Raw genomic sequence first — 60,948 nt, 5'->3', positions numbered from 1 at the left:
ATTCAAATACAAAGCACATAGACATCAAGTACCACTTCATAAGGGAACATGTAATGAATGGTACTGTGGAACTACATTTTGTTCCAAGTGAAAAGCAGCTTGCAGATATATTTACCAAGCCACTGGATGAATCCACCTTTTCAAGGTTGGTAAGTGAGTTAGGTATGCTAAATTACTCTTAAATCTTTTCAGATAATTTGCAAGTTGTAATGCAGCCAGAAACTTAATTAATTTTTCAGTCTTGGATGAAATTTTGGCTAAGTCAAAATTTACATCTCGACGGATGATCATTATCCATCGAGTTTGATCATATTGATCATCCGTCGGTATATATTTTATTAATAAAATCAATTACTTTTCAGGAATATTTTATGACTCGACGGATAACTGATTTATCCTCATCCGTCAAATTGTCTGAATCTTAGCCGTTAATTCCCTGAACTTTATCCATCGAGTATACTTACAGTTTATAAGTATAACACGACGGATAATTGAAGGAATTTTTACAGTTTATTTTTTTAAACGGCTATTTTGGGCAATTCTTATTTGTTACTTTATTTTACTTTATTATTTTTGACAGTTATTTTTGAGATAGTATAAAAGCTTAATTCATTTCCATTACTTTTCTTTTATCATTCTCAAATTATCTGCTCTAAATTCTCTCTTTCTCAAAAGCAATTATCATCTCTATCTCTGCAATTTCCACTCTCTAACAATGGCACCAGTCGTCAAGATCATGTCACAAACTGGATTCATCTATGAGAAGAACAACTTTACGGCTCTAGTAAACAAGGGGATTCAACAGTCTGGTGACTACCACAAAATGATGGATTTTATGAAGAACTGCAAACTCAACTATACCATGCTAGAATCTCCCACCATCTTCTGTGAGGTTGTTGAGGAAATGTGGTCAACTGTTGTGTACAACTCAACTGATAAGACCATCACACTCACTATTAAAGGTAAAGAATTTTGTATTAACAGTGATGTTGTTAAAGCATGTTTCAAAATTCCTGATAATACTGTAACTTCACCACACACGGACACTGACATCGTTAATATGCTTAACTCCATGAACTATGCACTCTCTACTTTTAAGTTAAGTGAAATTAGGAGGTTGGATCTTAAAAAAGAATGGAGTTATCTATGTGATGTAGTTACTAAAGTATTCTCTGGTAAAATCAGTAATTTTGATTCTGTCAATATCTTTATGTTTAACATGCTTTACATGCTAGTTACTGATAAGTACTTTAACTTTAGTGATCTTGTTATGTTTGGGTTGGGATTTAAGTTAGGTTAGTTAAATAAGAGGGGTAAAAATGTATACTATGCTAGATTTTTCATGATGTTAGCTAATTACCTCTCTGAGGAAATTTTGCTTGAGAACCCAACTAACAAACTAGATTGTTGGGTTCAAGAGAGAAGAATTATTGCAGATTTGAACAGGGCAAACCATCACAAAAAGGTGCCACTCTTCTATTTCTTTGTAATGGAAGCACCTCAGGTAAGTGAGGTAAGTTCATATGTCTCTACTATTCTAACCTCACAAATTTCTTTGTAATCTAGTGTAGCTATGGCAACTATGTCAATGACCCAACAGTTGCCTACCCAATCTACCAAATCTAAATTTTCTAAATCCAAGTCAAAGAAAGCCCCCTCTGGTATCTCTCAAAAGATACCAGTTGCAAAATCCACCAAATCTAAAGAGGGGAGTGTGAAGGTGGGTAAGGTAGATGAGGGACAGGGTGAACATCAAAGAAACCCTAAGGATAAGGTTGGAGAGGTGAGTGTTTCACAGCCTAGCCACACTGCAGTTTCTCAACAGACTACAGTGCTTAATAAGGAAATTAGCTCATTGCTAGTTGTATCCTCCCAAAAGGATGTGACTATTGAACAAAGCTCCCAGCCAAGAGCAAAGGCCAAAAGGATAAGGGACACAAGCTCACCCCAAACCTATACAAGAAAGAAGAAACCAAAAACCCTTGGGGATGCACAGGGTTCACACACTGTGCAAACTGGTGCTAAAGACACAATCACTGCACCTTCTCAAAGTCAGCATGATGTGGCTCTAATAAATGTGGAGTCACAGCCAAAATCTTTAGTTATAGAAGCACCCCAAATGCCAAATTATCCCACAAACTCTCTGGATGTGGATATGATCAACACATCAATTCTTGATTCCCCTTCTTTAACTCTGTTGGGGAAGCTAAAATCTAGTGCAAGTGAGCATCATCTTTTGGATGATTTGTTGGCTCACTTGCCAATTCTTTCAGGAACTGTTGAGACATCTGTGCCTAAATTTTCATCAATCTGCACAGAGTCCACAATAGTTTCCACTCCTAACTCATTTATTTCTACTCTCTCAATGGATATTGTCCATCCGTCGAGTAGTGATTGTATTCCGACGGATAAGCTTAATAGCAGTTATCCGTCGGATAGTCAAACTGCTAACCCGACGGATATCCCTTATCTGTCGAGTGTCTCTGCATAGCTTCAAATTTCATCAATTATTTCAAGTGCAGAAGACTTAGTAGTAGTACAATCACACCTAGGATTGAGGGAAGAGAGTGTTATTAGTGAGAGTCTGGGTTGCTCCCAGGAAAAAGGAGAGGAAAAGAGTGAAAATATGCAATCCAGTTCTTCAGGATTGGCAAAAGAGAGTGTGTGGAGTCCCACCTTAGATGGTGAAGGTGAGGGTGTGAGGGTGGGGAGCCAAGGTGAGACCTTGATGCAACAAAAGAGAGATTATGAGAGAAATGCAGGTACAGGAGCTATAAGGGTGGATGTCATTGCAAGTGAGTTAATGAATGTCCAGGATGCAGACAGGGAGGGACTATCTCAGCAATCTCAAGCTGTTATAGATTCCACCTCCCTTGATGCTGAGGCATTTACTCACCCTGTTCCAGCCTATCAACTTCTAGCTGAACAGGGCAATGACAATGCAGAACGGATGCTTAACTTGGTGCACACCACACAGTGCTAAGGGCCAAGGATGCCATCACAGCTTTGCCCTCTACAGCTGGTGATGTTGATTATGAGACTGGTGGTTTAGAAGATTTCTTTGGAGGTGAAGGTGGAGATAGTGAAGAAGAGCCATTGGACATAGGGGGAGGTAGGTTCTAGTTCAAGATCAGGCATGCCATCATGGGCATTTTCAAAGCACTGTGATGAACACTACTTCAAGACAACCCTGATTCAACTCATAAATCAGACAAATTCTGCTCTTCAAACCACCACAAATGCCAACACCAAAAAGCTCCTTCAAGCACATCTTGCTTCTCTGCAACTACAACAAATTCAAGGTTTTCAACATGCTTGAGATGTCAACACTATCAAAGGTGATATTGATGAGATGAAAAAGGCCATTTCTGACAAGATGGACTCTAAACTTCCAGAAGTTACAATGATTGACATCAAGAGACAACTGAGGAAAAATTCTGATCTTACCTCAAAGATAGATGCCTGGGATACAAGAATGTCAACAATGGAAGCATCTCTAATAGCAATTCATCTACACCAAGCACAACAGACAGACTTGCTTCAGAAACTGGTGGCTACACAGACCTCCTCTACTCAACTTGCTGATAACAAAAAGGGGGAGAAAGAGAATTCTAAGAGTGAGGGGGAGCAAAAAGTGCTCAATATTGAAGTTAGCAAAGTAATTGTGCCTTCAATTACTTTCACCAAGCCACCCGCCAAAGATAGCATTGATCTGATAAATAAAGCAGCAGCCAATTTAATAGCAGCTGAAAAGGAGCAGTTGAAGCCAATCAACTGGGAGAAGATTGATGAGGACATTCAGAAGAAGTTTGGGCTAGCAAAGAAGCCAGAAAAGTCAGCCATTCATCACTCTCAAGTCAGGCAAATCTCTGTGAATGAAATGAGTATGAACTATCTGGAAAGAGGACAGCCATCCTGCATCAAATCTCCAAAGGTTGAAGTACTTTTGAAGCCAAGGGTGAACTATCCAAAATCATCTCTAAAGAACCCTTTGGATACAGTGTATAAGACACCAAAGCCTGATGAGAAGAAACTGTTGTCAAGATCCATTGCCTTCAACAAGGATCCAGCTGATTCAGCTTTAAAAAGGAGAATTGCTAAAGTTTTCAGGAATGGTAAAGAGATTTATGTGGTGGCTGGACATCCTCAATTTGCTGAAGCAAAGAGAGAAGAAAAAGGCAAGATTGAAGCAAGAAAAGAAGCAGGCTGCTCTAGATGCTAAAAAGGCTAAACAAAAGAAAGAGCAAGCTGCTATCTTGGCCAAGCTACAAGCTGTGAAACCAACACAACACATTCCTACTCAGCCATCTGAAATCACTGAATCTCAAGATCCAAAGAAGCAAGTTGAACCACAACAGAAGAAATCTCAAAGATACAAGGAATTGGCCAAAAAAACCAAAAGAAAATTAAACTTTGCTTGTAAGGAATTGGAGGATCGATTTTCCAAGGAATCCACTCCAACTACAACTCAAGCATCAAAACCCTATGTGGTATTTGAAGACATTAAGGTGGTGGATCCTTACAAGAACATTCATGGTAAACCTATTGTGCCTAAGGATGAACCAATAGACTGGGAAAGTCTACCAATTCCTGACTTCAATTTTCCAATCCTTAACAAGCCAAAGAGAACAAAGTCAAGAGCAGTCAAGAAAGTGAAGTTGTCACCTCTCAAATCCAAATCTCTAATCAAAGCTCAATCCAAAATCAACAAGGGAGATTACATGTACTTATGTGACATCAAGGAGTTCTCTGATCTAAACCTCTATCTAGATGAACTGGAAGAAGTTAGACGGATTGATGCATACAGGAATCTACCTGAAAGGTTAGTTTTCAAGTACAAGGGAGGAAAGGAGATTCAATGGCCACTTCACAGGATCCTTCAAGAAAGCCAATATGTGTTGATAAAAGTTTATTCATCTTTCAAGAAGAATTTTGGATTCAATATAACTGCAAGAAGACTGGTTCTAAAGAAGATTGAAGAACTGAGGAGTATTAGAGCTAAAGATGCACTCCCAAAGACTCTAACTATTTCTTATACAGGAAGTAGAGTGCATCTAAGGTCTACTGGCTGATGGAGTTCATGGATGACAAAGGGGTTAGAAGATTTTTCAGATTAGAAGACCAATTGAGCATCTCTAGCAATGAGACTTTTTTGAAGATGCAAGAAAAGCTAAATTTCTCAGAATCTGATGAATTGGAATTCCACAGACAGCTCCAAAATCAGATAGAAGAAAACAACAGAAAGCTTGGAAAGAGATCCAGACCTTCAAGAAAGTAGATAAATCTGCTCAGGCTAGAGGAGCATCTTGAAAATGACTGTGAGCTAATCTTTGTACATTTTGTTATTTGAAGCACTTTACATTTTTACCTACTTACTTTTAAAGTTGTATTTTTAGGGTGTTTGTTATCATCAAGTTTTTCTTAATTTATGGCTACAATTCCAGTAGACATAAATTGGGGGAGATTGTTGTGAATATGTTGTGTACTTGATGATTTCATTAACAAAACACCTTAGTAGATTTTACTTAGTGAAAATTGTAGCACTCAACGGATAAGGAATATAGTCCCGACGGATGACTCAATATAGTCCCGACGGATGATGATCAATTATACATCGAGTGAGTAGCTTATGTAATAATGAGTCTGTAGCACATTTCTGCATACACCTTGTTTACTTTCTGTAGTAGCACTCAAGTCATGTTGACTTTAATTAGATATGCAAAATAGGTTGATTAATTGCACATAGATGATGTCTTGTAATTCTGTATAAATGAAATGATGTCAAGTGCCAGATTGCTACCCGACGGATAAACAACAGTGCCACTCGACGGATGATCAACTAGGCAACCCGACGGATGATCATGTACCCGATAAATAATCAATTCAAACATCAGTTGACAGTGACAACACAGTCACATGCGTCGAGTGTATGCAAAAGGAATGTGGAAGCCTATTCAACTGGGTTTTAGAGAACAAAGAAGCATTGCCATTTCTATGCTATTGTGAAGATATTCAAAGATACTGGAATAGATTAATGAAGCAGCATAGTATTAGACTTGATAGGTTTTGTTTTATTATCTTGACTTATTACTTTGTAATCTTGGTGATATATAAACCAAGAAGTAGCAAATAGAACAACAAGAACACTAAGCAAGAAATTCTCAGAGAAATATTTGTAAGCTGTATTTTTAGCATTTCTCTGAAAACTTAGTTGTTCATATTTGTAAGCAGCTGTGAGCAAATATTGCTACACAGAGTTCTCTTGATATAATATATATCTCTGGTGGATACATCTAATCCACCAGATGGTTTTTAAAGACTTGTGTTTTTAATTACTTATGTTTTGATTCATTCCAAGTTATATAATTCTTGTTATTATTCCGCACTTTGCAAATCAATTCACACAGATATATATATTTTAAAGTTAGAACACTTTTAAACTAAGAAAAAGTTTCAAGAATTCCATTCAACCCCCCTTCTGTAATTCTTGTTGCATTGTTAGGGACTAACAAAAATAGTTACACATCAGTACATAACTGCTAAGGGAATGGTAAAGGGAGGTAAAACCCAGGTTTTCAACCTGAATGACCGTACGTGCACGTGTGAAAAATGGGCGACCCATCATATGTTGTGCTCTCACGCAATGGCTTGTTATATAAGACATGGATTGAGTTGGGATCATTTCATTGAAAATTGTCATAAGAATCAGACAATGGAGAACTTATATCGGCCAATAATTTATCCGTTACAACCAACTGAATACTGGAACTATGAATTACCCATCCCTTGGCAGGGCTATGGAAAGTTAGTGCCAGATGAGTCATTAAAAAAACTTAAGAAAAAATGTGGAGATAAGGGCCAATCAGTGCGAATCTGAACCGAGATTGATGGTCCACGGTTAGGAAAGAAATATAGTGTATGCAACCAAGAAGGTCACAACAAGCATAGTAAGAAATATCCAGGGCGCATTTCTTAACAACGTGAACTTAACATTATCGCATTTTGTTGTCTTACTTCTCACCAATTATCTTTCACATTACATGTTGCAGTACAATTATCATTTGTATTATCTAAGTATTCTATCATGCTATTATAACATGATCACTTAAAAATATGGAATTACTTTCAGTTGTATCCCATTCCACAAATATCACATGATTACTTAAAAATCATGATTATGAGGCCTCGTCATGAAAAAATATATTCCCCCGTGATACCCTTTTCCAAGCAATTAAAACCATATAAAAACAACATTTAACTTCTTTTCTCTCAAAACCCTAATGAGAGTCGGCCGTCATTCATAACTATCATCCATCCTTCACCATCCCCTCCATCCACCAAATTCACATCCGTCCCATCCATCCTCTCATCCTGTTTCCTCCATTTCTAAATCTTTAATTTCTATTATAATAGTTTTCAATAAAATCGAGATCTAAATCTTTTTGGGTGTGATCTTGTTACCGTACCCATCTGGTTGTTGATTGTTCCCAATTTTTGGGTGTATGTCTTGTTGCGTTTTTTATTCGTTGTCATGTTGCATTAAAAATGATTTCTACGGTGTTTTGGGAGATCTGGACAACCCGCTTCAAATCTGGAATTGTGGTACTTATCGCGAGAGCTCACCTCGCCCAACAAAGGATTGTTCATATAGGCATCTGTACCCCCAACCTCAGTTGGTGTAACTAATGGATATGAACACTGGTTTATCACCAGTTTTTTATGTGCGCAGGTCAATTGTGATTCTACTATTTTCAGTGATAGTGGTGTCGACTGGATTGCTCGAGAAACTTTTGTAATCATTTTTATTATCAAGAATATTTATATTCTATCTGTTAAGCAATCTGAAAACAAAACGGTTATTTGTTTAGCTCAGTTTTTTGTTTCACAATCAGGTTGTAGTTGTCAGTTTGGGGGTTTATCCCGACTGTGTTCTTATGTTTTATGTTCAATAAAATCTTATTGTTCGTAAAAAAAACCATATAAAAACAAATTAAAAATAAAAATAAAAAATACATATTACAAGTAGGTTTACATCACTACTCAACAGAAAAATAATTAAACCAGAATAATTTTTTGGGAATTAAATATGAGCATTCAAAAACATGTCATCACGTAATCTTACACTCCACTCGCAAGGCACCCTTTTTGAAATTACGAAAGTCTTATATATACAACTTGTTTATTTAAATAATAAAATACATACTAAAAATAAGTTTATAAATCTATCCAACAAAAAAAATTAGATCAAAATATTTTTTCTTTAATTCAATATAAGAGTTCAAAACATGTCATTCACCGTGATTTTTCAGCTTCTACAAAACTACACAAGGCACGAGGAGGAAAAAATAATTTTAAAAAAAAAGTATTATATCCAAGAACACCACTATTTCTAAGTAACAATGACAGAATTCCAGAAATAGTGGCGTGTGTGTGCCATTTTTGCAAAATTCTAAAATGCTATCCTATAAAAATAAATTTTTCATTCAAATATGTCCAAAAATCAACGGAGCCAGATTTCACGCATTTGGCCAAAATGCCAAACCGGAGAAGAGAGAACACATCAGTACTATAAGTTAAGGGCGTGACATTTGAAAATTAAATAGGAAAGTGCAATGTATTAAAATATCTGACAAGTGTAATCAACTATGAGGGATCATGATCAAGTTTTAATCTAAGGTTATGTGGGAACAGATTATGACAATATTTAAAAAAAAAAATTGAAATGTGAAAGTGTATTATCATCTGTTGCTAAACATAACAGTTGGTTCTCTAATCTAGTTGTCAGGGAGACCATCTTAACCGCAAACGACCCAAGTTAGCTCATCATCTCATATACTTCCTCTAATTTATACATTATTTTTCGGCACATTTTTCAATATTCCTTTAAAATATAATTTTATTATTTTTAAAAAAAAATCTGAATAAAAGTTTATGTTTAAATTTTTATTCAAAAAAAATATTTTAAAAAAAATATTATAAAACTATAATTTATAGAAATGTCGAAATACGCGCAAATAATAAACATATAGAAACCGGTGGGACGTAGGTAGTAGCATGTTTAATTATAGACTGTTACACAAATGCAGTCCTGAATTGTACTTGTCTGTTTAAACTTGGAGACATCATCACAAAGTTTTTTTTAAAAAAAAAACTCAAAGATCTCACATTCTAAGAAAAACCTATGTTGGTATTTATATTTTTCTAATGACACAGTTGTGTTATATGGGGCATGTTTGTGTACGGACTTATAAGATAGTATCTATTTCTGACTGTTTGTTAACCCAATTTATAAATCGGATTTACAACTTATAAGCTGATAAGTTGAGTGTTGCTAATAACGTACTTTTTCTCAACTTATTTTGATTTTTCACTTTTTTATTAATTTTAGTTTTTAAATATATGTTTTAAATGTTAAGTTAATTTAAAAAATCATGATTAAGATAATAATATTTAAAAATTATTTATTTTAGTTAATTTAAGTTATAAAAAAGTTCTGACTTATAACTAAAATTAACTAAATACTTACATAACTTATAAGTATTCATCTACTTATTAATTTTAAGTTATTTATTAATTTTAAATTATAAGTTATTTATTTTATTATTTCCTAAATGGGCACGTACTCTTTGCTCTCATAATTTGTAATGTGTATTAGCTTTCTGCTTTAAAAATTTTGGCCACTTTTTTGGCACTTAAAAAGTAAAGACATGTAAACACCGAAAACATGTTATCTTACTTGTTCGAGAAAGAACATAAATATGTATCTAATAAGATGGCATAAAAGTACATCAAACATCTTGTCATGTATTTTCTTCTTACAGTATAGAGATCATTTTATCGACGAAATTACCAGGCATGCTTTCCAGATTTTCAGTAATAACTTTCTCCGTTGTTGTTCAGCTTCCTCAAGCCTCCCATCTTCTGCCAAAGTAATAGTATAGAAATACTATTGAACTTACAATAAGAAGGCTCCTCAACTCTAAAGAACAAATAGAATAATGTTTTTTTCCAAGTAAACTCGCAATACAGGCGTCGAACCTGTGACCTCAACCCTCTTACCTCCTCCAGTAGAATAAAATTTTGCAATCGAATTATTAACCATGTGACCTATGTCTTAAAAAATCGTTGATAACCCTAACAACTGAATTGCCCATGAACCCTAACAATTGAATTGCCCATGAATTAATATAAAATGGTAAATGGTTGCAGACTTGCGGTAACATCTTACACAGTAGTAAATCTTAAGAGTTAAATATCAAAGTGGTCACTAAAGTGGAGGTCATATATCACTTCACTCACTATATTAACGGGATATCATTTCAATCACTAAAATCACAATAAATATCAATCAAGTACCTCCAAATTTTAGTTCAAGGAGTAAAAATATTATTTATAGAGTTTGACACATTATTTTTGAATACTACCGTAACCAAGTAAGAGGTTATGACTTCTAGAATTTGTGATAATATATTTAGATTTTATAAAGTTTATTTACTATTTATTTTTTATTATATAATTATTATTTTTGTTTTAACTAAAAATAAATAGTAAACAAAATTGATAAAATCTAAATATATTGTCATAAATACTAGAAGTAATAACCTTTTACTTGGTTGTGGTAGCATTCAAGAACAATGTGTAAAACTCTATAAATAATATTTTTACTTTTTGAACTAAAATTTTGAACTAAAATTTGGAGATACTTGATTGATATTTATTGTAACTTTAATGATTGAAATGATACCAGTTAAGATCAGTGAGCGAAGTGATCTCCACTTCAGTGACCACTTTGATATTTAACCCTAAATCTTAATAACAGTTTAGAAGGGGTGATGGGTGGGAATTATTAAAAACAAGCTATACATAAACAAAATGGTGAACAAGAAAAAGATGATGTCCATCACTTTCGTCCCACTTGAAGATTAAACCGTCAAACACTTGAAATCAAAGAAAGAAAGAAAGAAAGAAAGAAAAAAGTCATGCAACTTCTAATGATATTGCTGTGTTTTGAGTTTTGACTAATTCGGTGGGGGCAGAGCCACTGCAGACTAGTCAAAAAATCGATTATCCCCATCGAATTCATCAAGTCCATTATATATATCCTCGTCATGAATTAAATTAGTATCGTCATTGTAATCATCCTCGTCTACGTCCACCATATATGTATCATCGACTGTGTTGTCATGATTACCCACGTACCGAAGTGATGAAGGCGAGAAGGTCAAAGCGGAGTGGGGTGAAGTTGATGGTGAAAAGGTTGGCGCCACAGAGCTGGATTCACAGGAAGTGGTAGTTGATTTGATGATGTTGTTAAGCGCTGCTGCAGCCGAGAATTTGCTGCGGGTGCTACCAGCCAGAGAACTCCTGTGAGTTGGACGTGGGTGCGCATGTTCTCCTGTGTAAGAAACAATAAAAATGGTTGAATCTGTTGGGCTTCCCTCTACTTGTTTCCTTGCTGGACAGCCTTTTAATGTGCTGCACCTGTAATAGTTCCTGGCGCAAGTAAAATTGTTAAGTTAAATTGCAGAAATTTATGTAGTCACACAACATGCATTAATCTCTGACTCTCTTTATCTTTTGGTAGGAAGAAGATATGAAATTAAAATCAATATGGATAGTTGAATGGAACCTGGGATAAGGTGAGCCTTTGATAGGTTTTTGACCATATTTTCGCCAGGCCCAAGTATCACCAGATAATTCTTCTTGTGTCATCTGATATACCATCTTGAGATGCTGATTTTTCCTGAGAAAGGTGGTAAAAGAAACTCAATATTAATAATCTAGCCACATAACACGCTTCTTCAGTGCTGCTGAGATGAACATAACCGTTGAGTTTTTCGGATGTTAAATATAATGAATGTAAAAGTACCTTCTTCGAGATCGCATGGTAGAGCCGGAAGGATTTGTAATGGGCAAAGTGAAAGTATTGGACTTTGGCTCCTGGTGTTGAGGATTATTTATAACTTGTTCATTTTCGTAATCAGCATTATTATTAGAGAAAGGCTGATGTATTTCTTCTAAGCCATAGTCTAAGGTAGTGTTTTGAAGAGTATAAGACACTGGATCGGCATAATTATCATTTTGAAAGGAGAATTGATCAGAGAAAGGTTGTTCTTTCTCCTCCTGCTCCTCTCCCATGTGATGGTTATCGACGGAGGTGGATGTGGTGCAGCTTCTCACCACCGCATACAAATCCCAGTCTCCGTCCGACATTGTAACATATGCAGAAAAGTAATTTTGTTATGAGCTCTCTGTTCTCAGACAGCTACTAAAAGGAAAGAAGGGCTGACTTTTGAAATGGAAGGAGAAGAGAATTGAGGTGGAGCACTAAGGAGGATATGTTAAATGCAAATATTTATACATAAAAAAGTCAATAACTCTTACTGTGAAGAAACAGAGTCATGATTGAAACAATGAAACAAGTGGCTGCTTTAGATTGTGTGTTTAGATATGATTACAAGAATAAACTAAGCTTTTTTTTCCTTTTGCATTGACTTGGGAAAATGTCAAAGGTGGAACCACTTGATCAGAAGTATGGCTGTTGCAAACCATGACCATTATTTACAGTCACAGCCTAAACATATGCACATTGGTTTCTCTCTCTCTCTCCCTCTGTCTCTCTCCCCCTCTCTCTCTCTGTGTGTAAAGAACTGTGTGGGAGATTTAGGCTGGGAGAGTGACCCCCACAGGGGTTGGTTTCAAAATCTCAAACATGTCCCATCCGTGTTGCTGTAGGGGCTTTGGCCCCCCATATTCTTTGAATTCTCAAATATACGTGGGGTTACAAGCTCAGCACGTCTGTAAACCAAGAAAGAATATATACCACTTTTTGTGATCCAAGTGATACACTATTTGTGGTCTTAAAACATTTCTGATTCCACTTTATTTATCATCTAGAGGTGTAGCCGGCCAACGAACACATAATTTGAGATTGTTGACACTTGATACTGAAAGAAAAAGGTTCCGAAAAGAGTGTTTCTTAGTAGAGAGAAATGATTATTATTAGGAAACCAACAGGTTTAAGTGATAGGACTGCTACTAATTGGAATTTTCTCTGGTGCTTGAGAAACCTCCATCTCTGAATCTGCTAGTCAGTTGATCAGTTTAAGACCGAGTACTGACAAGACCTGAAATTCCTTCGGCTTTCTCATCTGATTATTGTAAGATAAAAAGATAGATTGGACACAAACTAATGGTTTGATACACACTATGCATATTACTAACGCTTTCTTTTCACTTGATTGACTTTGTAATCATAATCCTAATTCCGCGACTTGACGTTGTAATTATAATCCTTATTCCTCAATTTATTCTATCAATGTACTCGAACATATTTGGTACTCAGATAAATTTGAAAACAAGCGCCTCCATTCCTACTAGTCTCTACTACAAAGAATACATGTAAACTATGCGCTCGTTGTAACTTCCTGAAGTATGGGTAAAGTCGCTGTAAATCCTACTAAAAGACTTTATTGGGACATGTGTTTGGTTTGGTTTGTCACTGATCGAATGAAACTCGTCTATAAACTTACAGTGAGCTACTAAAATCTGTTGTATAAATTAGACTACCAACATGCATATGCATCAATAAGATGGAGAAGAGAGGTGGGTTTGGTACATTTGCACGATGAAGTGGTGGGGGGAGGGGGGGGGGCAATTCACAATTAGGCCTACACAGATAAATTAAACCCTAGTGCTAGTGCAATACAGATACCTTTCTCACCTAGAAACCTTTTTTCAAATGTTTTCCAGTTCTGCCTGCCCAGCTTCAATCCTAATTATATCCACTCGATATATAGAACTGACAGCAACAGATTATCGGTTGGGATTAGGCTTAGCAAAACATTAGTATGTGGCTAGTCAGCTTCTAACTGTGGATTATTGGCAAAACTGCTGATGATCATCGCCAATACTCTGAATCTCTGATTATGATGATCCATCATGCAATTGGCATCATATACTAAGCATTAGCAATATATACAGTCAATCTCCATGTTCAAGAAGCAGCTACAAAGGCTTACGAAACCTCTTTCATTAGCCGAGAACTTTACTATCGTTATACGAGATAGCCCGGCCAAACACTTGATTCAGAGGCTCATAACTTATAAGATTCGATATAAGAAAGTACACATTCAAGTCAACCACAGATTTCTAGAAGAAAATTACTTCTGAGTATTTTAATCACTCTGGCAGAAAGTAGGAAACCAATAAAGTTCCATTGCGATTCCAAATAGCTATCCATGTTTTATAATAATGTTAATTTAGCTATCTGGAATGGAGGATTTAACCAAAGGTATTGTCATTTACAACAATAATCAACTCTATATACGCAGAAGAGAAAAACAGCAATGAACTTTCATAAATAACACATATACTTGTAAAAGAGAGGCAAGCCCACAGATAAACTGCGACAGAATATCGAGAATTTGGTAACAAAGACGAACTAGAAAAGCTGTACTGGCGAAAAAAGAATTTAAAATTAACCACCAACATCTTAACACCTCATAGTGTCGAACGTTTGTGTTTTTCTAGGCATTCATCAAACACCTTCTCTATGAAGTCTCAGACCACAACATAATCCTAGTGGACCTGGTTGAATCCAGTCCACCACTGGTAATCATCCGTTCATTTAGGTTTTAAGAATCCTGCTTCACTGGTTTTCGGTTCAAGAACATTGTCAACAAGCACAGAAACACTGTGACTCTAATAATTAACGACATTTCAGATACCATTGATAACAGTGGAATAGGGACTAGTTTGGTAATCCTTTCTCATAAAAAGCACAGAATGCTGGCTAGGATCGATGGCATCTAGAGCTTACTAGCAGGAAGGTGTTGATAGTATTTTGAACACACTGATATTAGCACAAAAGAACTTTCACTAGTGTTACGACAGAAAAGAGTTGATACAGAAACAATCCAGGCCAAACTGGATAAAAAGTAAGATTGTAGCATGGAAACTGGATAAAAAGTAAGACTGTAATACTCACATGCCTCTGTCATGAGTCATGACAGGCAGAAGTGCAACTCATAACAGAATAGGTGAAGGATAATCAGCAGTTTCGAGGCATGGCTGTGAAAACATCAGCAAGTTGTATGCTGGTAACAGCCTGGTGTCACCACATGTGACAACAGCTAATATTCCAAATATACATGGTTAATTCTGTCATCAATATTGCAATACGCCTGATTTTTGCATTTCTGCAAAGATGGTTGAACAATATACAGGGGGTGTCTACACAGCTAAAAGCCTAAAAGTATGAAGTAGCAGGTTATTTTTTCGTAACACATGATACAATCACAAAGCAGTTAAATTTCTACTGTCAATTAAGAAGGTTCAATAGATTGACTAGGTTTGGTTGTAGATGATTCAGCAACCCCATGCTCATAAAGGTTATCACTAGGCTTGTTTAAACTTACATCAGTACTTTCACATGATTCAGGCAAAGTCTCGAGAGCTTCCCTATCCGCCTTGATTACAGGAGTCCTAACATACCTAGATCGATCCATAGGCTTCGATCTAATTTTCACACGCTTCCCCTCGATGTAACGGTATTCCTTCTTTGGAGGAGGATATTTCTTCATCAATTTCTGATATTTGTCCAACATATTAAGCTTCTGAAATACATCTCCGACCATTGCAACAACTGATACAGTAGGTTTCACACCAAGCTCATCCATATCAGCAAATACCTGTCAAGCAAATCATTCACTAAATAAGAATTTGTGCAGTAAACCGAAGATTGCCTTTCAGCAAACTAGTCTGACTTTGGACCAATTAATCTTAGTCTAATAAGCTAAGAGCAAGACATTTGAAAATAATATATGGGAGTGCAATGTATTATAAAATATCTGACAAGTAAAAAAAACGAAGATGGAACAAGATTTTATCTAAGGATACGTGAGGGACAGATAATGAAAATATTTCGTAAAAAAACCGAAATGTGAGTTTCCTTGATTTGCTGCTGAACATAACAGTGGGTTCTCTAATCTAGTTGTCATGAAATATCGTATCAATGGCAAACAGCCCAAGTCAGCTCATCAGCTACTATATTTATAGAGACTTTTTTGTCATGAAAAAACACAAAAGTGGTCCCTAAAGCTGAAATGCATGTTCTATGTTATAAGAATGGGGTCGCTTGACTCGCTAGCTGGGTTGCTGTTAACTAATTAGAAATACTTTATCTGAACCCAGATACAATTTAAAATGCAATGCACATATGATAATACACATACAATGTTGATAAAATAAATTAATTGTATTTGTCTGTGTAAACCTAGGAACATCATCAAAGAACATAAAAAACTATAGATATTACATTCCAAGAAAAACCTATATTGATATAAAAAAAAAATTAAAGACACAGTTGTCTTATTATCTCGTAATTTCTAATGAGTATTAGGCTCCCAGTTTAAAAAATTTTGGCGACTTCAGCACTGAAAAGCAAAGACATGAAAACACCCGAAGGCCACAACTGATTTTCTACTTCCAGAAATAATTTGTAATTATGTGTCTAATAAGATGGCATAAAGTACCTCAAACATCTTATCATGCATTTCCCTCTTATAGTAAATAGAGATCATTTTATCGAAGAAATTACGAGGCATGCTTTCCAAATTTTCAGCAAATAGCTTTGTCCATAGTTCTTCAGCTTCCTCAAGCCTCCCATCTTCGGCCAAAGCATTTAGCAACATATAATAACTCCCCATTGTTCTACCTTGACCTTTGCTTAGCATCCACTTTGTCACCTACATACCACATATGAACAGGGAGTATTCAGCAATAGCTCCTCATTTCTGAAGGTTTCTCAAAAGTTTCTTAAATACAGATACCTGAATTATCCGTTTCCATTCATTTTCATTCTCAAGGGCCTTCAAAGCCTTTTTTACTGTAATTAAGGGAAATTCTAACTCCCATGCAACACAAGAATCAAGGGCCCCATATACTTCTTCTTTGACATTTGATAGCTCCTTGATCTACAAAAGATATAATAACAATGAAGCTCTATCAATTTGCTAAAAAGTCCATATATCACTTAAGTAGTTCTTTGTCAATATCAGATTCAATAATTCAAAGGTTTGAGTAACCTTGCTATGACTAGAACTCCAGTTCAAATGTAAATATACATCAACAGGAGAGTGCATAATTTTTCCAAACAGACATTGAAGATGATGCAAAAGACTCACAGTGTCAACAAGCTTTTTTGACTTAGAAATGGTCCCTATTCTTGTCTTTGATTTCCATACTCGAGGATACCTTTGTCGAGGACCTTTCGCAGCACATACCTGGAAATTAAAAACAATATTATAAAGAGAAAACGTACAAAATAGAACTACGATGAAAACTGTGAAAGGAAGTGATACACTTGCATTTAAATCGTGCAAGGTATGAAAAGAAAAAAAAAATCTAAACCAAAAATAGTTTATCCATTAGAATAAAAAAAAATGTAATAACCGTATAAGAAATCAAGTTCAGCTTAGCTGCTCCTAATAGTTCACACAATTAAAGACTAATAAAATTTTACCTTTAAATATTTATCTATTAATATCTCCTTAGAAAGCAGTGCGTAGATATTTCTTCAAACAAATATACATAATTGAGTAACGTTCCCAAGGGAATAATTCATCAACCGGAAATCTAATAAAGTACAAATCATATGTTACGCCTATATAATCAAAAAATACGTGGCACATTATTTACTAATCTCTAGAGATGCTTTATGTTTACTGTTCCTTTTCGTGCGTGTACACTATGCTTAATACTACAAACAATTTATAAAATAAGGGCTATCATTCTGCAAATTCATAAGGAAACGCAGGTTTATCAAGCAAGCATACATACATTCGAAATTTGCATCATAACAAACACCAACATTACTAAACCAAAACAAATGCAATCATCGAGCTCAACTCACCACAACTGGGCTAATATTCCTCCTCCAGAATTGAACTGATTCCAATCTTTCAGCGAACACCGCGGGACAAAATCTCAAACTTAGCATTCTGAATAAAAATCAAGCAGAAAAGGTATCAGCATTTCACATAAAAATTACAGTGTAACAAAACAAAACAGCAAAACAAATCATTACTAGAATTAACTCATACTCAATACACATAACCTAAACTAACCTATACATACAAACCCTAATTATAATGACATAATTTCAGTTAAGGAGTTACCGGCGATAGATACAGAAACAGGAGGTGTTATACTGTCTGCTCCACAAAACAAAACAAAAACGATTAATTTTACAACTTTATCTGTTAAGCGTAGGGGTAGTTTAGACTTTTACTCTTCAATTTAAGACCGCGTTTGGCCAAAAGATAAAAAGTTTGCACAAGCTTATCCAACGGATACAATACAAAATGCTGATGATCGAGTCGGCCATGACCGTCCGGTTAATCGCCGGTAGCTTCAGTTCTAGCTCCGGCCGTTTCTCTCAATCCGGCAGCTTCAGGTAATGTACTTGAACCTCTCTTTTATTCTCTCAATTGTTGTTATTTATTTACACATAGTAGTGAATTGATGTAGTAAAATCTCGATAAATAAATATTCGAATGGCTAATATACTCGAATAAATAGAACATTTTGTTTTATTATAATTGTAATGTGTTTTGTGTCGATTTTAATTAATAAAATTCTCCGGTTACGATTATGTTTGATTTATTGGGATTCTAAGTGGATGTTAGATTAATTGAAGAATGAATAACAGGAATAAATTCAGGTGGTTAAGAGAGAGTTGTTTTAGAAAAAGGAACAGTTGTATGAGAAAAAGAGTTGAGGCTTGTGCAGAGGAGCAAGTAGGTTCATTCAAGCGAAATGCGGAAGAAGAGAGGTACTTTTCCGTGGAAGACGTAGAGGAAACGGAAGTGATTGAGATCGGGGAAGCTAGACTTACACCTGAAGAGACTAGTAGGACTATTGTTGAGGTATTACCTCAGGCTCGTAGATATATTCGTCGAATATTTGTGTAATTATATTTCAAGAGCTGATGAAGTTGTTAGGAATGCTATTTTCAATTTATGTACGATAGTCAGAACTGAAAATGTTACCTCGCATTTAAGAAAATGGGAGAGTTTTGATTGTAATTACTACTTCTAAAAATGTTTGATTAGCTAGAAATTTAGAATGATGCATATAGTCATGTTAAATTTTAGAAGACAACTACTTTTACTACCAGACTAGTGTTCTGGTGATGTTTATGGAGAATCGGTTTATGGAAAGAGGTAAACGGCCAACTACCCTACTTCACCATGATACTCGGATACTTTTCACTTGAGCCATTCAAATTACGTATTTTTATGATTCTGCAGTTGCAAATGTTGATCATGGTCAGTCATTTAGTCCTGATACTCAGATAATATTTTTATTTTTTTTCAGGTAAACAGAAAAGCAGTGCTAATGTTTTCAGGCCTGCAAAGTGACGAGATTTATCAAGACATTTTCTTGCCTGATGTGCCTTATGTAACTGGCGAAAATGGAAGTAAGTTTTCTGATTTTATCTAGATATTTAGTAGTGTCTTCAAGTTGTGTTTGGCCTTAATTCATTATATTAGTAATATTATGCCCGTTGTCTTTTATCAGGTATTTACTTTCACGTTAAGAATGATGAGCACATTTTGCAGAATCTGACTGCTGAGGATACCCTTGTGGTATGAAACAGACATGCAGTTCAAAATTATATAGTGTTTTGTCAATAGAAAATGTATGCTATTTCATTTGCTATACTAGGTTGTAAATATCACATGTTAACTGTGAGAATTTTTTATTTCCCAAAGTTTTGTAAGAACAAGATTACCCTCTCTTTCTACTGGGCCACTGGCTACTCTTTTCATATGGGTAACAAGAAGCATTTACACATCTCTTCTGTTCGTTGTAATATTCAAGGCTTATTCAGGCTTTTATGCATTGCAGCAAGTTATAATAGGTTTGGATACTAGAGAAATGCTTAGTGAGATAGAAGCACTGAGTCAGTTAGATATTGATTTTGGGAATGATGATATTCATGATGGCAGTAGTGATGGTGATGATGAGGATGATATTGATGAAAATGAAGAGGTGAAAGCATTTCCCTTGAATCATTGAAAATATCAGGAATGATTGTTGTGTAGCCTCCTCATCATTCATGTACATCTTGTAGGACTGGATTAAAAGTCTTGATGATGAGGATGATGGGGAGGATTCTGATGAACCACTAGGAGACTGGGAAAAATTGGAGACCATGCGTGTTTCTCATCCAATTTATTTTGCGAAAAAACTGGCTGATGTAAGTCACCTTGGAAAATTTAACTGAACTTTATCATTATTAGCTAATTGAATTAACTTGTTATTTTTCATCTTCAAATTGTTGTCTTTTTTAAATTGAGTTGAACTATATAGTATTTGCTGAAAATGACAATTAAGATAACCTGGATAATAGAATCTGAAGATGCAGCTTCCTCTTCATCGCTTTTTGATATCTGCGAAGTTTTTTAATAATGGATTTGCACCCACCAAACTAATGCAGTTGGGTTGTCTGAAATTGTTTATCATGTAGTCTAGCTGTAGCAGAAAGTTCCATTCTATTCATGTGTTATGTTTTCAATCTTATATAACCTTCGTTTTTTAAGTCCTGTGCTGAACACGTTCTTACCCTTTAGTTTGTAGGAGATGATCCTATAGATTGTATGGATCAGCCACCTGCTGGTCTAGCTATCCAAGGCATTTTAAGACCTTCATCTCCTGAAGAACAATATTTTCTTCACAAGAATATATCTGATTGTGAATCAAGAAATAATGAATCGGATCAAGTTGGGAAAGTTGCAGAAGACAAACAAGAAGAATCTGGCATAACCAATGGTCATAGGCATAGTCTAAATCCATCTCAAGATGAATCCAATTGGCCAAAAGAACTGGAGAAGCGTGAAAGCTTGAAAAATGGGACTTCATTCTACAAGCTAGAAATGAGCAAAATTCAATTGATTTCGGCACATGAACAAGAGGTACAATTGTGGGACATATAAGAGCATATGTATCCCCTTGTTTTAAATTTGAATTTCTTTGGCCTGTCTAACTTTTTTATTTATGCGATCCCTTAAATGCTAATATTAAAATTCATGAGAAGAAAAATAGCTGCTAATTTCATACTGAAAAATGTGTCTCTTGAACAGTGTTAATTACATTGGAACCATAAGATTAATAATCAAATCAATATATAGTGGTGCTGTTATGTTTATATGTTAAACAGTAGAGTATCAACCATCTTCATATGTTGTTATGGTGTGCACATAAGGAAGTTGCATCCAGAGATACTTAAAATACTGGACGAGTAGCATCTGTAATTTACTGGTGATGCTGCATCCTGCTACTGCATTGATCAAATTTGTTTCATAACTGATAAATGTAGGTCTTTTCTTTATGTTGATGTCTTATGACTTTTGACGTGATCCGCTTTAAAATGCGGATCTTGCTGCCAAAAGTTAATGTATATCCTTGTGTGAAAGGTAGAACTTAGGAAGGTTTTAGTAATATATATTAGTGCTAGGAAAAGAAAGGTAAGAACTTCTAATAGAATTTGTTTGTCTATATTATCTACAGACCTTCGTTGAAGTAGATGACTTTAGGAGAGCTCAACCTGATGCAATTGCACACTCAGCTGCAAAAATTATATATGGTCTTAAAGTCGGTGGAGAAAAGACTGTGAATGCTCTCAAGTCGTTCTGCTGGAGATGCAAGGGTATTCAAGCAGAGGTAAAACACCTAAATTTAGTCCTTTTTCAACAGTTTTAAAGAAGTACCAGTTTTGTGGTACTTCCAGCCTCTATTCATGTAATTTATACTACATAAAATATGGTAAAATAAATTTACAAGTGTATGTGGATAAAGGGAATATCATCCCTCTTATATTAAATTTCAAGCAAGAACTATTCATATTGCTGACGCAATATTTTGAGAAAAGTAGAAGTCTGTTGTTTTATAAACTTTTGACAATTATGGCAGGAGGTGGCTCTTATAGGTGTAGACGGCCTCGGTTTTGACTTGAGAGTTTGCTCCGGAACACAAGTTCAAACATTGCGCTTTTCCTTCAAGAAACGGGTAAATGATTAACTATACCATTGGGGTTTTGCCTGAATTAGCTAAAACTTAGACAATTTAAAAGGTTTATTTGTTGTGTGCCCAACGCCCCTATCTGGAATTAGTGTCTGCTGTAAAATAGCAAACAAATTTATATATATTAAGAATGGGTTAAATGGCAATTTTGTCATTGAAGTGGAGCCTAACTTGCAAGTAGGTACTTAAACTCAAAAAACTTGCAGTCAACTAACTGAACTAATATAAAATTACATTTACATGACCGCCAACAACATAATTAACGGGACTAACAGAATGCTGATGTGGCTTGATGACATGTTAAAAAATGCCCAAATAGTTTGCTGATTTGTTATAACCCGCCTTATTGATACAACCCGACCCAATAACACTATATGTAGACACAAATTGGGAAAATATTGAACACTAAACATACATACACAATATATACACTATATATATCTAATTAGAGAGTAGATAGGGAAGCTAAGAGTATGAGTTCGTCAGCTTCATAATCCTCTAGGTCGTATCGACAATCTCTTCAAACGAGAGTTAACGCAAATGTGGTATTCTTGCTCCATGTTGGGAGTTAAATTTCAAAAACCTTAAATTGGAACTGGGTATATGAACCCTAAAATTTACTTGATTGTTTCTTCTTTGTTCGTTTCTTTTTTGTTTGATCCCCCTTCTTCATCTCTGTTTTTGAACTCCTTCATTCGAACTTCATTTTCTTCGATCTTCCTTCTTTACGACTGCCTTTATTCATCTTGCCCGTGGATAGTATCTCAATATTATCTTCTGATCGTATCTCAAGATATTATATTGGGCTTGGCTTGAATTTGTGATATGCTGAATTTTAATCATAACTTTCACTGTGAATGAATGTTTGGATAGAGAGGTAGTGTTTGAGCATTCTTCGGAAAAGATTGTGAAATGGATAAAACAATATTCAGCTATCATTTAATGTTCATCCTAATCTTAATTTGAGTTTTGTGTTAATTTAGCCGATAAAATTTTTATTTATTTCAATCTACATACTTATTTACCTTTTTTTAATTATTTATGCTACGGGTGAATTGTGATATGATGTAGCACTTACTCTATCTGATCTGGCAACTGATCCGTTAAGTTTAACGGATTCCGTTAAAAGTCAAAGAAACTTAACGGCCGTGAAAGTTATGTTATAGTTTAAGTCTCCATATAATATTAAATAGAGGTTTAGTTACCCAATTGCAAGTTTTTTGAGTTTAAGTACATACTTGCAAGTTGGGCTCCACTTCAGTGATGAAATAGCCATTTAACCCTATTAAGAATTAGATGTCTGTACTGCATCTAGACGATTGTCAAACTAGAATGAGCACTGCTATTATTAAGGGTAGCTACAGCTGTAAAAATAACACAAAAATGGTGCTTAGCATACCTTTTGTGCTCCAGTATGAGTATTATCTATTGTTTTTGTCTCCTGTTGCTGATACATTTTATTCCCTTTCTTCAACTATATTGCATTTGCAGGCCTCTTCAGAATATAGTGCTCAGAGACAATTGAATGATCTACTGTTTCCAAGGATCTAAGGCAAGCAGCAAAAAAGAAATAATCCGGATTATGGTAATTCAAAATTTTTTAAAATCTAGTTGACCTCTCTAAGTTAGGCATTCTTTGGCTCTGAACTTTATATTGCTGGGAGAAAAAAAAATTGCTCAGTTCTGGCTTCCGTGTATCTGTACTACATGTTACTATGAAACTGAGTATGCATTTTTTCTGTCTTAACAGTACATGTACATTTTTCTGCAGTCTCTGTACATGTTATTACTATAAAATACCCGTGCACTCCGTCTGTCTTAACCGTACATCTACATTTTTCTGCAGTCTGCTCTAATCCTATAGCTAAAAGTTGACAGTTTGGTTATAATCTACGTAATAAAGGATTATTTTATAAGGATTGTCATACTCAGAAGAAGATTGTACAGAAATTTATATAACGGTGCTATACATTTTCCACATCCGTTAATATCAATTGAGTGTACGACGTCATTAATATTAGTTGATGCTGGAGGATTCATAATTAGTTTCTCTCTAGCCTCAACCAACGCTGCCTCAAAATCAGCTAACACTTTTCTTCCATATAGCCTATAATCCGACTCCTTTATCAAAGGCTCGTACATCCGACCAAGTACAGATGAGTTCCTGTTTGTGATTCCTTCCCCATCACCAATAAATATAATGACACCTCTGAGTTCGTCACACAGCTCTCAATATCCCCAACCCTGGAAATATCATTCAAACACATATTACTGTCAGAACTTACTCCTTCGAATCGTCCTCCTAACATCTACACCAAAGCTATAGCCTTTTCGGATGCTCTATTCCAAACAGTCACCTTTTTCATATTAGTCTGGCGTTCGTATGGGTTATGAACAACTGAGGAGCTAATGAGCTAGCAATAATTAGGTCATTTATTGTAAGTGCGGAAGAACCCTCCTGTCTCATATTTTCCGCCTTCTAGTAAAATTCCTGATATACAAATAGAACCTCAGTTAACTAATAGCCTCCATAAATTTATTTTTCTTCTCCTTTCCGACTTCAATAGATACACAGTTTTTTAACCTAGATATATTAATTATATTATCTGGTCCGGGACTATCAATTTATAAGGTTTTACTACAAAGGGACATATTTCAATTACTCATCTCCAACTTCTAGGTTGTTTTAAGGTTTCAATGTGAAAGTGATGTGATGTGAGAATTATTCCAACATCCAATAGTGTGAGAAAATCACATTATTGTACAAATGAAATTGATATTGTATAATGTATATAAATATAAAACACATACTCTACCGGCTCTTTAAAATCATGTTCACTATTTATATTCTGCTTTCTTTCGAGGAGTTGGTATCGAACTGGTACCTAATATTTATTTAATTTTATTGCTAGAGCTCGAATGAAATTTTTTGCAAATAAATAACATTGTGATTTTCTTTTCGTTTAGAAATTATTTAAATTAGCACCCTTACCCTACAGGCTGTGCAAACATCTATCTGCAAAACTTGGTACAGTATGTTTTAGCAGACAACACAAGAGTTTGGATCCTCTTCTGCACTTCTGTGATAATAGTATTGTGTTGGTGCTGGAGATTGTTGATAACTATACGCCTGCTGATTATAATACACTTGTTGTGGTGGTGGTGGATAATTATAAGCAGGCGGAGGAGCAGGAGGATAGTTATAGTAAGGGCCATAAGGCATTTGATGGTAAGGAATTATAGCTTCCTGTTGAGAGCTATTTTCAATCTTTTTTGGTGCTTCTTTCTTTTTTGCTTCCTCTTTCTTTGGTTCTTCTTTCTTCTTGGCGCCTCCAGCAGATTCTTCTTTCTTCTTGGCGCCTCCTGCAGGTTCCTCTTTCTTTGCCTCAGGTTTCTTAGTGTCTTCTTTCTTACCAGCAGCATTATCTTCTTTCTTTTTCTCCGCAACAGCAGGTCCAACCATTACTATTTCCGTGTGACATAGTTTCCTCAGTTTAGCCACTATAGTAAATGGATCTATGTCCCCTGTTACTGTTAACCTCTTCTCCTTCATTTCCATCGCAATTGAATCCACCCCTTCATCCAAAAATCAAATAGAGTACATTAACAATATATAGTAGTATATTTGTTTAGCCATTGTCAAAAATTGAAATAATGCAGGTGGATATAGCCCAGACGATGGATTTATAGAGAGTGAGACAGATAGATTAGTGAATACCTGAGAGACCAGAAACTACTTTCATTGCTTTCTGCTTCACTTTCTCATCATGCAGTTCCACATTCAACACAATTTTCTGCCATTTGCGCAATGATTCAGTTACTGATATGCATAAGCTTTTCGAACTATCAATTATAACTTTATGACAATATTCATTTCGGTTTCAGTCTCAAAAAAAGTTGAAGCATGCATTTAAGAGTTTATGTTAAACAGTGTGAGATAGAGAGAGCAATACAGAACTTGTTTACCTTCATGTTGAGGAACAGTATTAAAGAAGACAAGCTTTGTGGACTGCAAGGAATCTGATAGGGTTTCATTTATACGTGAGGAGAGAAGCAGCCTGGTCAAATAATTTACAGCCGTGACACGACAAATTAAATATGCGAGGGGCAGCGTGGACAATGTCTACGATCTTTTGGGTATTAGTATTATTGTAACGTTATATTTTGGCTTCAGTAACCATGTTTCTTATGTTCTGTACATTGCCGTCCTCTTCTCATTCTTTATTTATGGAACAATGAGCTTCATTTCTTTACTGCACTTTCCAATCAGTCATGTTTCAACTTAACTTACTCCCCCCAATACTTTCCCGTGAGTGAGTGCTTTTGAAAAGAATGTTCCGGTCTCTGAACGATAATCAAACTGGATGGTAAAATTAGAGATGCACAAAAATCGGATCGGGTCGGCTTCGGGTCGGGTTTTAAAAAAATTTGGATTTTTGAAATCGGGTAGGTTCGGTTTTTAAAAAACGGGTCGGTTCGGGTTTTTTAAATCGGGTCGGGATTAGGTAAATTTCGTTCAAAATAATTAGGCCTGTTTAGTCCCGCAGATCGGGCCGGATCTAATCAGACGGGCTTTTTGAATTCGAATTTTTTGTGCATCTTTAAGTAATATGATATAGGAACCGTATTTGTCGGATATATATACAATAAATTATTGTCGTTACTTAAACAAAATTTATTCGATATTAATTTTAAGCACCATTCTAAAAATCAGATCATCCGAGTACTCGGAAATCAGATATCAACCGACTCGAATTTAAGCTATACGGGTCGGGTTTTGAAAAAATTGGATATTTTGAAATCGGTTCGGTTTTTTTTGAATTGGGTCGGGATGGGGTAGATTTCGTTCAAAATAATTAGGCCCGTTTAGTCCCGCGCATCGGGCTGGATCTAATTAGACGGGCTTTTCGGATTCGAATTTTTTGTGCATCTTTAATTAATATGGTACAGGAACAATATTTGTCAGGTAAATATACAATAAATTATCGTCGTTACTTAAACAAAATTTATTCGATATTAATTTTAAGCACCATTCTAAAAATCTGATCGTCTTAGTTTTCGAAAATCAGATATCAACCGACTCGAATTTAAGCTTAACCGATATTTGGATGTTAAAAAATGTACTTGAAAAAATTGCCTATTATTCATATTTTTGAAGACGCATACGCAACCGAATTGAATCAATTTTCGAGTTTTATAAACTATAATTTAAGTTGTATGATTATAATTTGAACCTGACTAATGTTTTCTTATCGCCTAAAAAGAAAATTAAATACTAAGGGCAAATGCAACAGTGATCCAAATATCCAAATTTGGGGCAGATTATCTCAAATTCTATTTCAACAGTGATCCAAATGATGATCCAAATTTGGATCAGTGAATAGTTGGATCAGTACTGTTCACTGATCCAAATTTGGATCACATGATTTAATATAAAATAATGGTTTTGTTATTTGTAATTTATGAGATTCTAAATAAATTTTTGATTTTTTTATTATATAATTAATAACAGAATATAATTAATAACAGAATATAATTAATAGTTAACAAAATTTATTTTTAAAATAAAACTTAAAATAATGAGAAAACATAATTTCATTAAAATTTCATTGAATAGTCAGAAGAGCCGGATACAAAAGTTGAGACTATTTCAATCAATAAAAATACTCGATTCCAAGAATTCCAGAACCGCTATAGAAAAATAAAAAATAAAGAGGCACATATTGCACTTAGAAATGCATTAATTGAGCATTTGTTGGAAGAATATACTAATTCGGAAAATTAGTGTGTATCAATGATATTTTGTATGTTAATTATTAATGCTGCATTTTCTTGATTCCTCCTAGAGGCTGCCACATTCCAGTTTGTCTCTGTCAACCCATGTGCATCTGTCAGCTTATGAATTGTCACTATCAACTGCTATTGAACTAAGCATCTATTGAAGCTTTTATCCGTTGATGACTTTATCCGTTGAAGCTTTATCCGTTGATGCATTAGCAGTTGAAGCATTATCCGTTGAAGCACTCATCCATTGATGGATGATATCCGTTGAAGCTTTAGAGACATCCGTTGAAGCTTTGTTTCTCATCCGTTGAAAGCCTTTAATATCAGTTGATACTACTTCACTTATACAAGATTACAAGGCATAAAATATTTACAATTAGCCCTCCTATTTGCATATACACTAGTAGTCAACATGACTGATAATTTCCCACAACATCTAAGAATTACAACTTAAATACAGAGAATGAAATGTGCTACAATACTAAACTTATTTCTAAGTAAAGCTACTCCTTCAACGGATAGCCAAAATGGTCTTATCCGTTGAGGCTATAAACACTAGATTTCTACTTAAGTGTTTTGCTTAACTTATCATCAAACTAATACACATATTCCTAACAATCTCCCCTATTTATGTCTACTAGAACTGTAGGCATAAATTTGGGTTTAACTTGATGATAACAAACACTTAACAAATATATGAACTGAAATAAGGTAGAAATTCAAAAGTGCTGCAAAAGTGTGTATACTGAGAAATAATTGAAGAATTACATTGTTTCCAAGGGTGCTCCTTTAGCCTGAGCAGATTAATTTCTTTTCCTTTGATCCCTTGTTTTCTTTCCTAGCCTCCTGTCATTCTCCTCTATTTGGAGTTGGAGTTGTCTGTAGAACTCAACTTCATCTTCTTCATTGATGTCCAACTTAGATTGCATATCCTTGAGAGTTTCATTACTGGCAATCTTGAGTTGATCTTCAAGTCTAAAAAATCTTCTGACTCCTTTATTGTCTCTGAACTCCATCAACCAATGAGGTGATTTATGAACTGTAATTCCTCTCTCTTGGATGAGTAATGTTCTAGGCAAGGCATTGGGCTCCCACCAAGTCTTCCTTATGCTGGCAATCTTGTTGAGAATCTCAGTTTTGGCAGTCATGGTAAAGCCAGAATCCCTTTTTATGGCTGAGTAGACTCTAACCAAGGTAGAATAGCCTTCATTCAGAATCCTGTAGAGAGGCCAAGTCATTTCCCCACTTCCTTTATATTTGAACACTAGTCTTTCTGGAAGCTGTCTGTAGGCATCTATTCCCCTTACTTCCTCCAGCTCATCCAGATAGAGTTCAATGTCTGAGAATTCCTTTATGTCACAAATGTGAACATAATCATCCTTTGAGGCTTGTGGCTTAGGCTTAGGCTTCTGAGTGAATTTGATTGAGCTTAGAGGAGGTGTTGATATGATTTTCCTTTTCTGTTTCTTTGATGGTGGAGAAGTGGTTAAGAAGGTGGGCAATTTGATGGTGTCCCAATCAATTGGTTCCTCATTAGGAGTGATTGTTTCACCATGGATGTTTATGAAGGGGTCAGGCACAATGGGTTCAGGAATAGAGGGTAGTGGTTTGGATTTTGATTGGGTTTCTTCAATCTCATCTACCATCTTTCTTTTTGCATTGGCCTTCTTTCTGTTCCCTTTCTGCCATTCCTTTCTTTCCTTACCTCTTTCTTCCACATCATCACTAATCATGTCCCCCATACCTACATCTTCACTCTTGTCTTCAATTTCTTTCTTTTCTTCAGCTTGACTTGACTTTAGCTATTTTTCAAGCTTTGCTTGTGCTATTTTATCAGCCTTTAGCTTTTTAGCTTCTTCCTTCAACCTTCTGGTTTCTTCCCTCTTGGCTATTGAGAATTTGGGATGTCCTTGTATCACACAGATACTCTTTCCCTCTCTAAAGATAATGGTCATGTTCATCCTTTCAACCACATCCTTGGTCTCCTTGTGCTTCATGATATTACCACCCAAAACCTTGTCTTCATCAGGCTTTGGAAGAGGAAAATCCACTTCTTTCAACTGAGCAAGGCTTAGAGGGTTCTTTATAGAGTCCTTATTGGATCTATTGTTGGGCTTGAGAATCATAGGTTTCAGATTCTTGGAAGAAGTCTCTCCAACCTTATTTCTCCTTACTGGCTTGAGCTCCATAATGATTGGCTCCACCTTTCTGCTATGCTTCACAGATTGTGATTTAGAAGTTGTAGAACCAAAGATTTGTTGCATCCTTTCATCAATCTTCTTCCTTTGCTCTTTGACTTTCATCTCAGCTGCTGCTATCTGGATTAGGTCAATTCTATCAAGCTTTCCTCTGATTTGAAAAGTTGGAGAAGTGGTGATGGCAGGAACTAGCACTTTAGATATTTGAACTGTTGTTGATGGCTCTCCTTCCCCTTCCCTTTTATTCTCCCCCTTTTGTTACCATCAAGGACAGGGGTCAAGCCTTGTGCTTTTGCCAGCTGCAATAGTAGATTTGTCTGAGATTGTTGATTTTGAAGAATGGTGACCACAGAGTCTTCAATAATTTTAACTCTATTTTCCAACTTGGTCAGCCTCTTGTCAGCATCAGATTCCCTCCTCAATCTCAGCAACAAATCATGCATAGTACCATAAGGCATAACTGAATCCAACTTCTCAGAATTGTAGGATTTCAGATTAGCAATAACCCTTTTGAGTTCATCCACGCTTATATTATGTCTGATATGCTGCAACTGCAAGAGATGTAGAGAGTCTAGATGAGATTGAAGAATAGCCTTTGTACCAGCATCTGTAGTCTCCTGAAGGGCCTTTTGAATAGCCATTACTTGCTTGACCAAAGCTACACCAAACTGTCCTGGTGTAGATTCCTTTGCCCATGCCCATTCAGGTAAACCTGGAACAGAACTTGGGCCTGCATCTCCCCCTAAGTTCATGCTCTCATCCAGAGAAATAGAGTCATCATCATTAGAATTTACTTCAAATTCTTCAGATGGCTCACCAGCTTGAGAAGGCATCCTATTAACAGCAGCTTTATCTCTTTGAAGAGATTCTGAAGTGTGCACTATGTTCAAAGTCTGCTCTGCCTCCACATTGCCCTGAGCAGCCAACAGTTGATAGGCTGAAACAGGATGAGTAAAAGTGTCAGCATCCAAGGAAATGTTATCAATTTCAGCTTTGTAATGTTGCTGAAATTATCTTCCCTTTTCAGCATCATCCACAATCATTGACTCACTAGCAATGGCTGGATCCACCCTTATAGCTTATGTACCTGCTTTTCTCTCATTTTCTCTATATTCTTGCATCAGGGGCTCCCCCTGGCTCACACACACCCTCACACCCTCACCCTCACCTACTAAGGTGGCACTCCCCTCACTTACTTTTGCCATGCTGGAAGAAATAGCATGCATATTTTGACTCTCAACCTCTCATTTTGCCTGGGAGCAACCCAGCCTCTCACTCAAATTATCACTCCCTTCCCTCAATCCTAGAAGTGATTGTACAGTAACCATGTCTTCTACACTTGGAGTTGAATCAGTTATATGTGTAGAGACCATCAACGAAAAGGAAGTATCCGTTGAAGTGGAAACTGATGATATCAACGGATAACTGCTGTTAGGCTTATCCGTCGAAGAACAACCACTTGTCAACGGATGAGAGATATCCGTTGAAGAAGGAAAAGATGTAGATATTGAAAGTGACATAATTATTGAATCTGTGTGAATTGATTTTAAGTGAGGTAACATAGATTCTTCAACTAAGTCTGAAAGAATTGGCTGATGATCCAACAAGTCATCTAACAGATGATGATCACCAGGATTTGAGTGGGGCTCCTCCCTGAGTTTTAAAGAAGGAGAATCAGGAATTGATGTGAATATCATATCCACATCCAGAGAGGGTGATGGAGAATTTGGTGATTGATGTGTGTCTATTATGAGAGAATGGGGCTGTGACTCCACATTTGCTGGAGCCACATCAAGCTGAATTTGAGAAGGCAAAGATACAGGTGGATGTATCTGTGCAGTGTGTGCCCCCTGTGCGGAAACTTGGGTTTTAGCCTTCTTTCTTCTTGAAAAGGCTTTGATTGGTGAATGTGTGGTTTCAGTATCCCTCCCTCTTTTGTTCTGTGTCCCTGGTTGGGGACTATTTTCAATAGCTGCATCCTTTTGGGAAGATGCAACTAGGGATGTGTTTGACTCCTTTTGAACCACCACAGTCTTTTGAGAAACTGTGGCTTGGCTGGTTAGGGTACCACTCACCTCTCCCACCTTATCCTGGGGGGTTTCTTGATGTTCACCCCTCCCTTCACCACTCACACCCTGTTCACTCCCTTCAGGGTTTTTGGTAGTTGTTACAACTGTTGTCTTTTGAGAAACAACAGAGGTGGTGTTCTTTGACTTGTGTTTTGGAATTTTAGTTTTGGTGGCTTTGGTAAGAATCTGTTGGGACAAAGACACAGATTCCATTGCCACACTAGAAGGCAAAGAAATAATGGGGGAGGTAGATGTAGGAGTTGCAGAAGTATTTACCTCACTTACCTGAGGTGCATTCATTATTGGTAAATATACCAATGGCACCAAGCTGTTGAGGTTGATTCTCAAAAGGTCTGCAAGGACCCTTTTCTCTTGTGCCCAGCATTTTAGTTTATTGCTCTCATTAGTTATAACCAAACCTTCAGCAAGGTGGTTAGCCAATAACATAAAGAATCTAGCATAGTAGATGTTATGAGGTCTATTAGCTTTGTTACCTAACCTGGAACCTAATTCTAGCATGACATAGTTGCTAAAATTAAAGTACCTATCAGAAACTAGCATATAGAGCATATTAACAAGAGATGAAGTTATGGCATCAAAATTGCTAATCTTCCCAGAGAAAACCTTGATAAAGGCATCTCCAAGAAAACTCCATTCTTTCCTAAGGCCCTTTCTTCTAATGCAACCTAAACTAGCAGAATCAAAAGAATAGCCTATGGAATCTAACATAGCAGATACATCATTATCAGTGTGTGGTGTCATGGCATTATTCTCAGGCAACTTAAAGCAAGACTGTATATCATCACAGTTAATGCAATAATCCTTACCTTTGAGAGAGAAAGCAATGGTCATGTCTGTGAGGTTGAACTCTGCAGTTGTCCAAATCTCCTCAATTACCTCACAGTAGATGGTTGGGGCTTCCAGCATTGCATAGCTTAGTTTGCAGTTTTTGATGAAGTCCATCTTCTTGTGATAATCAGAGTGGGCTTCATTCTTTTCAACCAAGGCTACGAAATTGTTCTTTTCATAAACAAATCCAGACTGAGACATAATTTTGACTACTGGTGCCATTGTTGTGAGTAGAGGTTGCAGAGAAATGATTGAGAGTTTTGGGAGAGAAAGAGAGTAAAAATTGCAAGAAAGCGTAAAATGAAAATAGGAATTCAATGGGCTTTTATACTTTCTCGAATTAAAACATAAATAAAATGATTAAATGATACTTTTAAATAAATTACAACCGTTTGAGAATAAAGAAAACTGTAGAAATTCTGAAAACTGCCTTTAATACAAATACATACAGCTGTGTATATATGTATCAACGGTTAAGTAAAAGAATCAACGGCTGTGACTTACTTAAAGTAACTGATGTGACACTTCAACGGATGAGGTAAATAGTTATCTGTTGAAGATTAACACAGTTTTTATCCGTTGAAGGATAAAATTACCAGAAATGTATTTGTCTTTTAATGGATAATGAACATCCGTTGATAGAACAATTTTGGCTTTCAATGGATAGGGAATATCCATTGATAGAATAATCTTTACTTGAAGCCGACTTTGTTCTTGCAGCAAATTCATTTTAGGCTTCAAAGCAGATTATAATGAGGACATAAATTTATGAATAATTAAGCATACCTAGCTCACTTACTAATCTCGTGAATGTTGATTCATCAAGTGGCTTGGTAAATATGTCTGCAATCTGCTTTTCACCTGGAACAAAATGAAGATCCACTGTACCTTTCATCACATGTTCCCTTATGAAGTGGTACTTGATGTCAATGTGCTTGGTTCTTGAGTGATGCACTGGATTTTCAGTAATGGCAATGGCACTTGTGTTGTCACAGAATATAGGAATTTTGTCAACAGTTAGTCCATAGTCAAATAGTTGATTCCTCATCCATAATATCTGTGCACAACAACTACCAGCAGCAATGTACTCAGCTTCAGCTGTTGATGTAGAAACAGAATTTTGCTTCTTGCTGAACCATGACACAAGCTTATTCCCTAGAAATTGACAGGTGCCAGTTGTGCTTTTCCTGTCTATTTTGCAACCTGCATAATCTGCATCTGAGTAGCCAATTAGATCAAAACCAGACTCTCTAGGGTACCAAATTCCTAGATTTGGAGTCCCTTTGAGATATCTGAAAATTCTTTTAATAGCCACTAAGTGAGATTCTTTAGGGTCAGCTTGAAATCTAGCACAGAGACATGTAGAAAACATTATATCAGGTCTACTAGCAGTTAAATATAAAAGTGAGCCAACCATGCCTCTATAACTTGAAATGTCCACAGACTTTTCAGCCTTGTTTAATTCAAGTTTGGTGGCAGTGGTCATGGGAGTTTTTGCAGATGAACAGTCCATTAAATCAAACTTCTTTAAAAGATCATAAATATATTTAGTTTGACTAATGAAAATTCCACCACTAACTTGTTTAACTTGTAAACCAAGAAAATAAGTTAGCTCTCCCATCATGCTCATTTCATATTTACTTTGCATTAACTTAGCAAACTTTTTATAAAGCTTATCATCTGTAGATCCAAATATGATATCACCTACATAAATTTGAACAAGTATTGTAGAGCCATTAACATTTCTAAAGAAAAGAGTTTTGTCAAATGTACCTCTTGTGATGTGATTATCTAGAAGAAATTTTGACAAAGTCTCATACCAGGCTCTAGGTGCTTGCTTTAGTCCATAGAGTGCTTTCAACAGATAATACACATAGTCTAGAAAATTTGGATCTTCAAATCCTGGAGGTTGGCTTACATAAACTTCTTCCTCCAATTCCCCATTCAGAAATGCACTCTTGACATCCATTTGATAGACCTTAAAATTGGCATGGGCTGCATAGGCTAGAAAGATTCTGATGGCTTCAAGTCTGGCAACTGGAGCAAATGTCTCATCAAAATCTATTCCCTCTTGTTGAGAATAGCCTTTAGCAACCAATCTGGCTTTATTCCTTATGACAATGCCATTTTCATCCATCTTGTTTATGAATACCCATTTTGTGTCAATAGAACTCTTGTTCTTTGGTTTGGGTACCAGCTTCCATACTTTGTTCCTCTCAAATTGGTTTAGCTCCTCTTGCATTGCTAAAATCCAATATGGATCCAATAGAACTTCTTCCACTCTCTTAGGTTCCTCCTGTGATAGAAAGCTACTATAAAGACATTCATCTTGAGTAGCCCTTCTAGTTTGCACTTTAGATGTAGCATAACCAATGATCAGTTCAAAGGGATGATTCTTGGTCCATTTCCTTTGAGGTGGTAGATTGGCTCTAGATGAGGTTGCCTCAGTATTGTCATGATGTGAGATAGAATGTTGATTGGTTGAGACTCCCCCTGAGTTGCTGATCCTTTGAAAGGAGTTAGGAGTTCTATCATCTGATGAAGTGAATTGATTATCCGTTGACAGACTGTGATCAACAGATGCTTCATTTTGAACTTCAACGGATGATGCACTTTGTCTTTCAACGGATGCTGCATTGCTTCTATCAACAGAAGCTGAATTATGACTTTCAGCGGATGCAGCATTCTGTGCATTATCCAAAGGCAGATTTTGAATTCTTCTCGAGATACCTTCTTCATCATTCTCATCTTCACTATCATCACAATATATCTCAATGTTGTCAAATTTGAGTCCTTCATGATGTCCCTCATCTGTTAGTCCATCAATTTTTTTATCATCAAACACAACATGCACAGATTCCATGACAATGTTGGTTCTTAGATTGTAGACCCTATATGATTTTCCAGCAGAATAACCAACAAATATTCCTTCATCAGCCCTTGCATCAAACTTTACTTTGTGATCAGGTTGATTCCTTAGAATGTAGCATTTGCAACCAAAGACATGCAGAAAGTTTAAAATTGGTTTTCTTCTCTTGAACAATTGATAGGGAGTCATGCCTTTTGCCTGATTAATTAGAGAAATATTCTGAGTGTAACATGTACAGTTAACAGCCTCAGCCCAAAAGTATGTTGGGAGTTTTGACTCTTCAAGCATTGTTCTTGCAGCTTCAATTAGTGATATGTTCTTCATTTCCACCACACCATTTTGTTGTGGAGTCCTTGGAGCTGAGAACTCATGCATGATCCCATTTTCTTCACAGAACAACTTCATGGTTAAATTCTTGAACTCAGTTCCATTGTCACTCCTAATATTCCTTACTTTGAAATCAGGATGATTGTTGACTTACTTGATATGATTGATAATGATTTTACTAGCTTCATCCTTTGATCCAAGAAAATAAACCCATGAAAACTTTGAGAAATCATCTACAATCACTAGGCAATATCTTTTCCTTAAAATTGACAATACATTGACTGGTCCAAAAAGATCCATGTGTAGTAGTTGTAATGGTTCATCAATTGCAGATTCAAGCTTCTTACTGAATGATACTTTCTTTTGCTTTCCTTTCTGACAAGCATCACACAGCCCATCCCTTGTGAATTCTACTAGAGGCAATCCTCTTACTAAGTCCTTTTTGACTAGATCATTCATTATCTTAAAATTCAAATGGGACAGCTTCTTGTGCCATAGCCAACTTTCAACTGGACTTGCTTTGCTGAAAAGACAAGTAATTGATTCTGCATCTGTAGAGTTGAAGTCAGCTAAATATACATTCCCTTTTCTAACTCCAGTTAGAACCACTTTGTTGTCCTTCTTACTTGTGACAACACAGGCTTCAGAATTGAAGGAAACAGTATTCCCTATGTCACATAGTTGACTGATGCTCAATAAATTGTGTTTGAGACCATCAACTAATGCAACTTCATCAATGATGACATTTTCTTTTAAAATCAAGCCATATCCCATAGTGAACCCTTTACTGTCATCTCCAAAGGTTATGCTAGGGTCAGCTCTCTCCTTAAACTCTGTGAGCAGGGTGAAATCTCCTGTCATGTATCTTGAACAGCCACTGTCCAAGTACCATAGATTCCTTCTTTTTCCCTGGTTACTTGATGAACTAGTTTCATTTTCATCAGAATTAGCCATCGGGGCTAGGTTGACATATTCCATATCATCATCTTCATTGGCTCCATCTGCTGCCCAATCATCTTGAGTGAGAAAAGCTCTTTCCTTTTGTTTGAGCAAATCAAAATACTTCTTTTTGTAATCAACTTGCTCAAATTTCTTCTTATCAGAGGTTGGCTTCCTACACTCACTTGCAAAGTGTCCACTAATGCCACAGTTATCACATTTGAACTTGGATTTGTCCACCATGTTTTTGTTTGACTTAGTGAATTTTGTATTTTTCCTGAATTTCATCTTTGCAAACCTCCTGGACAGAAAAGCCAGATGTTCATCAACATCATCAGAGTCATCTTGACTGGAATTGTCTTCATCCTCAGCTACTTGCTCATTTCTCTTGCTTGATTCTGATTTGCTTGTGCCAATTTTGAGACTTGGCATTGTCTTCTCCTCATTCCTGGCTTCAATCTTCTCATTGTCAGCTACAAGTGCAACTGATCCTCCTTTTCTCTTCCCCTTTTCCAACAGCTCATCTTGCTCCATCTCAAGTTCATTTGTCTTCAAAATTCCATATAATTTTTCAAGTGTGAAGTCCTTATAATCTTGAGAATTTCTTAGAGAAACAGTCATAGGCTTCCATTCCTTTGGTAGAGACCTTAGAAATTTTAAATTGGAGTCCTTGACTTGGTACACTCTGCCATACAGCTTCAATCCATTCAACAGTTTCTGAAATCTGTTGAAGGTATCATTCAATGATTCTCCTTCTTCAAAATGAAAATATTCATACTGTTGAATGAGAAGCTGCATTTTGTTTTCTCTAACTTGCCCAGTACCTTCACAGATAAGTTGCACAATATCCCAAATTTCCTTAGCAGTTTGGTTGTTAATGACATTGTCAAATATATCTTGATCTAGGCCATTAAACAGAATGTTCATGGCTTTCTTGTCCTTGTGAACCTCTTCAATATCTTCAACAGTCCATTCTGCTTTTGGCTTGGGAATAGACTGTCCAACAGCAAATGTTGCAGTAGAAGCTGTGGCCACCTTGTGAGGGATGTGAGGACCATTTTCAATGCAGTTGATATAGCTTTCATCTTGAGAGAGAAGATGTAAATGCATCTTCACTTTCCAGTGATGATAGTTATCTCTTTCCAGGATTGGAATCTTTACACCAATATCCTTCTTACTTATGATGTTAGCAGAATAGATCTTTAAACTCTTTGTATGTTAAGAGCTTGCTCTGATACCAATTGTTATTCCCAGTGAACTAACAATGAAATTTACAGAAGCGGGGTTGAATGTAAATCTCAAAACTTTTTCAAGTTTTGAGCAGTTTCTAGTCTATGTGTTTTGATGAGCAAGTGTGTGTGAATTGCTTTGAGCTAATGCAGACAGATATATATTCAAACACAAATGTAAAGAACACAACAGACTTAAAAACTTTTCTGGTGGATTTGTTGTTCCACCAGAGATGTGTTATTTCAGAAAATCTGTGATTCAAAGAATTAAATCACAGCTACTTCCTAGTACAAACTAGATGATTTTCTCTCTGGATTTTTCTAAACAGCTCTGGAAAATTCTCTCCTAATTACTAGCTACTACTTGGTTTATATATTACCAAGTTTACAAGTGAAGACAAAACTGTAAAATACAAGTAAAAGACTCTTCACATGTTTCTTCTTCATTTCTCTATCCAATGCAATTTAGGTTTAGCTGTGAATCTTTGAATACTTCCTTGTTTGCACCAGAATGGAAATGTTGCATTTTCTTGATTCCTCCTAGAGGCTGCCACATTCCAGTTTGTCTCTGTCAACCCATGTGCCTCTGTCAGCTTATGAATTGTCACTATCAACTGCTATTGAACTAAGCATCCGTTGAAGCTTTTATCCGTTGATGACTTTATCCTTTGAAGCTTTATCCGTTGATGCATTAGCAGTTGAAGCATTATCCGTTGAAGCACTCATCCGTTGATGGATGATATCCGTTGAAGCTTTAGAGACATCCGTTGAAGCTTTGTTTCTCATCCGTTGAAGGCCTTTAATATCAGTTGATACTACTTCACTTATACAATATTACAAGGCATAAAATATTTACAATTAGCCCTCCTATTTGCATATCCACTAGTAGTCAACATGACTGATAATTTCCCACAACATCTAAGAATTACAACTTAAATACAGAGAATGAAATGTGCTACAATACTAAACTTATTTCTAAGTAAAGCTACTCATTCAACGAATAGCCAAAATGGTCTTATCCGTTGAGGCTACAAAAACTAGATTTCTACTTAAGTGTTTTGTTTAACTTATCATCAAACTAATACACATATTCCTAACAATTATTAATAATGATTAAATGATAAATTTAAGATAAAATTGCTTAATATGATATTTATATATTATTATACGTAAAAAGTAATTTGGATCAGATATTTGGATCACACTGTTGTAGTTGGACAGAAATTTTGATCACTATTTGGATCAGTTGGTGATTCAAATTTGAATTTTTGGATCACAAATGTTAGAGATAGCATACGTTCTATAAAAAAATCCTAGTAGGATTCAATTAAGCATGCATAATCTGGTTTTCATAATTTTTGAACTTTTCAATTAGTATGACTTATTATATATTATATCGTTATTTAATTTTATTCAATCGTCGTTTTTTTAAGATTTGCTTTTACAAACGTCAAAATCATTCCAAAACATGTGTATACTGATTTTCATGTAAATTTATACGAGAAATTATATTGTTCCAAAAATCATTTCTCAAATCGTGCCCAAGTCATTAGTTGTTATTGTGTTATTAACTAGGGATTTTTGCCCGCGCTACGCGTTCGAAATATATTTAATTTTTTAAAAAATATTAAATAATATAAAGAAAAATATTTATGTAACTTTTCAGTTAATGAAAAAAATGTACGCGGATATACTTTTTCACGTATGTTAGAAAAATATATGTTGTGTTGTCATAATTTTTGTTTTAAAACATAAGTAACTAATTTTAATTTTTGTTTGTAATAAAATCAGCGCATGTTTCACGTTTTTTCATATGATATATATTAATTTTAAGGTATATTACAATTTTATTAAGGAAATGATTTAAGAATAATTTATTTAATTAATAATAAAATAAAATAATCTCAACATGTGTTTTTTAATTTGTGTTGATTAATTTATAAAATATGATAATTATTAATTTATACTCATATAAAGATTCAAATTAAAATATAATTTGTTCTTATATTATTTTAATGATAAAACGTAAAATTTAATTTAATAATCTTTACAAAGTTTTAATAGCATGTATATTGTAATATTTTATTTAAAAGAATTTAGATTTTAAGATTAGGTAATTCATACCCAACATATATTTAACAAAGTGTTGGATTTAGGCACAATACCGTTAACGGCAAACAAAACATAGAACGTGATAATTATAAATTTATAAAATGTGATAATTATTAATTTATAAGCATATAAGGATTAAAATTAAAATATATTTTGTTCTGATATGATTTTAATGATAAAACGTAAAATTTAATTTAATAATCTTTACACAATTTCAATAGTATGTATATTGTAATATTTAATTTAAAAGAATTTAAATTTTTAAAGATTAGGTAATTCGTACCCAACATATCGTTCATAAAGTGTTAGACTTAGGTAAAATACCATTAACTACAAACAAAACATAGAACAGAGCTCTGCCGAGGGAGAATCGATGGCTACTACTTCAAATCATGGAAACCAGCTCTCTCAATCAGAAGATTATGAACAATTTATGGAGGTTAGTATCCCCATCTATCCATGTTTTAGTTGTTTATCAATTGGTTGTAAAGTTCATGGCTAATAGTTTGTTTAATGAGATTTGTATATGTAATTCTCCATTTGTATCTATAAGAGTAACAGATACTGAACTTTACTTAGCCGAGTTTAGTATGTATTGTGTCCGTCAGTAGTTCACGTGTGAGATAGAGTATCGTCGGGGGTTCGTATTGATGTCGATTGCATGTTTTAGTTCGGAGTCATATAGACAATGATTTGATTTGAAATTGATATAATTATTTTCCGCTGGATGCCTATACTTCCGTATAGCAGATTGATAAGATTTCCAAAAGTAGATTATTCACGAATTTTTGAAAATTTCTTCGTGAACTGTTTTGGATTGAGTTTTAAATTTCAATGTTCAGGAACTTAAGAGAAAGCACGACTCATGGAATGTTGACTGGGATATGGGTAAATATGTCAGACAATGTTTTTAATTTCTTGTTGGATGCTTATTTAAAAACTTAGGTATACATGATTGATAAATGTTAAATGTAGGTAGAGGACGAAAACCGTTAGGCGGTTTTGTTTCTGCAAATGTGGAGAAAGATGAGGATGGAGCATTTGTACGTTTTTAAGTGATTGTATTTGAACGTTATTAAGAAGTTGAATTTATATTGTACCTCACTGCCTTATCTATCGAAAATTGCAGAGGGTTCCGTCTAGTTTTATTGATAAATTCAGGAGTAAACTTCATTCCCAATTACACCTAAAGTGCAAGACAGTTGTTTGGAATACGGAATATGATAAGTATCGAAAAAAAATCTGTGGCCTTCAAGATTTTATGAGATTTTTTGATTTAAAGATGTATTCTGTTGTTGTTTTTGATTATTATAGGTATGGCAACTTTACTATCCAGTGTTTCAACCATATGGTTGTTTCGATTACACATCCATCAGTTGAGCCAATGTTTTTCTTCAATAAAGAGAACTATAACAATTGGATTATGGATGAATTTATATATTATCGTAATCATGATGTTACTGAGAGGTACCTTGCCTGTATTCACTACAATGTTGTAAGACTTGATTGTGAACAATCCTTGATGGTGATCAGACAATACTCAAGTATGGAGGACTTTGATAATATGGTAACAACTCTCTATATCTATACATTTATTATTTACCTCATATGTATAAACATTTGGTTTACTTATCTTAAATCTAATATTCAATGTGCTCAATTGAACAGGAACTGCCTACTCATTTGGAAAATTTGTATAAGCGATGGAAAGGAATGTCCAAGATCTGTTTGAAGCATGGCTGCAGAAAATGGGATGTACTCATCCATTGGGTTAGAGAAAAGTGTTGGTTTGGGAAAGGATGGTCTGGAGTTTTGAAGGAGTTGGATATCTGTGCAGGTGATGTAATAACTATGAATATGGCTCATGAGCTACCAGAGGTTGTTCTACTTTTTATTTTTAATGAGAAAGAAGTGGAAGCTGAGAAAAAAGAAGGTATCTCACAATTCTTTTGATTTTGCTATGAGGGTGCAACACTTTATTTGAAAGATCAGTCTTTTAATATCTAGAAGATTCAAATATATTTAGTAATAAATTTAAATTTGATAATTAACGAACAGGGGATAGAAATGGAAGAAGATCATTTTATAAGATTTTTTTAAGCTCCTTTGAAGCTTAGATATATTGTGAGTAACCTATTGTTTTTTACCCATATTCTCGTATGTTATTAGTAAATGATCAATAATTCTTTTATGTTTTAACATTGTAACAGACAATCCCAAGGTTTTTAGGCCAGGAGACTGAAAAGCATCTCCTTGGTGTTGATCATATTATAATCAATGGGATTCTGTGGGATGTGAGATACGATGCTAAATTTAGAATACTTTATGGGCTAAAATAACTGATTAAGTAATTTGGTCTGATGGAGAATGATATGATATTATTTAGTTTCGGTGGGAATGGTGAGTTTTGTGGAAGGATTTTTATGTGTGAAGGAACGAAAATTACACATTCCACAGCAGAAAGTAATCGGAGGAGAAAGCCTAGTGCCAATTTTTTTCTTTTCGAAGATAATGTTACAGATTCACCTCCTGGAATTGGTATGCCATATGTTTTGTTTCCTTATTTACTTTGCAGGGTCCTTTTACATAAGCAGTGGTCTTGAAATTAATATTGTCTTATATCCGTACTTAGAACAAAATGTTGAAATTGTGGATCTGTCAACTGAGATGGAGGTGGAAGGATATGATAACCCTGCACAGGACAATGCTGGAATACAGAATATGCAGTTGATGGAAAACAACAATCCACATGATGCGCAAGTTGGAATGAATCTCCAGTTTTCTAAATTATTGGCTGGAAGTCTTTTGAACTCTAAATGTCATGGAGCGGTAAATAATAATATATAAGAGTATAATATAACTATTTCGAATACCTTGTTGTATTATGTTCAGGAACAGACTTATCAAATTATGCTAACATATTCAACTATTGTGCAGCACATTCCTAGAACTATAAGATTCTAAGATCAAATGTGCAAAAGCGGAGACATGGTGAAGTTCAGAACTGGCCAAGGAGTTTGGGACATAAAAATAGTGCTAAACGGGACAGTTGCTAGATTTTCGCGTGGATGGAGCAAATTTGTCAAAGATCTTGACTTAAAGGAGGATGACAATCTGCGCTTCACATTACAGCAAGACAGTGTTATTCCAACTTTTAACATTGAAGTCAATCCTCCCAATTAGTAATTATCCTCCATATATTTCTTAGAATCTGAACCTGCTACTTAACAGTATCAATGTAGTTTGGAGATTGAATTTTGATATTGTGATGTTGTTGAAATACTCTTTATATCAATTTGAACGTGTTCCATGTGCTTATGCTTTAAATTATATTGAATTATATTGTAATTTTGTATTTTCATATGCAACTTAAGTTTTGAGACTGGTGATGAAACCTTGAACCAAAATCATTAATATTAAAACGGGAGTGCCGTTTTATTGTCAATAGCATACTAATATATAGTTTTTATATATTTTCAAGTTGATGACTAATATGCACAAGGTAAACTCTACCTTTTTTATTTTCATACTTATCTATAAATTTGGTTTGCTCTCATAAACCTCTGTATGTTTGTAATGATTTGCATATTGTAACGTACAAACTTTTTTTTGAAAATCATAATCTCTTGAAATTCGATCTCAAGAGATTGCTACATCTTTTTTAAAATTTTCTTTAGTTGGCACATATATTTTTTAGGTAAATCATAGTAGCTATAAAGTTAGAAAATTGAATTTAACGTTAAGTACATCACAGACATTGTCAAACTACAACATATGGATATTCTTTTTGCAAATGCATCAAATTTTTCTGTGAGAATATATGATTACTACATATAAAGTGAAAATTCATCCCTCTTAATGTTCTATCTAATTTGAAAAATGTATTGGCAGACATGTTCAAGAAGTACAAAAATGTGATTAATGGTAAAACATCCACTCCAATTCATGATGTCATGCTACTAAAGATTAAAACGGATAGTATTTAAATTTAATTTCCACGATAAAATTGATCCAACCATAATAGATAATTGTAAAAAATAGTAGGATGTATATAATATGATGCATATTCACATGTTAATTACATTCCTAACTCTGAAAAACTTTGATGCATACACTGAGCCGCATTTATAGGCTGATGCACGAGTAAGCAAGATAAACATCTTCTTTTGTTTAATGGATATAAGTCATTTAGCTGTCCAACTCTCCAAGCATATCTTCTTTTGTTTATTCCAGATCCTCTCCTGTAAATCAGCCATTTTTCATCCTTGAAGTGTATGTGCACTTAAGTTCTGATATTAGTTCTGACTCCTTAAGTTCTGATAATTTCCTGTCTTCGGTAAGTTCTGATTTCCAGTTAAGTTCTGATGTTCTGATAATAAGTTCTGAAACTAAACAAATCAGATTAGACATGACATCACAAATCAGAATTTAACTGGAAATCAAAACTTACTGAAGACAGGAAGTTATCAGAACTTAAGGCGTCAAAACTTATATTAGAAATTAAGTGCGGATAGACTTCAGGGATATCAGAACGTTGCACTAATAGGCTGATGCATGATTAATCCAAAACAATGTAATGATCCTGATTCTCTTCCTCTTGCAGTAGAAGTGACGATCTCCAAACATGAGGAAAAGAATGAGTACGTGAATATGCACAGTGTGCACCAATACATGTAAAATGGTTTTTTGTAAACCTTTTTAAAAGTATCTTCTCATAATGAGGACCTAATCAGCACATTCCTTAAGGACACATCAAAAATTAAGAGTAACATGACAGTTGAAAACAGGAAAAAAAATTCAAATTGTTAACTACCATTCGATTGTTACAGATCATGGTAACTGTTAAATTTATCAGAAAATAACTGCCAAAAACTACCAGCAATACTCATATGTATATATACCTTTGGGTGTTTTTAAAATTTAGATGTATATTACAGATTACAAAATGACTTCAAGAAGTAAGAAGAGGAAGAGATGGTCAGGCATAAAGAATGTCGCGGAGCAAGAGTTGCAAAATTTGGCTATAGCGTGCGCAGAATTCAATAATGACATGGAAGAAACAAAGATTTTCTACTCAGAGATGTATGCTATAATGGAAAATAGGCAATCTGAATTGTTTGCTCGTTCTATTGGCCTTGAAGAACAATTCAAGTAATATTCAAATGTTTATCTGTTTTTATGATTTATATTGCTTTATATTACAAATTTAATGGACTCAGTTTCGATCTTTCACAGCGAAATAGAGAGTACTCTGAAAAATGGATCAAGGAAAAAACGTGGAGAGTCATCACAAAGTAGTACTGAAATTCCACATTCTTATACAGTGGATTGACACAGATTTCTAGGTGATACGTCCACATTTCTACATGGTCATGAGAACAAATTCAAACAGAACATAGAAGAAATGGTAAGTGCATTTAAAAATTTTGGTGATGGATCGAAAGAACATCTTAATACTTTGAATGCTCGTGCTGATATGTTGAGTGAAGAAAGTGGAAAGCTTCGCATATTATTAGATGATTATGCTCGAAATATATAAATTATGTTGTAGTCGATATGTTGTGATGATGTATTCTACTTCCTCTACTTGGAGGATAGTAATAAACGTTTTTATGCAATAATTACAAATATGATTGATTGTTTATGTTGGATTACTATCATGTTGTGTTTACTGTAGATGTTTAAAAACATATATATACATTGAACAACAATTAAAAATGCAGTTTATTCTATATACAAATATGTCTTCCTTACATGATAGACATATATCACATTCACATACATTGAAAGAATTTTAAACTTGCACAACTTGACCATCAATTGGTGGTTCGGGATCATTAACTTCAAAGTCCTGAAATCTTGCTTGCTCTGGCCCAATACCTAAATCCATTATTAGGAAATTCTGTATATCTACAACAGGCCTATCAAATGTTCGAAGGTCATGAGATTCCTGTCTTTCAAGTGTTTCCAAACGATGTGCAACTGCATTCCTATTAGGATGAACCAAATTAAGTTCATAACGGATGTCCTTATCACTAAGCCTTGAAAGAATAAGTCTAAAAGTCTATCTGAAATGTGGTGTAATCCCTTCTTCTTTGTAATATTTGCATTCTCGGTGTGCTTGTATATTGTCGGTTTCAATGATAACCCGTTCGTAAAAATCCTGGAATGCACAGCGCATACCTAATAAAATAGCCCATCACTATTCAAATTTGTGAGTCCTGGAATTGTGCCATAAGTAAGTCTGAGAAGATGACCTCCCGCATCTCTTACAACAACACTAATACCATTTCTATTATCGCCTTCAGGAGCATTGATAAGTGGCATTTTATACCACTTAGAACGTCTTAAAATGGCTTAAATTGGTGTCTTGAAATCAAGTATTTTGTGTATTTGATGCGTTTTTCTAGTGTTTATGCATTTCAGGGTGTTAGTTGCATTTCGGAGAAGGAATCATCAAGAATAAGCCTTGGCATGTGTTCACCATTGCGAGAGGAAAAGAACGGGCAGATTACGGCGAAGAAACGGAGCAAACCTGGAAATTTTCCAGTAGGGTCCTGCGCGCCCGCGCAGCAATGCTGAGCGGCCGCGCAGCAGCCTTGCGCGCCCGCGCAGAAATGCTGAGCGGCCGCGCAGGGTCGGGGAAAAAGATATATTATTTTAGACTTCTACTTCTGTTTGGCTTCCAACTTCTATGTAATCTGAGTTTTATGGGACTATTATATAAGTAGATTTGAGACGTTTTTCACAGAGTATTAAGAGGAGATTAAGTTTTAGCTTGTGTTTTGCAAGAAGCGAAGGAGATAAGGAAGAAGACCGATTTAGCATACAGCAGCGAAGAGGAAGCATATATTCTTGTGATTCTTGTTTCGTTGTAGCGTTGGATGCTAGTTTTCTTGCTTTGACTTATTTACTCTTGTGACGTACTATGTTTTAATATAATCAGTTTAGTTATTATTTTCTTGTGTTTGTTATCATGATTTCATATGAACCCATGATGGCGATAAGTTCTATTATGGGCTAATCGTGATCATGGGGTTGCAACGGATTTATTATGGAATTCTTAGTTAATTGTTTAATACTTTAGTATGTGATGATTGCATGATATCTAGTATTGGTTGTGCGTATTCGTCTTATGTGCGTCGCGAACATATAAGATAGGGTGTTAATCTCTTGTGAAGCGATGGTGGATCTTGAGATTTAGAACTTGCCATGCTAGCATAGGTTCATGTACATTGTGCATGATTAGTGGGTAACTCTAACAGTTTTATTTGCCCCATGTAATCAAAAGGAATAACTTGTACTTAAATCGTTGTGTTGTCAATTTCTGTAGACATATAGGAACTCAACATAATTGATGACTATTCAACTTCTGTCTTAATTGTGGATGTTTGGTAGAATGGTATTAGTACAATGAAAGTTGGCTTTTATCAGTTTCGTGTTATTCGATTAATATCATTACTGTCACATGCTAAAGGTAATAACTATGGCTATAGAAGGAAGTAATAATGAAGTTGTGATCTCATGAGTGTTTTATTATTGATAAATTGAAGTGTTAGTTAAGTGGTTAATTAAGTAGTTAATTATAGTTAATATTTAATCAACAATTTTAAGTGTTATCTTAACATTGAGAAGTAATCATACATTGGTGAGTGAGTTAAATTAGACAATAACTTAGTCTGAGTCTCTGAGGGAACGAACTAGAAAGTATTCTATATTACTTGCGAACGCGTATACTTGCGTGAATATTAGTGCGTGATTTCGCCCTAACAAGTTTTTGGCGCCGCTGCCGGGGACTCGGCGTATTTGTTTAGTTTATGTACTTACCATCATTGGTCATTAGGACTCAGTGATTAGGACGTAGTAGTTAATTACTCTTTTCGGTTGTGTCTCAGGTACTTTAGCAAGCGTTTATGCAAACTCGTTCTCGTGCTCGCAAGAGGACCTTAGATACAGCTGAAGGAAAAGATGAAGTTATTGATACTCCGGAGAAGTTAGATTTTGAGGATTCGGATTCAGGAACTGAGCAAAAAGAACCAGTAAATATGGGAGATCGTATTGTTCAAGCTGATCCAGCTCTTATGGATTTTTCTCGGCCTAAAATTGATGACATTTAGTCAAGCATCCTTCATCCGGCTATTCAAGCTAACACCTTTGAAATCAAGCCGGGCACTATTCAGATGGTGCAGAATTCTGTTTCTTTTGGAGGAGCGGCAACTGAAGACCCCAACATGCACATAAGGAATTTTGTCGAGATCTGCAGCACTTTTAAGTATAATGGCGTGACTGATGAGGCTATCAAGTTGAGGCTTTTCCCATTCTCACTGAGGGATAAGGCTAAAGACTGGTTACATTCTGAACCGGCTGGGTCCATCACTACGTGGCAAGATCTTGCGCAAAAGTTTCTGGTGAAGTTTTATCCAATGGCAAAGACTGCTGCTATGAGGAGTGCTCTTACTCAGTTTGCGTAGCAACCTACAGAATCTATGTGCGAGGCTTGGGAACGCTACAAGGAAATGTTGAGAAAATGTCCACATCATGGAATGCCGGATTGGATGGTAATCACTGGTTTTTATAATGGTTTGGGGGCCCAATCTCGGCCCATGCTCGATGCAGCAGCTGGAGGCGCCTTATGGGCTAAGAGCTATACTGAGGCGTACAATCTTATTGAGACGATGGCTGCAAATGAGCATCAAAACCCAACTCAGAGGATGACATCAGGCAAGGTAGCAGGTATTTTGGAAGTTGATGCAGCCACCGCTATTGCAGCCCAGCTCTAAGCGCTATCAATGAAGGTTGATTCTTTGGCTACGTATGGAGTTAATCAAATAGCTATGGTTTGTGAGCTTTGTGCAGGTTCTCATGCTACGGATCAGTGTTCTCTTGTCAACGAATCTGTTCAGTATGTGAATAATTATCAGCGACAATAGCAGCCTGTGCCAGCAACCTATCATCCTAACAACAGAAATCATCCAAATTTCAGCTGGGGAATAATCAGAATGTTATTCAGCCACCAGATCAGCAAGGAGTGAGTAAACAGTTTAACCCACCTGGATTCCAGCAACCACAACAGTATGCTACAAGACAATCATATCTTCAACAGGGAAGTGTAGCTGCACCTACTAGTGCTGATTTTGAGGAACTTAAGATGTTGTGCAAGAGTCAGGCGGTTTCTATCAAGACCTTGGAAAATCAAATCGGTCAATTAGCCAATGCAGTGCTCAATCGTCAACCTGGTACTCTTCCCAGTGACACGGAAGTACCAGGCTGGAAGGAAGCTAAAGAGCAAGTCAAGGCTATTACCTTAAGGTCTGGAAAAGTAGCTGATGCTGAAAAGGCAAAAGAAGTCGAAGCTGAAGTTAGAGATGAAGAATCTAAGCAAAGGGAGAAAGCGGTGGAACCAAGGAAGACTACTGTTGAACACACTCTGCCTGAGGCTAATACAGGGGAGAAACAGCTCTATCTTCCACCACCTTTTCCTAAGAGATTGCAGCAACAAAAGCTGGATAGACAGTTCGGGAAGTTTCTGGAGGTGTTCAAGAAACTTCACATCAATATACCTTTCGCTGAGGCTCTGGAACAAATGCCTAGTTATGCGAAGTTTATGAAGACTATTCTTTCAAGGAAAGTGAAACTGGATGACCTTGAAACCGTTGCTCTCACGGAAGAATGCAGCGCGGTTCTGCAACAAAAGTTACCACCAAAACTGAAAGATCCAGGAAGCTTCACCATTCCTTGCACCATTGGCAATCTAACTTTTGACAAGTGCCTTTGTGATTTGGGAGCAAGCATTAATCTGATGCCGTTATCGATCTTTAAAAAATTGGATCTGCCTGATCCAAAACCCACATACATGTCGCTACAATTGGCGGACCGTTCCATTACTTACCCAAGGGGCATAGTTGAGGATGTGCTCGTCAAGGTGGATAAGCTCTTCTTTCCTGCTGATTTTGTTATTCTGGATTTTGAGGAAGATAAGAAGATTCCCATAATCTTGGGGAGGCCTTTCTTGGCTACTGGTCGTACCTTGATAGATGTGCAAAAAGGGGAACTTACTATGCGGGTCCAAGATCAGGATGTGACCTTCAACGTATTCAAGGCAATGAAATTCCCCACAGAAGATGAGGATTGTTTAAAAGTGGATGTGATTGATTCTGCGGTTACTTCAGAACTCGATCACATGCTAATATCTGATGCATTGGAGAAGGCCTTAGTGGGGGAATTTGACAGTGATGATGAAGATAGCAACGAGCAATTACAATATCTGAACGCTTCTCCCTGGAAGCGAAAGCTCGACATACCATTTGAATCTCTTGGTACTTCTGACCTCAAGAACGCTGAAGGGAAGCTCAAACCATCAATAGAGGAAGCGCCTACCTTAGAGCTCAAACCATTACCTGAACACTTGAGGTATGCCTTTTTAGGTGATTCATCTATGTTACCTGTTATTATTTCAGCTGACCTTTCAGGTAGTGAGGAAGACAAGCTCTTAAGGATTTTGAGAGAATTCAAATCGGCTATAGGATGGACCATAGCAGACATCAAGGGGATAAGTTCTTCATATTGTATGCATAAAATTCTGTTAGAGGAAGGTAGTAAGCCAACTGTGGAACAGCAGCGAAGACTGAACCCGATCATGAAGGAGGTGGTGAAGAAAGAAATTCTGAAATGGCTAGATGCAGGAATCATTTATCCTATTTCTGACAGCTCATGGGTGAGCCCCGTGCAATGCGTACCTAAGAAAGGAGGTATCACTGTGGTCGCAAATGAAAAGAATGAGCTCATCCCTACTCGAACAGTTACAGGATGGAGAGTATGCATGGATTATAGAAAATTGAACAAAGCCACAAGGAAGGATCACTTCCCTCTCCCATTCATTGATCAAATGCTTGACAGATTGGCGGGACATGAGTATTTTTGTCTTCTGGATGGGTATTCCGGGTATAATCAGATTTGTATTGCACCAGAGGATCAGGAAAAGACTACCTTCACTTGTCCATTTGGCACATTTGCTTTTCGAAGAGTTTCGTTTGGGTTATGTGGCGCCCCGGCCACCTTTCAGAGATGTATGATGGCTATATTCTCTGACATGATTGGAAATAACGTCGAAGTGTTCATGGATGACTTCTCCGTCTTTGGACACTCATATGATTAATGTTTGAATAATCTGTGCGCCGTACTCAAAAGATGCGTGGAAACTAATTTGGTGCTTAATTGGGAGAAATGTCATTTTATGGTGCGTGAAGGCATTATCCTTGGGCATAAGGTCTCTAGCAAAGGTCTGGAGGTGGACAAGGCCAAGGTGGGAGTCATTGAAAATCTTCCCCCACCTAATTCGGTGAAAGGAATCCGTAGTTTTCTCGGTCATGCGGGTTTTTATCGGCGATTCATCAAGGACTTTTCAAAGATATCTAAGCCGTTGTGCAATTTACTTGAGAAAGATGTGCCTTTCAAATTTGATAATGAATGTTTGGCAGCATTCGAGACTCTCAAGGAGAGTTTGATCACGGCACCAGTTATTACAGCACTAGATTGGACAGAACCGTTTGAGATGATGTGTGATGCGAGTGACTATGCGGTAGGTGCAGTTCTGGGACAGCGCAAGAAAAATCTCTTCCATGTGGTCTACTATGCGAGTAAGACTTTAAATGGGGCCCAATTGAACTACACCACTACTGAGAAGGAGCTTTTGGCTATAGTCTTTGGCTTTGAGAAATTTCGATCTTATCTGCTTGGTACGAAAGTAATAGTATTCACTGATCATGCAGCTATTCGCTATCTGGTTTCTAAGAAGGATTCGAAGCCGAGACTCATTCGTTGGGTGCTTTTACTTCAAGAATTTGAGTTAGAGATCAAAGATAGAAAAGGTACCGAGAATCAAGTAGCTGACCATCTCTCTAGGTTGGAGAATCCCGATTCTACTTCACAAGATAGGACGTTCATCAATGAATCTTTTCCGGATGAGCAGTTGTTTGCAATTCAGGAGGAAGAACCGTGGTTTGCAGATATTGTAAACTATCTTGTCAGCAATATAATGCCTCCTAATTTGACATCCGCACAAAAGAAGAAGTTTCTGCATGAGGTGAAGTGGTATATGTGGGATGAACCATATTTGTTTAGACAGGGAGCTGACCAGATCATCAGGAGATGTATCCCGTTCTGTGAGACGGAGGGGATATTACGAGACTGCCATTCCACGGTTTATGGTGGACACTATGGAGGTGAGAAGACGGCAGCTCGTATTCTGCAAGTAGGTTTTTTCTGGCCCACCTTGTTCAAGGATGATCATCAGTTTGTTTTAAGGTGTGATCGTTGCCAAAGAGTGGGAAATTTGTCAAGGAAGGATGAGATGCCATTAAATGTGATGCTTGAAGTCGAGGTCTTTGATGTATGGGGAATCGATTTCATGGGGCCTTTTATCTCGTCTTGCAATAATCAGTACATCTTGCTGGCAGTCGATTATGTCTCAAAATGGGTCGAAGTTAAAGCTTTACCGACAAATGATGCAAAGGCAGTGCTAAATTTTCTTCATAAGCAAATTTTCACAAGGTTTGGAACACCTCGGGTAATCATAAGTGATGAAGGATCGCATTTTTGCAACCGTAAGTTCACTTCAATGATGCAGCGTTATAATGTGAATCATCGAGTAGCTACTGCCTATCACCCGCAAATAAATGGTCAAGCAGAAGTGTCTAACAGAGAGATAAAGCGCATTCTAGAAAAGGTTGTTTGTCCGTCAAGGAAGGATTGGTCTTTAAAGCTCGATGAAGCTGTTTGGGCTTACAGAATAGCATACAAAACTCCACTTGGGATGTCACCGTTTCAGTTGGTGTACGGTAAGGGATGTCATCTACCGGCGGAGCTTGAGCATAAGGCCTACTGGGCATTGAAGAAATTGAACCTGGATTTAGATGCAGCTGGTAAGAAAAGAATGCTTCAGCTTAATGAACTTGATGAATTTCGACTTCAAGCGTACGAGAATAACAAAATGTATAAGGAAAAGGTGAAGAGGTGGCACGATAGGAAGCTACATCCTAAGTTATTTGTGCCAGGGAAACAAGTTCTGTTATTCAACTCTCGGCTCCGACTTTTTCCTGGGAAGTTGAAATCAAGGTGGTCTGGACCTTTTATTGTCAAAACTGTGTTTCCACACGGAGCGGTGGAAATTTTTGAGAATGATTCGGATCAAGCATTCAAGGTTAACGGTCAGCGGTTGAAGCACTACTATGGGGACATGGCAAACCGAGAGGTGGTTAGTGCCATTTTGTTGACTACTTGAGAAAGGTACGGAACGTCAAGCTAATGACAAAAAAGAAGTGCTGCGTGGGAGGCAACCCATGAATTGTTGTTACAGGAACCCTTAGAAGTTAATAACCTATCCAAAAACACAAAAAAATCAGAAAATAGGGGCTGAAAAAAAAAAATCCAGAGACCCTCCGCGCGCCCGCGCAGCTATGCTGAGCGGCCGCGCAGCTTTCTGCGCGCCCGCGCAGAAATGCTGAGCGGCCGCGCAGGGGTCGAGTTCCAGAAAATTTTTTACAGTTCAGAAAAAAAAAAAAAAACACAAAAACCCTTTACAGCCCATAAACCCACGAATTCTTTTCCCATTACCCCATGATTTTATCCCTCAACCCCACTCCTAATCTAATTTAACCTACTCCACACCCTATATATACATACACCTATCCTACATATCTCCCACAACTTCCTACACTTGAACCCTCTCATAAACATCAAAAAAATCAGTTCTTACACACTTTTATTCACAAATCAATGGCACCCAAGAGAGCACGCACTATTGACAGCAGCAGCACAGTTCCTACTGCTGATTCATCAAGGGGTACTGCTGCAAGGCCTCGGTTAACTGACAGAGCCACGGAGGAGGAGTACACTAGGCTGTTGGGGAAGCCGATTCTGAAAGAGAGGGGGTTTTTACCATCAGGGAGGGATGGTGAGTTGTTGCCCATGATTGCAGAGAAGGGGTGGATAGCTTTTTGTGAGTCACCCGAAGCAGTACCAATGAGTGTTGTTCGCGAGTTCTACGCGAACGCGAAGGCTGAAAAGAACGGGTTTTCTGTAGTTCGTGGGAGAGAGGAAGCCCGAGAAGGAGAACTGGAATGAAAAGACTGCTGAGGATTTTGACTTGGATTTGATTTGTGCGACTCTCTGTCGACCGGGCACAGTTTGGAACCGCAGTCCAGCCAACAATGAATATCATCACTTTCCGACGATCGCCATGAATAGGTATGCCCGTGCATGGAATGTATTTATATGTGCTAATATTTTGCCTTCTTCACATGCACACGAGGTCACAGTTGAGAGAGCACAGTTGTTGTGGGGAATTCTGAATGAGGAATACTATGTGGACCTTGGTGAGTTTATCTACCAAGGAATTCTGAAGTTTTTGAGGGGAGCAAAGCATATGAACATCCCTTATGCATCCACGGTTACAAAGCTATGTCGTGCAGTAGGAGTGAACTGGCCGGCTCATGAGCAATTGCAGTTGCCAGCAGCTCCTATAGATTCTGGCACTCTGAATGGGATGCAGGAGTGGACCGGTGGTGAGCCTGAGGAGCATGGGCTGGGTTATCGTCTTCCAGGAGGGCGTCCAGCACGAGGTGCTACTATGGCCAGGCCAGGGCGTGGTGAGGCTAGTTCTTCGAGAGCTCAGGAGGGTGCTGGGATGGGTGATGCCCAGTATAGGAGGCTTTCACGGCGGATGGATGCCATGTATGAGACGCAGAGCAGGTTTGCTCAGGAGCTCACCCTTGCGTTAGGGACTGCTTTTCGAGGCCTTGGAGCTGATATCCAGTGGCCAGTTTTTGGTGAGGACTCTGCATACCCGCCGCCTGATACTCCACCCACTGAGGGTGATGATGATGATGACTCCGAGTAGGTATACCCTGTGTTCCTTTCTACTACCTTCACTGGGGACAGTGAAGATTTTAAGTTTGGGGGTGGTAGTTAAGGAATATTTTGTGTGTGTCATATAGTTGCATATTCATGATAGTTAGTTCATATAGTTGCATAATTTTTGCCATATAGTTTTTTTTTATATAGCTTTATTGTTTGTCATATCATATAGCTCATGCATATGCCATGATCCCTTTTGCAATGATTTATCGACTGAATTGTGATATTGAGGCGAGTGTAGTGATAGCATTAAAGTGATATTAAGTTGTGTAGGTTGATATGCATGCTAGAAGCACTTGTATTTTCACTAAGTCTTAGAGAATGCTTAAGGACTAGATAGTTGTTATGATCTGATTATTTTTGAGGATAATCTATTTATTATGCTTAGAATTTGATAATAGGTTCTTAGTGGTAAAGGCATGAAAAAGAAAAAAAATGGAGTAAAAATGGAATTTGTTGCTATTTGTGGCTAGGCGTCAAATGGCTAGTAGCCGGCTCGCATGTTATGCGAGTAGTCTAGGGTTGAGCAAGATGGAGCGAAACGCACTTGCTCAGAAGAAAAAAAAATTGCGTAATTGATCAAGAGTGGGCTCTTTGGTATTCGAGTTATTAAGTTCTTAGGGGACTTTGTGCCTAGTGACCTAAATTGCGTAATTGCACGGTCAAATAAGCATTTGAGTTGTAAATAAAAAGCACAATTCCGTAGTAAGCTCCAGAGTTCTTGTAGTGTTGTATATCACTTTGTGCCTAGAATTTTTATTCTTTGTATAATCGTAGGATTGCCTTGAGGATAGTCTAGTCATAGTGATTGGTCTAGTTCCAAAGCATATCTGTTAAGCATTTGCACACACTACGTTTCTGGCGGTATGTCCGTTTGCATGAGTTTCTTGATCTTTAGTGTCTAACTGCATTCGTTGAGACGTGACAATTTGGTTGGTTAATTGTAGTAAGGGGGATCGTTGCATTTTCATATAGATTGCATTCATGCATATTTTTATTTGTTTTTGAGTTTGTGACGCTTGAGGACAAGCATCGATTTAAGTTTGGGGGTGTGATAAGTGGCATTTTATACCACTTAGAACGTCTTAAAATGGCTTAAATTGGTGTCTTGAAATCAAGTATTTTGTGTATTTGATGCGTTTTTCTAGTGTTTATGCATTTCAGGGTATTAGTTGCATTTCGGAGAAGGAATCATCAAGAATAAGCCTTGGCATGTGTTCACCATTGCGAGAGGAAAAGAACGGGCAGATTACGGCGAAGAAACGGAGCAAACCTGGAAATTTTCCAGTAGGGTCCTGCGCGCCCGCGCAGCAATGCTGAGCGGCCGCGCAGCAGCCTTGCGCGCCCGCGCAGAAATGCTGAGCGGCCGCGCAGGGTCGGGGAAAAAGATATATTATTTTAGACTTCTACTTCTGTTTGGCTTCCAACTTCTATGTAATCTGAGTTTTATGGGACTATTATATAAGTAGATTTGAGACGTTTTTCACAGAGTATTAAGAGGAGATTAAGTTTTAGCTTGTGTTTTGCAAGAAACGAAGGAGATAAGGAAGAAGACCGATTTAGCACACAGCAGCGAAGAGGAAGCATATATTCTTGTGATTCTTGTTTCATTGTAGCGTTGGATGCTAGTTTTCTTGCTTTGACTTATTTACTCTTGTGACGTACTCTGTTTTAATATAATCAGTTTAGTTATTATTTTCTTGTGTTTGTTATCATGATTTCATATGAACCCATGATGGCGATAAGTTCTATTATGGGCTAATCGTGATCATGGGGTTGCAACGGATTTATTATGGAATTCTTAGTTAATTGTTTAATACTTTAGTATGTGATGATTGCATGATATCTAGTATTGGTTGTGCGTATTCGTCTTATGTGCGTCGGAACATATAAGATAGGGTGTTAATCTCTTGTGAAGCGACGGTGGATCTTGAGATTTAGAACTTGCCATGCTAGCATAGGTTCATGTACATTGTGCATGATTAGTGGGTAACTCTAACAGTTTTATTTGCCCTATGTAATCAAAAGGAATAACTTGTGCTTAAATCGTTGTGTTGTCAATTTCTGTAGACATATAGGAACTCAACATAATTGATGACTATTCAACTTCTGTCTTAATTGTGGATGTTTGGTAGAATGGTATTAGTACAATGAAAGTTGGCTTTTATCAGTTTCGTGTTATTCGATTAATATCATCACTGTCACATGCTAAAGGTAATAACTATGGCTATAGAAGGAAGTAATAATGAAGTTGTGATCTCATGAGTGTTTTATTATTGATAAATTGAAGTGTTAGTTAAGTGGTTAATTAAGTAGTTAATTATAGTTAATATTTAATCAACAATTTTAAGTGTTATCTTAACATTGAGAAGTAATCATACATTGGTGAGTGAGTTAAATTAGACAATAACTTAGTCTGAGTCTCTGAGGGAACGAACTAGAAAGTATTCTATATTACTTGCGAACGCGTATACTTGCGTGAATATTAGTGCGTGATTTCGCCCTAACAAGCATTCTGGATATACTCACTATGGACATTGATCTTCACCCAACCATTAGGAGGAAATTGTCATACACGCTCAACATGTTCCATTCTACCTAAATGTATAAAATAAAAGTTAACTGTTTATGGGTTTAATTTGATTATATGAGATATTATTAAATGATTGTTTATAGTATATAAAGAAAAGAATTCAATAGATGTGTCTGCTCCAAATAGTTGAAGAGTTTTAGTTATCTAAAAAAAGGATAGAAGAGTTGAGGAGATTTGTTTATTCCAAAAAGTTGTGGGATTTAAAATAACTAAATTTATTGGAAAAGTTTAGATCGCATTAGTCATCATAATTATGTGCCCTAAAGATAATTATTATGTTGAAGAAATTATAGAAATAATAGTATTTTCTTCACACATGATCTAATCAATTCAACGTTTAATATTCCATTAGAAAAACAATTCTAAAATACATTGTTCATGGGCAATGTAAAATTATATATTGTAGAATATTATATTATGTAAAATTCAACTACATATGATGAAAGCTAAGGTAAATTCAGATACATATACAGTTACATTGAAACTTTTCTATTAAAATCTTAATAGAAAAATATCTATTATTAGTAATACTAAAAATTTATCAATTAGCTATTTTTATTAGAAATAAAACAAAACATGTTTTATTAGTTTATGAATTAGTAATTATGATTGAATTTCTTTTTCAGGAATTAAATAACTTTCTTCAATATAAAGTAAATAATTAGTTTAGCACAAACTTTACTTATCAAAATTTCAAACATGCAGTTGTTTATGTGATTATAAATTGTGATCAGATTATATGTAAATTCAGACAACTATATATAAATATCAAAGTAATGAATTCAAGCAAAATAATGGCAATGTTCAAAAAAAACTTACATTATAACTGATGTCGCGGCTCATAGTTCAGATCTATGGTTTCAAAATTTATGCAACATGTTACAACAACACTGTAGTGTTGTTAGTTTACCATGTGCACCATTGGTTTAAGTTCTAACCACGCCTTGTACTCGGAAGTAACTTTCTTACCAACATTATACTGCTTCACTATGTCAATTGAGGCAAGTTAATTAGAATTAGTTAGTAAACCTCTTCATGAGTCAAACACATTCACCTGCAAGACACGGAAACAAATTAAAACAGTCATGCGACTGAAAAACATTATTGGGAAAAATTAAAACCAAATGAAACTCTTATATTTGGTTCATCTGAAAATGTGTTAGACAGAGGGTATGGCATAGGTCTATTTCCATGGAAAATGACTACAAATCTGAATTTGTTTCTTCACCTTTTACAACCTAAATTAAGAGAGCTTCTTAATTGAAAGCACCTTCTAAAGTTAGTTTTGAGGATAGTTGTCAATTAAGTACCCTTTTAAGACACGTTTCAGGAAGAACCAAATCAACCTTTGTAACCTATAATTTTAAACAATGCAGACATTGATAGCATTGTCATTATTTGACACATTTGTGAAAGATGTATTAACTCCAAAACCCAACTATAAGCTATGAATGCACAACACATCAAGAATCTTGTAAACAAAATAAGGTTATAGAAGATGGCGCATGTAGATTCATGGATTTAAATTCCAGTTACATAAGAACAATTGAAGTTTACACAAATACATTACTTAAATTTAATAATTCATAACATAAAGTAAAATCTTGAAAAGCATCAGTTGAAGAGTGCATTTGTGATATTTTGAGTTCCAAATATGCGCCATCTTCAAACCCTCTGGCCATAAGTCGCCTTCAACCTGATAGTTTCCTTGGACAGCTTCAGTGCAAAGTGAATTCCACAAGTCTATCTCAAACGGAGGTCCATCTTCCAGGTGGAACGGTTTAACACTCCTTGCATTTGGACATAATTTGTTTGCTGGTAGCAGAATATCATTTCCAGCAATGTTACCGTGCATGTCAGAGAGCAGAGTAATAATCTTTTTCACTCTTCCTCTCATGTCAGTATTAGTGACTATCATATACATTTCAGCAGCAGTACTATCTAATTCAGCTGGTCTAAATAATGCCTTAAAGAAAATGTAAGCAAATCTGGATGGGAAATATTTAGAAGATAGTACTGATAATACCTCAAGATGAAAATCAATATTATTCCTCTACAACAGTCTGAGAGATGAGTTAAAAAAGCTTGCCTGATGAACATCGTGTCTAACACAATAAGAAACGAAGCCGTAGAACTGGTCACGTGTAACTTCCATCTGATGCTGATGAAAGTCATATAGCTTATCCCAGTCAAGAGCTTCAAGGACATACTTGATATGTTTCTTTGGTTGTTTACGCTCCCATGCCAACAAAAGCTTCACGAACAAACTGAAGCTTTCTGTCTTGAAAATGAGGTGAGAAAAAATAAGTATGATCAACTCTAGTGAAACATTAAAAATAGTTGGATCAGCCATTTGAGAAAGCTTTGCTGGAAAATGTAGTTAACGTGTTACTTTTGAGTTTAAGAGAAAGGGAATGCGTATGGACTTAATTAACAATGATGATCTGCAGTTGTTTTGGACAAAAGATTGTTATCTTTTCATCTTCCTTTTATGTTTAATAAATTTTACATATCCCGAGGAATAAAATATAAATATATTGATTTTATGTACTTATTCCCAAAAACATATTTTGCTTATAAAAGATCATATAAATCATTGAAGAATATAAACTAAAAATAATCATATAATAAATTAATGTAAAGATGGAAGAAAGTAATTATATACAATATTTGTCTTTCAATATTTATTCTACAAATTACTTATTCCCGTAATATTAATATTTATCAATATTTTCGTAACAAAAATAAAATAAAATAATATTAAATCTTGGCGTCATCATAATTCAATTTCCAAATTTAAATTTCACAGAATAAAAAATCTTAACTTATTATTCTGAACTGTCAACTAATTACATGACATAGTAATATAAATTTATTTGTAAAAAAAATCATCTTGAAGATACTAATTATTTGTATCTTCTCTGGGAATTACATTTTTTTCAACATATATTTTGATTTAATCTAACTTTACCAAAAA

General features: G+C 36.0%; 4 protein-coding genes and 1 non-coding gene across 5 annotated transcripts; 1 reads left to right on the top strand and 4 right to left on the bottom strand.

The window, feature by feature from the left end:
• Window positions 1-10,749: 10,749 nt before the first annotated feature.
• On the bottom strand, window positions 10,750-12,929 carry LOC141706212 (putative WRKY transcription factor 27). Its single transcript, XM_074509027.1, has 3 exons — window positions 11,870-12,929; window positions 11,630-11,743; window positions 10,750-11,493 (listed from the first exon to the last, which is right to left on the bottom strand). The coding sequence occupies exons 1-3, from the start codon at window positions 12,211-12,213 to the stop codon at window positions 11,049-11,051; spliced, it is 903 nt and encodes a 300-aa protein (XP_074365128.1). The 5' UTR covers window positions 12,214-12,929; the 3' UTR covers window positions 10,750-11,048.
• A 2,031-nt stretch (window positions 12,930-14,960) lies between these two features.
• On the bottom strand, window positions 14,961-18,308 carry LOC141708238 (pentatricopeptide repeat-containing protein At4g21190). The gene is made up of 6 exons (XM_074511755.1): window positions 18,180-18,308; window positions 17,915-18,002; window positions 17,187-17,285; window positions 16,833-16,976; window positions 16,536-16,748; window positions 14,961-15,692 (listed from the first exon to the last, which is right to left on the bottom strand). The coding sequence occupies exons 2-6, from the start codon at window positions 17,999-18,001 to the stop codon at window positions 15,327-15,329; spliced, it is 909 nt and encodes a 302-aa protein (XP_074367856.1). The 5' UTR covers window position 18,002; window positions 18,180-18,308; the 3' UTR covers window positions 14,961-15,326.
• Window positions 18,307-23,916, top strand: LOC141708237 (uncharacterized protein At3g49140-like). The gene is made up of 10 exons (XM_074511754.1): window positions 18,307-18,457; window positions 18,713-18,929; window positions 19,381-19,483; window positions 19,585-19,652; window positions 19,915-20,058; window positions 20,141-20,266; window positions 20,640-20,981; window positions 21,577-21,729; window positions 21,979-22,074; window positions 23,581-23,916. The coding sequence occupies exons 1-10, from the start codon at window positions 18,366-18,368 to the stop codon at window positions 23,638-23,640; spliced, it is 1,401 nt and encodes a 466-aa protein (XP_074367855.1). The 5' UTR covers window positions 18,307-18,365; the 3' UTR covers window positions 23,641-23,916.
• A 790-nt stretch (window positions 23,917-24,706) lies between these two features.
• On the bottom strand, window positions 24,707-26,124 carry LOC141698241 (uncharacterized). Its single transcript, XM_074502914.1, has 3 exons — window positions 26,056-26,124; window positions 25,808-25,883; window positions 24,707-25,665 (listed from the first exon to the last, which is right to left on the bottom strand). The coding sequence occupies exons 1-3, from the start codon at window positions 26,122-26,124 to the stop codon at window positions 25,130-25,132; spliced, it is 681 nt and encodes a 226-aa protein (XP_074359015.1). The 3' UTR covers window positions 24,707-25,129.
• A 22,779-nt stretch (window positions 26,125-48,903) lies between these two features.
• On the bottom strand, window positions 48,904-49,010 carry LOC141709814 (small nucleolar RNA R71). Its single transcript, XR_012570371.1, has one exon. It is a non-coding gene; the product is annotated as a small nucleolar RNA R71 (small nucleolar RNA).
• Window positions 49,011-60,948: the final 11,938 nt, after the last annotated feature.

Source organism: Apium graveolens, chromosome 2 (genome assembly GCF_009905375.1).
Source record: "Apium graveolens cultivar Ventura chromosome 2, ASM990537v1, whole genome shotgun sequence".
In the NCBI taxonomy this organism is placed as follows: Eukaryota; Viridiplantae; Streptophyta; class Magnoliopsida; order Apiales; family Apiaceae; genus Apium; species Apium graveolens.
Note: the sequence above shows the minus strand (reverse complement) of the source record. Positions and strands in the feature narration are given on the sequence as shown.

Bases quoted from the DNA above. Each gene is read 5' to 3' on its own strand.
- LOC141698241 (XM_074502914.1), bottom strand. From the start codon at position 26,124: ATGAAACCCTATCAGATTCCTTGCAGTCCACAAAGCTTGTCTTCTTTA. The intron at 25,884-26,055 runs GTAAACAAGTTC...CGCAAATGGCAG, and splicing joins TACTGTTCCTCAACATGAAG to AAAATTGTGTTGAATGTGGA. The intron at 25,666-25,807 runs GTATTCACTAAT...TTTTGGATGAAG, and splicing joins AGTAGTTTCTGGTCTCTCAG to GGGTGGATTCAATTGCGATG.
- LOC141706212 (XM_074509027.1), bottom strand. From the start codon at position 12,213: ATGTCGGACGGAGACTGGGATTTGTATGCGGTGGTGAGAAGCTGCACC. The intron at 11,744-11,869 runs GTACTTTTACAT...CACCTTTCTCAG, and splicing joins ACCATGCGATCTCGAAGAAG to GAAAAATCAGCATCTCAAGA. The intron at 11,494-11,629 runs GTTCCATTCAAC...TACTTGCGCCAG, and splicing joins AAAGGCTCACCTTATCCCAG to GAACTATTACAGGTGCAGCA.
- LOC141708237 (XM_074511754.1), top strand. From the start codon at position 18,366: ATGCTGATGATCGAGTCGGCCATGACCGTCCGGTTAATCGCCGGTAGC. The intron at 18,458-18,712 runs GTAATGTACTTG...AATGAATAACAG, and splicing joins TCTCAATCCGGCAGCTTCAG to GAATAAATTCAGGTGGTTAA. The intron at 20,982-21,576 runs GTACAATTGTGG...TATTATCTACAG, and splicing joins TTTCGGCACATGAACAAGAG to ACCTTCGTTGAAGTAGATGA.
- LOC141708238 (XM_074511755.1), bottom strand. From the start codon at position 18,001: ATGCTAAGTTTGAGATTTTGTCCCGCGGTGTTCGCTGAAAGATTGGAA. The intron at 16,749-16,832 runs GTATCTGTATTT...TGTGGTATGTAG, and splicing joins AATGGAAACGGATAATTCAG to GTGACAAAGTGGATGCTAAG. The intron at 15,693-16,535 runs GTACTTTATGCC...TTTGCTTGACAG, and splicing joins TGCATGATAAGATGTTTGAG to GTATTTGCTGATATGGATGA.